Here is a 72089-nt window from a genome sequence, read left to right on the forward strand (position 1 = left end):
TCATTATTCTGTAACCTTTATGCCTTCTTCCAGGGAGAGTTCAATAAAGCCTGTGGATTTGTGATATGGATGCCTGGCAGGCTCGGGCTGGCACAGGAAGCTTTCCAGAAGCTCGCTGATGAAAGCCTCAGTTCAACAACCGAGCCTCATTCATGGCAGATGAAAGGCGGCTGCACCTCTGCTCATTCCAAAACCCACACCCGGGAATGGGGCCCGCGGAAAGGTTCAGATTCCAGAGCAAGTCCTATTTTGGCAGGAAGAGATAAATTGTAATGAGAATATTTAGAAACTGGGAGCCACTGGCTAATGACTTCAGGGGAACAGTTGGTTTTGTGAAAGAGAGCTGTCCTTTCAGCTTGTTATTCCTGTGTAAAAAATGATCCTGACCTAGAATTTCATTATTGTACCAGGGCCAGCCTGAAATTTAGAGGAATTGGTTACCATAAGTATCAGCAGTGAAAAGGAGAATAAACCTTGAGAGTTCACAACTATGCAATGCGCTGGATGTTAAAGCATGAAGCAGGTCAAACATACTTCAGTGATTTTTAGAAAGTGATACCAGATGCTGCTTCTGTTTCAGCATCCTTGCTTGCTTCTTCTAGCCTCTTTGTACCCACAACAAGGTGGATACAGAGGATGTGAGGGTGCTTCATCCATCAGTCAAATTGTTTGCTTTTCCTTTTTCTGGGATGATACATGGCTGATACCCCTGTCCTTCAGAGAACTTTGTTCCAAGAGTCAGAGAAATGGGTTCATGTCCCACACGAGCAACTTCTCCCTCTTTTTGAACAAAGTTCCTCTGCAGCTGAGCACCCACCCCTCTCTTGGGTCCCCTGGTTATTCTGTCACTAAACCCTTTAGGTAAATTTAAGAACCACTAGTTTCCTTTTTTATTTTTTATTTTTTAAAAGTATATTTTATTGATTATTTTGTTATAATAGTTCCAATTTTTTTCCCTTTGCTCCCCTCCACCCAGCACACCCCTTCCCCCAACAATCCCCCCTCCCCAAATCTATGCCCATGGGTCGTACATACAAGCTCTCCTGCCTCACCATTTCATATATTCTTCTTCTTTTTTTAAAAATTAATTAATTAATTAATTAATTATTTTAACAATAAAAAATAACAATCCCTCCCGCTCAGACTTAAGGCCTTTTATAATCTTATAAAGGACAATGGGTGAAGGTCTTGAGCTCCTCTAGCTGCTTCAAGCTGAACATGGTCGTCGTCCTACCTACACTTGGGTCCAGAAATCCCTAATAAGAGTGGGGGTGTGGAGGCGGGGGTGGCCTTCCCACATGGGGAAGGATCATGCAGACTCCAGGTTGGTTGGCTGTCCCCGGACAATGGCATGTTTGATTTAATAGGCTCGCATCCTTGTTGTATTCTGGAGGCAACAGATTTTGCAACAGGATTAAAAGACATTATTCAATCCATAACCACTAGATGACAAAAGGCAGGTATTAATTTTTCAATGTCCCACATTATGGAAAAGAAGGGCTTCTTTGGAGGAAGGTGTGCCAGGTACATCTCACCTGTCCAAAACCCTTTTGCCCATTATACTTAGTTTGGGCTGAGGGAAATAGTTTAGGTTTCCTCCTTCTCAGACCTCTGGGCTCTTTCTGTCCAAGCCATTAGGACAGAAAAGAGAAACCAATTTTAAAGTGAAGCCCACAGACCACCCCATTCTTCACCAACCCAGCCACTTAGTTCAGCCAAACCATTGAGTCTCAGGAGGCAGTGATGCAGACAGGATTAAGTGAGGCCTATACATACAGACAATCACTCAGGTAATGAGATCATAGGCTTATGCCCTTTGAAGACAGAAAACACATGTTAATTTATGTAACATAACCCACAAACAAGTCTCTAAATCTGTAGGATTGTCTTATCGGAAAGACATCCAGTTACAAGGCATTTGACATTCTTCTTGCCTGTAAATTAAACATCTTTGATAATACCACAGACATAGTTTAATTTTCAAATCAAAACAAACTTTAAATGAAGATAAACTTTAAAGACAGTTAGCTGCACTACTTTGTAGTCTACCACTGAGCATTGTGATTTTCCTTGAATCATGATTTTTCTCACTAAGATTACCCTCCTTGTCATTAAAGGGACTGCATTAAGTCCATTTATAATTTATTCTGTTCATTTGCATAAACATAACAAGAGCAGAAAATGATCACTTATGATCTTTAGTTCTGCTTTGCTGGAACTTACGCATGGAACATTTAGGGTGACCTTCAGTCTGCCCTTCAGGGCATAGAAGCAGAACCCCATACCTGGCATTCAGCCTTGCCTGTAAACACCTGTCTTTTCCAAGTCCTTCTGGTTTTCCATTGTGCCTTAAGGTCCCTTCTAGCCTTCTTTCAGGAAAACAACCTTCATTCCTTCTCTGGAAAGATTGCCATGGACTGCACATTAAACCAAGATACCAGGCCTTTTATCTCATGGGCTTTTATTACCTTTGAAAGTCAGTCCCAGTTCCTCAGGGCTTTTTGGTAACAACCAGAGCCCAAGCATGTCTCCTTTAGGCATGACATTCCAGTCAAAGTCTTAGTCAAAAAACCCTCTATTAACAAACTTATGTCATTACTTACTTGTTTAGAATGCCAAACTCTGGAGGGATCAGATAAGAACCACTGATTTCTGGAAAACAGACTCTACTCAAGGGGAGCACCCTCTCAGGCCAAGAAGAGTACGTGGAAAGGGTTTGAAGAAGCCCTTTTGTATATTCCTCATCTTAGAGTGAAGAACTGAAGCTGATATTATTTGTTTGCAAAGGATTTGGATGATGAGTGGGGAGAAACTTCTAGAAGGGAGAAATGTGAATACAGGGTAAAGGTGTGAATGATGAGGCTAAGTGAGCAACAGGAGTCTACCTACCTTGGTCCAAGGCATTTTGATTTGGGTTAAGTGGGACCTGATTAGAGAGGTTATAGCACAATTAAGCAGGTGAGACTTCCTTCTTTAGCAGGGAAGGGGCATTATAAAAGTGGTATTTTAGAGCGAGAGTCTAGCGATGGTGTATGTGGCGCATGGTCTGGGGGAAGCACCGGGAGCGATGGGAGATAATGACAACAATATCTATTATAAATAGTTTGTTCTGCCCTTTGACAACTGGAAGCTGTGGCATAATGGAGAGAACACCAGTCTGAGAATTAAAAGGCCCAAGTTTGAATTCTTCTTCTGCCTTCAACTTGCTCGATAACCTCAAGAAGTACTTTTCTGAGCCTCTAAATCAGAGCTGCAAACCAGATCTGGTCTGTGCATTGGTTTTCATCGGCACATGTCTTCATTTCAGCTAAAAAATGTTTTAGTTTTCCACAGTCCCCACCACTCTGTGTTGCATCAAATGTAACTTGTTTCACACTTTTATATCACCAGCCTGGTCTCTTTAGGTGTGGGATCTCTGCTATACACTTTATTAAAATAAGTGTATTTATGTTTGCCTAGTTTACTGTTGCCCATTTTAGGTTTTAAGTTCTTAGAATCAGGAAACTATTTAATTTGTTTTCTTCCAGCAGAATGTTAAAGGCAAATTAGTAATTAATTACTAGTTGACAATATTCAAGTATGCAAACACAGACCCTTCTCCCTCTCATTGCTTCTTCTCTACCTTCTGGGAAAACACAGCAGTTAGAATGCTTGCTTGAGGAATTATCATAAAATTATGTTGTTCCTCAATCTCTCCTTTCCCTGATCCAGTTTAGATGCTTCATATATTTAGAGCCACAGAAGTGTAAGTACCTACATTTGGCAGGAAATTGGTTTTGGCCCCTGTTGGGGATTGTGAGGAAGAGAAACTCATGTAAAAGGAGCACAGGAAAGAATCCTAGAGATTATCAGGCTCAACACTTTTATTTTGTAGTGGGAACCCCTGAGCCCAGATAGGGCAAGAGACTTGCTTAGTGCCCATCTTCGGCCTGGAGTCCAGCACTCCCTCTGTTGAGCTCATGGCTTCTCTGGCTCAGTGTTCATGTAATGTTCGTAAGCGGCTGTCTTCTGTTTGGGCTTTGGCTCAATACATTCATCTAAAATTAATTAAATCTTTTAGATTGACTACCCATACTAAGTTGTTAAATTTGTATTTTAAAAACTGAGGGTAGTGATGTGTTGTTATAGAACTAAAACGTTGTAGATTAGGTTTATTTTCCCTGAAGATTTAAGAGTCAAGTCACAGAAACCAGATGATTAAAAAAATGTAAAGATTAATTCAATTATCATAGAATTCCAAGTATTTAATCACATATTGAGATAATTGTTTAGTTATGGTAAATGCTTTTTGCTTCCATTTTTCTTTCTTTATTTGTTTAATATTTCATTGTTCCCAAAAGGGTATAAGTTTACACTAAGTTAAAATTTTATATTGCATTTTCCTTTATAACATGAGATTTAATTATATTGCATTTAATTCACTTAAGTGTTCATCTAAAGACTGAATTTTTAAGTGTTTTTTTGCTTATTAGAAATAGAACTTCTCTTTTCTCTCCATATTTCTCTTTTCCTTTCCTTTTGCTCCTCTTCTTCCTTCCTCCTTTTTCTCTTTTAATTAATTCCTCAGCATTATTTCCTGCTTGTAGGTTTAGAAAGTCGTAACGTATTGGAGCTGGCAGAGGCTGCAGAGATCCTCTTGCCTAGGAGTTCCTGACCTGTGGTTCACTTACACATGTGAAGTTCAAGGGGGGCTTTTGTGGGGAGCCCAAGAACCTTGAAATTGTGTGCAAAATTCTGTGTTCATGTGCATTGCTCTGGCAAGAGGGTCTATAGACTATCAAATTCTCCTTGACCCCCAGAGGTTAAGTAAGTGTCACTGATGAGAAAAACAATACCCAAGATGTTGAAATAATTCATCCAGTATCACATAACTGTAGTGGTAGACCCAGGAATAGAAACTAGGTCTTTTGTCTTCTAGTATAAGGTTTTTTCTGCTCCATTGTGAAAGCAGGCTTAGTTTCAATTTTAATAGAGTTGTTTATGCACAGTTGTTATGTCTTATTAAATATTCCCTGCATAGCTAAGGAATTATAAACAAATTACTAATACAATCAGATTAATTGAAACATCTTATCGACCAACCCAAACCAAAATGTCTTTAAATTCCAAGTGCTGTAATTCCTTTCATATAAATTTCACATACTCTGAGTATGTCTGATATATGTACCTGAAGGCAAAACAAAAGAGAGAGAGAGAGAGAGAGAGAGAGAGAGAGAGAGTGAGAGAGAGAGAAGTCACATGTGTTAGGGGTGTGGAGTGGGGATAAACTAGGGGAAAAATAGTGAAAACTTCCAAATTAGCAAGTCATTTCTCCTGCTTTAGTCAAAATGGATGGTGGAGGCTCCCTCTTTGGGGAAAACCCAGGATTTCCTGAAATCATTGGATTATAAGCTCTGTTACTGCTTTCTCTCCCATTCAAGAAAGCGTATCAGAAGGGAGACTTAGAACACCCTTGACAACTGACTGAATCCATAAGAATGCTGGACGCTATGGTAAGAACCAGCTTGCCATGGACCACTCTCTCAGAAAGTCTACAGGCCCCAACCCCCTGTCCGAGTAAAGCCAGAAGACAGGATTTTCCATGGGACTCACGTTGCCCCCCCTCCAACTCCTCACTGACTCCCAACCCTGGCAGGTGCCCTGACCTGCCTGACCTAGGAAGGGTCTCTTACCCAGTTCTGCATTTCTTTTTAGCTGTTTTGTTGTGGGGTAGACATATCTCGCTTTATGTATTGATTTTTATTGTTATTCTATTACAGTTGTCCCAATTTTCCCCTTTTGCCCTCCTCTGCCCAGCCCACTTCCGGCTCCCACAGTCAATTCCCACACAGTTGTCCCTGTCCATGGGTCATTCCTACGTATTCTTTGACTAGTCCTTTCCCCTTCTTTCCACCACTATTCCCTTCCCCCTCTGACCACTGTCAGTCTGTTCTGTGTTTCTATGTCTGGTTCTATTTTGCTCATTAATTTATTTTGTTCATTAGATTCCTATTACAAGTGAGATTATATGGTACTTGTCTTTCATCGTTCTCCAAAATAATGTAAATTATTATCTTTTCAGACACAAATATCAACTTCTTCCCAATATTCTGATTGTGGCCATCCCATTAACTATACATGAGCATGAATGGATTTTAAATTGCTCTCTGAGCAGAGGTACTGACCTCAATACATAGGGAGAGGCTCCTCCCTCCACCCCAATGGTGACAGAGATGATGGTTTTATCTTTCTTTCTCATGGTCTACTAATAATAGATTGCCCTGGCTGGTTTAGCTCAGTGGATTGAGCGTCGGCCTGCGAGCTAAGTGTCGCTGGTTCGATCTTCCAGTCAGGGCACATCAGAGAAGGAAAACTCTGACTCCAAAAAACCTCCGCTGCCTTGCGGCATACCTCTTCAGGGGAAAGGCTAAGGGAGTAAACCCCGACAGAAAATCCGGAGCCGGAGTCCCTAAGGCGGTTTGACGTTGTAGTCAACACCGGCAACTCCTGCGGCGCACCTGAACCCAAGCTGTATCGACTCCGTCTTTCCCTTGGACCCTTCAGCTGCGAAGAGAGGGGGGGTCTGCTGCATGGGCAACAGCAGACCCTCCATATTACCCTGCCCAGGCTCTGTAGCTTCAGCGTCATCACAAGATGTCGATTCAACACGGGAGGAGACAGATACCATGTCACTCCCGAGTCGGACTGCACAGCCATTCTCGGCGGTGCAGATAGACTCTTAAGAAGCTACACCATCGTCTCTCGAGACGGACGGCTGCCGACAAACTAATAATAGAGACAAATCATGCCCAGGCAGTTTAATCATAGCTGTCATAATGGAGGTTGTAATCCTTTGGATTCTGTTTTAATAGCATATTTTAAAAGATGTGCAGCAATTTAGATTTCTCAGTTGGCCAAGCAGCTTGACATCTCTTTCAAGAAAAATTTTTAAATAAAATGAAAGGAAAGAAGACAGAGTTAACTGAGTTTGTGACAGAGGCCATTTGTGGCCCTGGGCCAGGTTGTGTTATTGTCTGCTGCTGGACAGGGAGGCAGGGGGAGCCAAGGACCCAGAGAAAAGCTGCAGATGGGACGCTGTCTCTGAGCCTAGGCCACTGACCATCTCCACCCCCACCACGAGTTAAGGGCTCAGGAGACCTTAGGTGGGCTCCGGGGAGGGCATTGAGGTTAGGCTGGCTCTTGCTTTTTCCTGCTCCCCCCCTGCACTTCCTCCCTTGAGCCCATGTGGACCTCAGGATGACTAGCACCTCCATGGCTGGCATCTTGGGTGGGGTTTGACTTTGGTGTGTTCCTAAGATCCCTTTCCCTTAGCGATCTGAAGGGCAGGTGATGCTGCTCCACTTTCCCACAGGATTTGCCTTTGTTCTCTGGGTTTTCAGGGGCATACAGTGATTTTTGGCTTCAGCAGCAAGTAGAGGCATTTATTTCAATTGTCTGGGTTTTACCAGCATTCCTCAGCCTCTGGCTATGGTAGCAACCATAGGGCATCATGTTCTGGAGCACGTGGCATTTAGTGGCAGCCTACTGTCCTCAACCGGGGAGTGAGAATGAGTTTGTAATACACCAAGGCTGTCATTTGTCCATAGGAAAGATCATCTGTCAGTATCCACTACTGAAGGGAGAGAGGGAGCAGCTCGGTGCATGGCAGGCAAGCTCAAGCTATTGCATTTCCTTGGCTTATGGACTTGGGGTCTAGGGTCAAAAGCTGGTATCAAAACAAAGAGTTAGCTATGACCTTGTGAACTTCCTAACATATGGATGGCCACAGTGATATAGGAACAAATCCAGGCACCTGGTGGCAGAAACTTCTTTAATTGACTTCCAGAGATATTTTGGCAGAAGTGTCTTTGATTGATTTCCAGAGATTTTTTGCATCATTGACATCAAAATTAGATGGAAGGGATTCTTAAACAGCTTGGCAGCAATGGTGTGTGTGCGCGCGTGTGCACGCACGTGCATGTGTGTGTATGCGTGTGTCTAGAGCATTTGGATCGTCTCATTTATTTCTTCCTAAAATATATATAAAGAACCAGTACGATGTAAGGAAACTAGACAAGCCATTGACAAAATCTGTGAGGGGCTGACGATAATTATAAGGCAGATGGAACATGACTAAGGTAAACTACTCAAGCTTTAGATTTGTTTCCGAAGTAGACTACCTAAAAAAAAAAAATTCAAGAGATATTGCATATCCCACCACCATTGGTCCTCTCCATATGAGAACTCAGGTCCTATATAACTTGAAAATGATCAGGTGTACTTTTTGGGTCCCTCTTGTTGAGGATGGAAGAGTGCATTCTTTTTCCCCAGGTGCCTGCCTCCCTTACCAACTTTCTGTATTTAGGGCAGAGACTAAAAATCTCAAAAATCATCTGAGTTGAAGTATGTGTGTGTGAGCACACAATAGCACTCCATATTCTGGGAGATGGAGTATCTGTGAATAAAGCACTAGTTTAGGAGCAGAGACAGGAAGTGTTTGCAGTAGTGTACACTATGAATTCCACTCTCAAATACTGCACTGGTTCAAGTCTGAGAGAACAAAGAAGAGGTATGAAGTAAACACCTTTGCAGCAAATCAAAGATTAATTGATAAAAACCCACATGAAAGTGAGAATTAGCCTGAGAGAGTGGCGTATTGCACTGTCTGTTGATAAACTGAGTGGAGACAGATGCTTCAGTCAAGGAAAAGAAAACAGTAACACAAGGCACATAAAAAATTGTGCAGAGCAAAGGAAAGAATACTGTTTCTGGGCAACTCAGATGAAAAGCATACCTTTCAAAACCATCTCCCACAGAACCCAGAAGAAAATTTCACAAGACTTAAAATAGTTCAGGAAGACTTGACCTCTATGAATCAGGAGAGAAAGCCAGAAGTAAAAAAAGAGCTATAATGAAAAGACAGTCAGATAAGATAAAAAAGAAAGTTAGATGAATCAAGAGAGGATTTCTCACAGTGAGAATGCCATTGCGGAATTAACAGTTATATTGAAGGCAGCAAAAGCAAAATTGAGGTGAAAAGAGGCTGAAGGCAAATGTCCCACAATCTTCTTTAAAGAGAGTATATAATGTGAAATTAACAGACATTCGGATTTTAAAGTCCAGATTATATTAACTAAAAAAACTGGTAATGGATAAAAGAAAGAAGGGAATGTACTTAATTTCCTATCTCAAATATGGTCAACTGAAAAAATAAAACATTCTCTTTGTTATGATAGAGAAATATAGGTTAAAGAATTACTTATAGCACTCTCTCTCTCCCTCTCCCTCCTTTCTCTCCCTCTCCCCTCTCCTGCTTGAATCATCTTTTCAAGTGTACATACTTTTCTTAGCTCCAAGGGCCCTTCTTTTGCCTCCGTAACTTGTTTTCTTAGCCCATTTCTTTTACGGCTCACTTTTACTAACTCTGTAACTTTCTAAATAAGCTTTCTCTTATAATTTGAAAATAAAAAAGAATTATTTACAGAGGTATTAAGTTATTTAGTGCTGTAAAAAACAAACTAATTTCCAGAACCCTAAAAATATAAATCAAAACCAACTAAACAAACATAAAACTAACAAAAAAAAGTCTAGATAGTAAAAGACATGAAACTAAATTAGCATCAAGAAAATATAGACTACTATAATAAAAATAAGGACATCAGATCAGTTATATTAATGTAAGTGGGATAAAATATCATTAATTAAGGAAGTAGGGTCTCATATTGAGTCAGAAAACAAAATCCAACCTTATGCTGTTGAAAAGCAATATACCGAAAACAAAGTTAAGCAAACGTTTTGATGTAAAAGGATGGATGTAGGTGTATTATGATAATGAATAAATAAAGCAAAGGATAATTAACTCTGACAAGGTAGAACTTCAGGAACAAATTAATTAGGGGATATTTTACATTGATAAAATAAATTATTGTCAAAGATACATAACCGTCATGAACCCTTATGAACCAAATAATATTGCTTCAAAAATAAAGCAAAAATGTTAGTAGAAAAAGGAATCTGAACAAGATCAACAAGAAGGGTTACTCATGTATATATTCTTTTCTAGCATCCATGGAAATACTATTAAAATTACCAAAAACAGGTCTTTATAAAAGTAAAATAGATATTTCAAAAACTAAAAATGAATAAACAGAACTTCAACCAATAATAGAATTTATAAATACACTTTCTCATACAACTTTTGAAAATAAATACTGAAAGTAAAGATGGAGTAAATAAGCATTGTCCCGAAACCTCATTATATTCTTTATTTTAAAAATTTATTTATTTATTTGCTTGTTTGTTTATTTTAGAGAGAGGGGAAAGGAGAAAGGGCGAGAAACATCACTGTGTGGTTGCCTCTCACTCCTGCCCCCAGTTGGGGACCTGACGTGCAACTTAGTCATGTGCCCTGACTGGGAATCGAACCAGCGACACTTGGCTCACAGGCTGACACTCAATTCACTGAGCCACAGTAGCCAGGGCCCTCATTATATTCTTGATTAGAATGTTCCACTTTAGGAAAGTATGGGATGATTTTCTTGGAATATCATTAAGGAAGTATTAGAACAAGCACATTCTTAGAATGGTTTAAATAAAATTTCTGATGCTCAAGGATCTTCTGAGGTACCTAAATATATCTTCTAACTTTACTAGGATGCAGTTTCTTCCTCCAATTAAGAAAATTATTACTTTCAGCAAAACAGATCAAACACAATTTCCAAACAAAAGAGTAAAAAATAAAACAAAATAAAAAACCCAACCAACCAACCAAACAAACAAAAAAAACAATCCTCCAAAAAACTCTGAAACAACACAACCGCTCACCTCCACCACCGCCTCCCTTGTATCCTTGGGACCTGGCAAGGCGTGAGAACTCTGGAATGCACGTCCTTTCCAGGTCCCCAGTGTGCGTGGCCCCACCAATCTCCAGTTGCTTTTGCACAATTTGCCTGGTCCTAACCATTTGATTTGCAGTCCTTGATAAGAGCTAAGAGTTTAATATGAGATTCTTATCTTCTCTTGGGTTAAAAGCATTACACAAGAGTTTGCACTCACAGAATCTGCTGGGGGCTGGCTGGGCAATCTCCCACAGTGTACGAGGGGTTCAGCTGAAGCTTGCACTGGAAAGGATGCAGCAGGGCTCTGCCAAAATTGTAAGGGTAGCTCTTCAATCTTGATTGAGAGGTGACTTAACTGCATCTTTCTTAAGCAAAATAGAGAAATGGAAAGATTAAGCAGTGATTGATGACAGTTGTAGGTTTATTAGAATGTCTTAATACGATTTCCTATAGGCAATTGTATTCTGAGGTTTCTAAATATATCTTCTAGGTATACTATTTAGTTCCTAGCTATATTTGCATTCATTCATCTATACTTGTCTCATTCTAAACAGGATTTAAGGCAGTTACCAGTGGGTGGGGAATGGTCTACCCCAGAGAAAAGCAAAGGAGAAGTTCAAGATCAATAAGAAAACTAATGAAAAGCCAGTCTACTTTTTATTAGCACCTGTACTAGTAATTCCAAACAATATCAGTGACAAAATTCTCCTCCTTGCCATGATGGGTAACTCTACCATTTATTTTAAATATAAACAATATTTGACTCTAAAATCTAATTAGGTGTTACTTATTTTAATATTGCTTAAAAATTGTGCATCATTTTATATAAATTGGAATATAGTGTCAATGCTTCATTTGCATACAAATTTATTTTCAGTAAAGATATGTATGATATGCTTATAAAATAATGAGGTCTAATTTCAATAGGACTCAGTCTGTGATTTGCTTAGATAAATTGCCTGGGTAAGCTGTCTTTCTCTTCAGATAATTGATCAACCATCACCATTAGCCTTGTTCTAGCTCCTCAGTTTAAGGCAGAGGAACTAGAAAAAGTAAAATTCTTGCCATGTGCTAGTGTTTCAAACCCACATTTAAAAAATGACAGGAAGCATCACCCTAATTTACGTTTTTAGAAAAATTGTCGTGTACCTCTAGTGACTAGCAAAACTGACGTAGTGCCACAATTAGGCTCATAGGAAAATATTTATTGGATGGATTTTCCCCCCTAAAATGCTGTGTACCTTAATGTGTCATCTGTATGCATTTAGTCTACTTTAAATTAGACCACAAAGCAATCCCACATATCTTCTCATGAGTTCTACATCAGGCTGGGATTTTTATCTTCCCTTGAGATAAGCAGATGTCACTTTCCCTTTAATACTCTTTGGTGTCTTATGATTTTCAAAAGGTGGAAAGCAGGCTCCACGAAGGCAGGGTAACATAGTCGCTTGACCTGGAACTTCTAGTAACCTGCCTGTGTGACTTTCTTAGGAAGGTGTTAAAGTCTTCACTAGTCTTTGGAAAAATTAGGATAAAGTAGATATATTTTTTTAATGTAGTGCATTCTATATACCATTCTCTTCATTTTGAGCCCTGGGCCCAGTGACACCTTATTTCTAAAGAAAGCTACATTCCATTACTCAATTTCCAGGTACAAAATGGTCCTCTCCTAGTTGGAGTGTTTGCCTCTTCCTGTGGGCAGTGGGATGCACATGATCAGATGGGGCCAGGAGGAGGGAGCTTGTGCCACAAGAAGAGTGAAAGTTTTAAGACTGGACTGAAGACGTCCCACCAGTTGCAAAGCTGAAGAGAGATTTATTCCTTTGCTATCCATTTAATGCCCTCCTTGTGAGTGGGTCTGTCACCATCAGGCGATGATGAAAGGGACCAAGACAAAAGCAGATCAGAGCACTGAGGGTCTTCCACGTGCAACAATTCAAGCTGGGGTTACAAGGAAGGGTGGAATTGTCTGCTTTGTGCAGGCTCACAGAGCGAGGATGGGGTGGCCCAGACTCACCGTAGCCCTCAAGGAAGCAGGGGAGTGTGCGCTGTGCAGATGCTGTCTTGGTTGGGCTGTGCTGGATTTACCTCACTTGCCACAAGTGAGGGGTTTTGACACCTGAGCTCAGTTGTTAATATATAACCTGTACAGGTTGTTCAAAAAGGCTTTGGAAATATTCAAACAGAAGTGCTTTGAGGAGAATGACACAGCTAGGAGGGGAAGTAGATGAGGCCATACTCTTCTGTTTTACAGGTTTTCCTGTTTCCTTATCTTTTGAGGGAAAAAAGGCATCAAAAGCAGCTATTTTATAGCTTATAGAGGATTGATTTTGACAAATTTTGGAAGGACCCCAAAAGATTGGCATTGGGGTATAGAAATTGCTAATTCTCTGAAGAAGAAAGAGGTACAAAGGTTTTTAAACATCTTTTTTTGAGGGGTATAGTTATGAATATAACTTGGTATATCCAATATGTTCTTGAAGATATACCCAAATTCACATACATTTTCTTGGTTCCTCTCTTCTCTCTCTTTTTTAAAAAGTATATCTTATTGATTATGTTGTTACAGTAGTTTCATTTTTTTCCCTTTTGCTCCCCTCTGCCCAGTATCCCCCTTCCCTCCAGCAATCCCACCCCCCTTAGTTCATGTCCATGGGTCATGAATATAAGTTCTTTGGCTTCACCCTTTCCTATATTATTCTTAACCTCCCCTTGTTTATTTTGTATCAACCAATTATGCTTCTTAATCCCTGCACCTTTTCCCCATTTCTCCTCCTCCCTGCTTCCAGCTTATAACCCTCCAAGTGATCCCCATACCTGTGATTTTGTTCCTATTCCGGTTTGCTTAGTTGGGTTTTGTTTTTATTTTTTAGATTCAGTTGTTGATAGTTGTGAGTTTGTTGTCATTTTAGTGTTCATAGTTTTGATCTTCTTTCTATTAAGTAAGTCCCTTTGACATTTCATATAATAATGGCTTGGTGATGATGAGCTCCTTTAGCTTTACCTTGTCTGGAAAGCACTTCATCTGCTCTTCCATTACAAATAATAGCTTTGCTGGACAGAGTAATCTAGGTTGTAGGTTGCTTTTCATCACATTGAATACTGCTTGCCAGTCACTTCCTGCCTGCAAAGTGTCCTCTGAGAAATCAGTTGATAGCCTTATAGGCAACCCCCTGTAGACAACTCTCCACCTCTCTCTTGCTGTCCCAGGACTCTCTCTTTATCTTTCACCTTTGGCATTTCAATCATGATGTGTCTTGGTGTGGTCCCCTCTGGGTCCAGCTCGCCCAGGACCCTCCGTGCTTCCCAGACCTTTATGTCCATCTCCTTCACAGAATTTTGGAACTTTTCCTCATTTTTTTCAATTCTTGCTTCCTCCTTCTGCACTGGTTGATTGTTTTTTTCTTCCTTATGTTATAAATCATTGATTTGAACCCCGGTGTCCTTCCCTTCACCATTGGTTTTGTGTGGATTTTCCTTCATTTCACTTAGCATAGCCTTCACTTCTTCTCTTATGCGTTTGCCATACTCAAGCACATGTGTCAAGCCTGTGAGCAGCTTTATCACCAGTATTTTGAATTCTGTGTCTGTTAGGATGTCTATCTCCTCATCTGTTAGGTTGGCTATTTCCTCGTTGCTTAGTTCTCCCACTGGAACCTTGATCCATTTCCCCTTTTGGACCATACTTCTCTTCTCCACATTCTGACAGGCTTCTGTGTTTGTTTGCCTCTGTGTCTTAGGTAGAGCTGTTGCTCCTGTTACGTTGTAAGGGGTAGAGCCTTAGGGATTTGTCGGTACGGGGTGACCTGTTTCACCATGTGTGGTGCTGTATGTGGGGGAGGGGCCCGAGAGGGAACAATGCCCCCCGCTCAGCACTTGCCCCTTTTCTAGGCACCTCTCCCACTTCTGCACTGGACTGGCACACCTCTAGTTGCTGCCCTGGCTGTTGTTCCCAGAGTGGGAGGCTCTGCGGATGTTCTAGGACCATGGGTGCCCTTTAAACAAGCTGACTCTGCTAAACAACTGGCAGTTTCTGCCTTCACCCCAACCCCCACTGGTCTGCACAGTCAGAAGCAATGAGGCTTGATTTTCCCTGGTGCTGGCACCATGAGCTGCGAGATCTGGTGAGGAGCTGGGAAAGCTCCCCAGGTGTCCTTCCTAACTTTTTAAAACATGTGACTGTGCTTTTCCGCTGGCCTGACACTGCTGCCGCTGTTGCTGCCACCACACCACATTCTCTCTGATCCGGCTCTGCCCCCTACCTGTCTGGATGAGTATTTCTTCTTTATATCTTTGCTTCCTGGACTTCCATGCAGTTTGATTTTCTGGAACTTCTGGTTGTTTCTAGTTTCGAGGTAGTTGTATTCCTTCTTAGTTGTGGAGGTAGACGTAGTGTGTCTGTCTATAGCTTCATCTTGGCCAGAAGTTCCTCTCTTAATGCTCATGTCACAGCCCTTGGAAAATTGGTCCCCCAGTGTTACCTCTCAGCCAAATACTCAGGCAAATGGGACAACGGGGGTTATATTAAAATTGTTTGACAATGGGCAGTGCAGGCACTGACCACTCAAAATGACAAATCTGTACAGATGCAGGCAACTGGCCCAGTTGTATCAGTGTGTGCTGCTGAGTGTCAGCCCTGGGGATAGAGAGGTCTGAGCTGACCCTGGAAACTTCAGTGCCTTCATTAGCTACCGCACCCCAGCAGAAAACATGTGCATGTGTGCATGCACACACCCGTACACGTGCACACTCTAGCAGGAGAGAAGTGAGATTTATCAGAACCAGACTGAGGGTCAGGCAAGCCAACGCAAGAATCTATGAAAGGCATTAAAACATCACTGGAATAAAAGGAAAAATATTGTACTGGTTAACTCAAGGCTCCTTACATAACTAATATGTAAATCAATTCTTTATTAAAATAAACAGTACCTTAGCAGAAGTATAAGGCACTGATCTACTTACTATATTTCTACTGAATGCTTCTGTATGGGGCAAGACTCTTGGTACAAATGCAAATTGCGCCACCAACCAGCTGATGGTTGCCTGAAGACTAGGCCAAGTTCAGCTGAGAAATTAGAAGTAAAGAAATCATGGTGTGTTGCTCTATTACCAAGCCTGGTTACAGTGACCACAGAAGTGAGGGATTTTCAACACTTTGTTACCAGTACACTGAACAGTCACACGTGAATACATGTGTGCTGCAAGGTATTGTTCCTTTCAGTCCTGAAGGTGGTAGGGCCTGCAGGGGCAGGAGCTCCTGAGTAGCCTCATCTGGGGCTCCCCAGAAGGCCGCCCAAGTGGAGCAGGATCTCATGGCTGCTGTGTGGTCCCTTGGGTGGCAAGCATGGTGAGTACTCATGGCTCTAGGCTGATGTGCTGAGTAAGGTAAGGGTGCTCTACCACCCAGGGACCTAATGTAGCAGCCAGCTGCACAGTACACTGCAGTGCTGCTACCTGTGTAGACAGGGCTCATGGAGCTGTTGGAGAATTTGTGCTTTTGGTGTCCAAGGAGTACGTGATTGGGGGTGGGAGAGGTGCTATGGTTCCTTGTGGATCCTCACCTGTGGATATGTTACTTTATTTTATTTTTTAAAATTACTTAATTTATTTTTTCTCTGTATTTTATTTTATTTTATTTTTTGAGCCATGAAATACTTTATTATATTTTTTCCATTACCACTTAGTCCCCTTATACTCCCCTCCCCCCAGCAATCACCACCCTGTTGTCCATGCCCATGAGTCCTTTTTCCTTTTTGCTGAATCCCCCCTCCCTCCCCTCCCCTGACCCTTAGCTGTCATCTGCTCTCCATCTATAAGTTTGTTTCTTTTGCTTGTTAGCTCAGTTTGTTCATTAGATTCCACATGTGAGTGAAATCATATGGTACTTGACTTTCTCTGCCTGGCTTACCATAATGTTGTCCAGGTCTATTCATGCTGTTGCAAAGGGTAAAACTTTCTTTTCTTTTTTATTTATGGCCAAGTAGAATTCCATTGTATAAATGTCCCATTGTTGTTTTATCCATTCATCTACTGATGGACACTTGGGCTGCCTCCATATCTTGGTGATTGTGAATAATGCTGCAATGAATATAAGGGTGTTTATGTTCTTTTGAATTAGCGTTTTGGGTTCCTTCAGATATATTCCCAGAAGTGGGATTTAAAAATATGTTTATTGACAAGAGACAGAGAGAGACAGAGGGAAAAACATTGATGTGAGAGAAAAACATTTATTAGCTGCCTCCCCTATGCACCTTGACTGAGGACCAAACCTGCAACCCAGGTATGTGCCCTGACTGGGAATCAAACCTGTTAATTTTTGGTGTATGGGACAAGTGCCAACTAACTGAGGCACCTGGCCAGGGCTATGTATTAGTTTTCTGTTAATGCTGTAACTCAGTGCCATAAGCTTAGTGGCTTAAAATAACACAGAGTTATTATCTTAAAGTTCTAGAGGTCAGAAATCTGAGTTGTGATTACTGGACCAAAATCAAGTGGTTGGCAGGGTTGTATTCCTTCTGGAGGCTCTAGGGGAGAATTTGGTCCATAATCTCTTCTAGCTTCTAGAGGCCACTTGCATTCCTTGGCAATCTTCAAACCAATACCATAGTATCTTCAAATCTCTCTCTGACTCTGCCCTTGGTTTATGTTACCACATCTTCTCTGACTAATGTTGTCACATATTTTTTCCTGCCCCCTACTTTTTCTTATAAGGACCCCTGGGATTCCATTGAGTCTACACAGATAATCAGGATCATCCTCCCAACTCAAGACCCTTAATTAAACCATATTTGCAAGGTCCCTTTGCCCTGAGAAGTAACATATTCATGGGTATGGGGCATTGCAACGTAAACATCTTTGAGGGGGGCCATCATTCAACTTTCCACACAGATGACAGCTACTTTGTCTGTTTTACAGCTGATTGACCCTGAAGGTTGACATCCATTCCTTCCCAGTTAGACTGTTATCATTATTTTGAAATACTTGATGTGGAAAATGCTCATTGGATTAAAATCTGTTCCCATCATTAAATACATTTCAATATTATTGATATATTGGCTAGTGAAAAGAAAGAAGTGTCGTTAGACTTCTTAAGTGTAAATTCACTGTTATGAATTTTTCACTGAGTACAGAAATGATTTTGAAATTGTATTATTTTGTTATGTGAACAAAATTTCTTATTGATGTGACTCACAAATCTGAAGGCTCGTCATTAGAAACTATTGATCAGGAATTGTGTGTAATTGGATCAGCCTTACAATCTGATATAAGAAAGTCATGTTTGTTATCTTCATGGAAGCAAGGTTAAGATTCTCATTTAAAAATTTAAAAATATTTTTTTTGGGAAGTTTTATTCAGTATTTAACATTTTTTCTATTATTTTACATTTTATTTTTGTATCATGATTATATATAAAACAAAGAAAATGTAATGATGTTTTTACATCAACCTTCAAAGAGATATTTGCAAATTCCCCCCAGATTATCTCATTGAAAATGATAATGTGGATAATGTAAGAAAATGTTTGGGAGAATGAATGTGAGTGACCCCATTTTTGTGATTGTGTGGGGTCAACTTAAAGAAGTTTTAAGGGAGAAATTACAAAATGATAGGTAATTTCAATACAAAATCAATGGCGATGTTTAGGACATATAATAAAATCTCTTAATTTGACCATTAAAATGTATGTAGCTTTTATTCATAAAATAAAATGAGTTGTCTGAAACAGGTGAAATCCTTAGGTCCCATCTTTTCAATTTACCCTTTTCATCTTGTATTTTCAAAACTGAATTATTTTTATTGAAAAAGTAATTTATGCTCATTGTATATATATTAAAGTAACAGATAAGTATAAAAATATAGAGATTGTTTATAATCTCTTGTTTCCTAACATTGGTATATATTTTCTAGATTTTTTGCTGGACACTCAGCTATAGATATGTGCACTTTTTTTTTATCCTAAAAAAATGAGATTCTATGATGTTATTTTATAAGATATAACCTTTAGCAATACAAATAAAAGAGTGCATTAAAATGTCATGTTAATATAGATCAACCATCACCCTTCTTATATATTTTAAGGAGTTTATATACATATAAACCCTGGCTGGTTTGGCTCAGTGGATTGAGCGTCGGCCTGCGAGCTAAGTGTCGCTGGTTCGATCTTCCAGTCAGGGCACATCAGAGAAGGAAAACTCTGATTTCAAAAAACCTCCGCTGCCTTGCGGCATACCTCTTCAGGGGAAAGGCTAAGGGAGTAAACCCCGACAGAAAATCCGGAGCTGGAGTCCCTAAGGCGGTTTGACGTTGTAGTCAACACCGGCAACTCCTGCGGCGCACCTGAAGCCAAGCTGTATTGACTCCGTCTTTCCCTTGGATCCTTCAGCTGCGAAGAGAGGGGGGGTCTGCTGCATGGGCAACAGCAGATCCTCCATATCACCCTGCCCAGGCTCTGTAGCTTCAGCTTCACTGGAGAGGACACTCCAGCGTCATCGCAAGATGTCGATTCAACACGGGAGGAGACATATACCGTGTCACTCCCGAGTTGGACTGCACAGCCATTCTCGGCGGTGCAGATAGACTCTTAAGAAGCTACACCATCGTCGCTCGAGACGGACGGCTGCCGACGATATACATATATAAATAAAATAAAAATACAGAAAATAGGAGTGAAATTAAAATATAGTTAATATACATATATAAGTGTGTGTATATATTTGTATATATGTGTCTATGTGTACCTATGTTTATGTGTATTATATGCGCATATATGTATATGTATACATATACACACATGAAAATATATTTAGAAGATTCTTGTATCTCAAAGTCCCAGCCTCTGGCCCCTCTCTAAGCTCACTTGAGGCACAGGACAGACAGGCTGGGACACACCTAGCCCTGCCTCCTAGAGAGCCCTGGAATTAATGAGTTCTCTAACTCCGTGCTTTCTCCTACCTCACACCTTTATCTACCTCATAGGGTTATTGTAAAGGTTAAAGGAGATAAAATGCACAGAAGTATCTGTCACCACTTCGGATGCTAATAGTGATCACTCAATAAATGTCCCCTTCTCTTGTGAACTCTGTCAAGAAAATGATTCTTGCCTTTAAGACCTCCTGTTTATTATTTTTTTGTGTGTGAAAAAATTCCATTTCTAAATAAGTGAACTGAAATGACTGATAGAGGTATTTTTACACTTTTAAAAATATAATTTATTGAGCTGAAAACTATATGCCATAAAATTGATCAAATTACTGATATCTGAATAGTTCCATCAGAACCCTCATGGTTTGTGTGGCCGCCGGTGATGCCAGGGCCCCGGGCGGTGAGCTTCGCACTGCAGTGAGGCAGTGGCCCCCACCTTGATCTCTTTATTCTCTCTTACATATGCACAAGCAGTCAGTTCCAAACATGTCATTTTCCAATATGAAGGGCAGCAAATAATAACTGCTGAAAAGCAGAAGCTGCTGAGTGAGCTCCACCTCCAGCTTTTCTCACCAGGCAAAGGGTGAGGGGTTGCGGGGGCAGGGAAGCCCTGCAGGAAGACCAAGGGCGCGGGCGCCCTGCCAGCCCAGCAGCACCTAGTTCTCTCAGCCATCCCTTGGGTATACGGGCTGAAGTTGTCATCGCCCGTGACAAATATTTAGTAAGCCCCACTCTGCATTTGGTTTCTAGGTATAATCAATGAGGTAGCAGAAGGTTTCAGGTTAAAAGCCCTGAAATCTATTTAATGCCTGGATGGTCATCAGAATTAGGTGACAGATAAATCATTCAAAAGCTAAGGCAAGAAATGATCTCTTGCTGCAGTGAATGTCAGCACGGAGATGTCAGTCTCGATTATTTTTTAAAAATCCTCACCCAAGGATTTGAGAGAGACAGAGAAAGACAGAGAGAGACAGAGAGAAAGAGACAGAGAGACACTGATGTGAGAGAGAAACATTGATTGGTTGCCTCCTGTATAGATAGGTACGTGTTCTGACACGGGGGTTGAACCTAAAATCTTTTTGCTGTAGATGATGCTCCAAACGAGTCACCCTACAGGGCCCCTGATCACTTCTTATACTTCAGAGTTCCTGCATTTTGGAGACTCTGTAGGCACCTGCTGATTAAGTGCTTGCTAATTTATTGTGTTGTGCATTTTGGAATTGCACAAACTGTTCTCTACTTTAGAAATGTGCAAAACAAGTTATATCTGTTGGTAGTGTATGAAGATGTCTGAGTTTGCAGGTTGGAAAGGCAGAGAATTAAAGACAAATGTGTGTGAGGGTAGCCACTCCTCACATGTGGACAGGATGGTTGTCCTTGGGCCCTGGTACCTCGGTGTACTCTGAGTGTGTCCATGCCCAAGGAGCCCAGAATATTCATAGCTTCAGTCTGGGCATAAATTACATAGGGGAACAATTTTTAACATAATTCCTGTTGAGTTAGATTTTTCAGCTGTTTTAGACTTAAACAGGCATGCTGATTTCAAAACTGCAGTTAGTTTTCTTCTATCACGTCAAGTTTTCCTCTATAGCTTATCTTAATGTGACCACTCTAGGCTGGACTGAGCCTAGATGGAGGGAAGCACTAGTGCTCTCCTACTGGCTGAGAGCAAATCTCCCTCAAGTGGGAAGGGGTGGGGAATGACCTCAGAGACCAGCAAGAGGTTCAGAATTGTCTAGGCTATTCAGTTACACATGAGACAGTGTGGTGAGAGGTTGTGTGCTGCTCTATATGGTGAATCGTATTCTGAAGTGTAGTCTGAGTTCTTGTGTGTATACAAGGAGTTAGCAGAACTTATTTTTTTATTTACATACATACTTACTTCCTTTCCTTCAGATCATGTCTGCCTGTGCTATTTCTTGTTGTAAGTGCCTAAACAACCCTGATTCATTTTCTTGTATCTGTGGCAGTTTCACCATTCCCAGTCAAAGGACAAACATCAGCACATTTGTCAGGCAAGCCTATTTTGCATATTTTAAAGTAAAACTTAGTGATCAAGATAAGTCTTGGGCCCTTCACAAGGTGTGCAAGCAGTGTGTCAAGGGTTTACGGATGTGGATGAAGGGAACATGTGATAAATTGCCATTTGGTATATCTATTGTTTGGCCAGAGCCCAGAGATCATTCAAGTGACTGTTAATTTTGTATAGTGAAAACATCAGGATATAACAAGAAAAATAAATGTAAAATAGAGTACCCTAGTCTACCATCAGCTATATGCCCAGTGCCTCATTCAGTTGAAATCCCAGTGCTAGTTTTCATTGAACTACCCTCTTTCAAAAAACAGGAGTATGATGAAGAACTAAGTGACAGCAATGATGAAGATTTTGAAATTGAATATGACTCAGTTTGTAAGGGATTGATCAGCATGAGTTGAATGATTTGGCACAAGATTTGGGATGATCCAAAAAGGTTTCAGAACTCCTAGCTTCAAGACTACCCGAGAAAAACTTGCTTGAAAAAGGAGTGAAGGTATCCTACTTTTGATCAAGAGAAAGTGCATTTCTGCAGTACTTTTGAAATGATGGTGGCTTTGTGTATTGCCATAACATACCTGGTTTAATGGAGGAATTGGGAATTCCAATCTATAATGCAATTGAATGGTGACTGTTCATCAATAGCTCAAAACAGAGCTTGAAGTGTGTCCTTCTCCACAATGGCCAGTTATTTGGCATAGTCCCAATTGGCCATTCAGTTTGTTTTCGTGAAGAATATGAAGACATAAAGAGAGTCATTGATCTGTTGTGATATCACAAGCACAATTGGATCATCTGTGTTGACCTTCAAATGGTCTGTTTCCTTCTTGGTCAGCAATGTAAATACACTAAGCATCCCCGTTTTCTGTGAATGTGGGACAGCAGAGCTCATGAGAAACATTGGGTGGAGTCAAATTGGCCTCCAAGATCTGACCTAAAACCTGGTGATCCAAACATTCTACATGAGCCACTTGTTGACAGAAAGAACATTATATTCCCATCTCTGCACATAAAACTGGGTCTCGTGAAGCAATTTGTTAAAGCTTTGCCAACTGAAGGAGACTGTTTCAAGTATCTCGTTTTGTCATTTCCTAGCCTCTTGTTTGAAAAGATAGAATACCTTAATATGTATGTTTGGTAGCAGAACTTTACTACTTGTATACAATTTGACTTACAGTAACAATATATAGCCTTTATATGAATAAAATAACTCTAAGTAAACAATATATTCAGGTAATTTTTTCTTTATTTTCCTTTGTATGTACATTTTGTATGATTTTTGGGACAAAGGGAGGGTATCCTGTACCTTAAAAAGTTGATGTGATAGAGAAAAACTGGGGTGATTTTTGGATTTAGATGACAAAAGTTAGTCAAAAACAAGTGTCAGATCTAACTCAAAAAAATTGTGTTCCCCAGTGTTAGCAAAAGTGAAGAGGCTGGGGCTTTGGAATAAGTTTGCCCAAGGACTGGTGTCAGGACTTCTAGACTCCTGCATCCTGGGAGGCAGAAGGAAGAGGAAGGGAAGGCAAACAATCAAGGGAGTGATGGACAGACATATCAATAAACTTCAGTAATTAAGGCAGGGAGGAGAGAATAGGGCAGTGAACAGTGATAGTAATTTGAATTGAACTCAGCCCAACAAACCCCTCTCCTTATAATCACCAGGAGGTTAGCCATTAGACAAGTTTTGCCAAAATATGACTGGATCTGTCAGATGGCTTTTTGCGTAGTGAACTTGAGCTGACACCAATTGCTCTCCCAACTGTCCTTAATCTATACTCTTATTCCAAAGTCAGAAGGGGTGAGGGATTATGAATATAGTTTATCTTTGGAGAATCAAGCAGGGTATGAGTGATTAATGTATTTTTCAAATGCACATGTATATGTATTATTTTGACCGTATGTTTCAGGTAAAATGATTTTTATGATGGGTAAGGACAACAGCATAAAGATCTCAAGAAGACTTAAACAAGAAATATGTTTTTTAAGCTACATGACCAGAAGTCCAGTCATGAGAAAGAGCCGGCTTCTGTACTGGCTTAATCCAGGGGCTCTGTCCCCATTTTTCTGAGACATTCTTGCTTTCCTGAACTCTGTAAGTGTCTTTCTTCCTGGGCTTGTAGCATCTGGCCATGTCTAGAGAAAAGGAACAAGGGTTGCTTCTGAAAGCTTGAGAAGCTCCCAGAAAATCTTTTCTCATGTTTCATAGGTCCAAATTCAGCCAAATGCCCTTCTGGAACCAATCACTGGGAAGGGATGGGAATGACATTATCTTTGGAACATTCTGGAGCTTGGAATGAGATCAGCTTTCTCACATGGACTGCACAGAGGAAGGGTGTTTCCTTGAAGGAAATTGGGGTTTTCTTAGGGAGGAAGAAGAGTTGGGGGGAGATACTTGAATAATGAAGACTGTGGCATAGCCAACTGGTGTTCACAGTTCTTTTACTGCTCTGATTTGGGAAAACCTCTTCATGCTGTTGATTTAACTGATGTCTTGTCATTTTTATTCATTCAACAAACACTTATGGAGCCATTAAATCTGAGCTTGGTACTATGCCAAAAGCTGGAGATACAAAGTATAATAAAATTATTGTTCTATCTCTTGAGGATTTTTCGGTCTAGGGGAGGAGACTTAAGAATGAACAAAACTATTATGAGAAATATATGAGAAAGTTGTAGAATAGAGATAAAGAAACATTTTATGAAAATTCAGAGAAATGAGCCACTTAATCATGCAGAAAGAAGTTGAGGAGAGTAGAAGTCCGGGAGGACAGGGAAGGCATCTCAGGCAGAGGGAACAGCATATAAATGGCACAGAAGCATGGAAGAGGGTGGGGTGTTCCAAAAAGTATGACCATGTGTGCATGCATGAAACATGGTGAGCATGTCGGGGTGGCAAGGGATGACACCCTAGGATCCAGGTCGTGGGGGAAGTTGGACTTGATCCTGTACATTATGAGGAGTTGGAAATTCACCAGGTAGGAGAGCTATAGAATAAAACTAGAAAGACTGGCTTTGCTGTGAGAAATGAAAGGTAATGAGAGCCTGGACTAAGGCAGGGACAAAGGCACTGAAGTAGAGGTGACAAATTAGAGGGACATCTAGAAGGAAGAATCAACAGCTTCTGATGATTGCCTGGCTGTGGAGGGGGTGAGAGTAAGGAGGCTGGGAGGGAGGGAGGTAAGAGAAAAGGGGTGCCCAGGTGGTGATGGTGTCAGTAATTGAGAGAGGGAGACCAGGAGGAGAAGGAGAAACAGGCCTGGGGTAAGATGACAAGTTCTGCTTTCGTATGTTGAAGAGAAAATGCCTACAACACATCTAGGTGGCAATTCAAATGGCCACCAGAACCATGAATCTGAAGATCAGGAAAGGGCTCCGGCTGAGATGGATGTTCAGGAAAGGCCATTCTGTGGAAGAAACACATAAACGGATACTTAAATGAAATCATGGAGCAATCCATGCCAATATTTTACACAAGTGGCTGGCCAGGGCTTCAGGCTGCTTTCCTAAGAGCTATAGAGCTATGGAACCAAGGCCAGGAGGAAGATGCTCACTGACAGGTACAGGCCTAAATAACTCCTCTCTCCTCTGGTAGGTCTGTGGGTATCATCTCTCCATCTGTATGAACTTCAGTGTGGCTGCTGGCCCTGATGTTGAGTGTTGGGAAACTGCAGGATTCCCCAGCCTTCAGTCCTGCCTCCTTCTTCTTACTCCCACCCCTGATTACAAAACCCCATCTTCCCTAGGGCTTGGCGGTCCGCAGTGAGCTCCATTTGCTGCAGATGCTGCTCCTGAACACTAGGGGGCTCACCCCAGACCATGAATCTAGAACAAGGTGTTCCGTGAGGATGGTTTCTTGTAGGAACGTGATGCAAGGGATTGAGACATTATACAACTAGTTCTAGCTAAAATTATACTCTTGATTTGGGCTCAAAGGACCCCTCATCCTAATTCAATGACTTAGATAAGAAAATATCATAAAGGTCTGATTTCTCTACTGATCTTGGTCTTGAATTACACGTACATGTTTGTTGAATGAGTGAATAAATGAATGATTGAATGAGTGCTTATGCAAAATCCAAGAGAAGTTTAAAAAGGGGGTGAGAATTAGAAATAAAGCAATTGATGTTTTCCTGTCCCATCTGGTGTTATTCTCTGTCTACTTGAAATGACCCTTGTTCTTGTCACTGCTGAATTATGCCGACACCTTCATGGGCTTCCTGATAGTAAAGACTACAGGAAAGAGTGTCTCAGAAACTGGAGCTTGTGGCTATTTGAGCACTGGGAGTATTTGAAGACACATTGGAAAGGTACTGTCTTTCTACAGTGAAGCTTCACTCTCAAGGAACATGCTAGACCATATAAGATGGAGGTTATGCTAGCCAGGTTTAGATAATGTAATATAAAAGAACAATAAGCCCAATCAGTGGGTGCAATGGACAATGACTGCTATTTTTTGATAAGAAGCATTTTTTTAGTCTTAATATTTTATTTTATTTATTTTATTTTTAAATTTATTTGTTTATTTATTTTATTTTTATTTTTAGAGAGAGGGGAAAGGAGAAAGAGAGGGAGAGAAACATCACTGTGTGGTTGCCTCTCACTTGCACCCCCAGCTGGGGACCTGATGTGCAACCTAGTAATGTGCCCTGACTGGGAATCGAACTAGCGACACTTGGTTCACAGGCCAATGCTCAATACACTGAGCCACAGCATCCAGGTAGAAGGCTTAGTATTTTAAAGGGGACTGTGCTGTTTATTCCTCAAACAAGGTTATTCTTGGTGCCACTGTCTCTTTAATATACTGTCTGCTAAACCAGGCCTGTACCAGGGAATGTCTTGGATTATTGACCCACAAATGCCATGTTCCTGCTGCTACAATGACCTATTGCATATTGAGAAAGTGGGCTTATGTTAAACACCAATTAAAAAAATACAAGAGGCCTGAAGATGGTCTATTCTCTTCTGTTGCTACTGTTACAATGTTCTGCCATTGGATATGATTTCTCAAGTTCTAGTCCATGGGGTATGAGCAAACAAAGATAAGAAATGCAATGAAAACACTATGTTTCTAGACTTCCGGCCAAGATGGAGATGTAGACAGACACACTGCATCTCCCTCCACAACTAAGAAGGAATACAACTACCTCAAAACTAGAAACAACCAGAAGTTCCAGAAAATCAAACTGCATGGAAGTCCAGCAAACAAAGATATAAAAAAGAAATACTCATCCAGACAGATAGGATGGGCGGAGCTGGATCGGAGAGGAGGTGGTGTGGAGATGGCAGCGCAGCGGCAGTGGAAAGTGCAGTTACACAGTTTAAAAAGTCAGGAGGGACACACGGGGAGTGTTCCCAGCTCATCACCAGACCTCGCAGCTCACTGTCCCAATACTGGGGAAAATCAAGCCTCATTGCTTCTGACTATGCAGACCAGTGGGGGTTGGGGTGAAGACAGAAACTGCTAGTCGTTCAGCAGAGTCTGCTTGTTTAAAGGGCGCCCACAGTCCTAGAACATCTGCAGACCCACCCGCTCCGGGAACAACAGCCAGGGTAGCAACTAGAGGTGTGCCAGTTTGGTGCAGAAGTGGGAGAGGTACCTGGAAAAGGGGTGAGTGCTGGGCAGGTGACATTGTTCCCTCTTGGACCCCTCCCCCACATACAGCGCCACAACGTGGTGAAACAGGTCGCCCTGTACTGATGAATCCCTAAGGCTCTGCCCTTACAACATAATAGGAACAACAGCTCTACCTGAGACGTTAGGGCAAACATACACAGGAGCCTGTCAAAATGAGGAGACAGAAAAGTATGGCGCAAAAGGGGAAACGGATCAAGGTTCCAGTGGGAGTACTAAGTGACGAGGGGATAGACAACCTAACAAATGCAGAATTTAAGACACTGGTGATAAAGATGCTCACAGGCTTGACAGATATGCTTGAGTATGCCAAACACATAAGAGAAGAAGTGAAGGCTATGCTAAGTGAAACGAAGGAAAATCCACACAGAACCAATGGTGAAGGGAAGGACACCGGGGTTCAAATCAATGATTTGTAACATAAGGAAGAAAAAAAGTCAACCAGAGCAGAATGAGGAAGCAAGAACTGAAAAAAAATGAGAAAAAGTTCCCAAATTTTGTGAAGGAGATGGACATACAGGTCCGGGAAGCATGGAGGGTCCTGGGCAAGATGGACCCAGAGAGAACCACACCAGGATGCATCATGATTGAGATGCCAAATGTGAAAGATAAAGACAGAATCCTGGGGACAGCAAGAGAGAGGCGGAGAGTTGCCTACAGGGGGTTGCCTATGGGATTGTCAGCTGATTTCTCAGTGGACACTTTGCAGGCAGGAAGGGACTGGCAAGCAGTATTCAATGTGATGAAAAGCAACCTACAATCAAGATTACTCTATCCAGCAAAGCTATCATTTGGAATGGAAGGGCAGATGAAGTGCTTCCCAGACAAGACGAAGCTAAAGGATTTCATCATCACCAAGCCATTATTATATGAAATGTCAAAGGGACTTAAGAGAAAGAAGATCAAAACTATGAACACTAAAATGACAACACACTCACACTATCAACAACTGAATCTAAAAAATAAAAACAAAATCCAACTAAGCATACCAGAATATAGAATCAGAGGTATGGGGATCATTTGGAGGGTTATCAGCTGGGAAGGGTGAGGGGGAAAAATGGGGAAATGGTGTGGGGATTAAAAAGCATAATTAGTTGGTACAAAATAGACAGGGGGAAGTTAAGAATAACATAGGAAAGGGTGCAGCCAAAGAATTTATTGACATGACCCATGGACATGAACTAAGGCGGGTGGGGATTGCTGGAGGGAAGGGGGGGTACTGGGCAGAGGGGAGCAAAGGGGAAAGTAATTTGAACTACTGTAACAATATAATAAATAAAATATACTTAAAAAAATACTATGCTTCTACTAGTGGGCAAGCGTGGCAAATTTATGGTTTTGTCATCTTAAAAAAGGCAGCCACGAAAGCTTTCATATCTGACACCACTAGATGTCACTAAATATCAAATTTAGAACAACTTAGTTGGAGGATTTCAAAACCACAGTTCCCCTCAGTCTCTTAATATTTTTAAACTGTATTTGTACTGTATACATTTTCCACATCATTTTCTCTGAATCTTTTATGTTTAATGTGAAATTAATTCCTAGGAACACAGCTTCATCCTACTTGACTGTAAGCCAGATTATTCTTTGGATAGCGGTAACTCGCTATGTGGTAAGTGAACTCACATTTCATTTGCTTGAAAAATATTGTGGTAAAAATGTACATGACTCTGCCCTGGCTGGGTAGCTCAGCTGGTTGAAGCATTGCCCTGATGCACCAAGATTGAGGGTCTGAGTCTTAGTCAGGGCACACACAAGAATCAACCGGGGAGTTCAGGGATGGGTGGGAACAACAAGTCAATGTCTGCCTGTCTGTCTCAATAAATAATAATTTTAAAAAAATGTCCATGATTCCGGTTTTGACATTGGTGGAATAGTTGTTCTCTGACATGTTTCGGCTGACCAAGTGCACTGTGAAACATGGGAAACTTGATTGCCTTGCTTATAACTTAGGCTCCTTGGAAAGGGTGATGTTCTCAGGACGTCTCTGCAGACACCTGTGGCCTTCAGATGGGGCTGCTGTGTAAGCCATCTGGGGAGAGTCTTTCAACTGGAAAAGATCTTTGCTAAAACAAAACCCCTTAATGCCTTTATCTTTCTCTAGGCTTCTTTGTCCTATTTTCTGTGACAGGTCTCAGGTGACCAAGGCCAGGAGAATTTTCTGTGTTTTGGGATTATCTATCCCCTTCAGCAATTCAGACAGTAGAAAGGAGAACTTGTGTGTCCCAGAGGGACCCTTCAATTATGCATTTGATGTTGATGACTTTCTTTATCATGAACAATGGAACTCAGGGGGTGTATGGATCACACAGTCTAATGATAAAACTTGGGAATTATAACAGGCTTGACAATTTGCAGAGTGCTGCACTTCTGTCCCCATACCTCATTCTCACAGCAACATATCATGGAAGGGAGGATAGGTGTTTTTGTTTCTGTTCCACAGAAAAGGAAATGGAAGCTCAGAGGTTAAATGGCTTGCCCAAGATCACCCAGATCTAAGGTGAGGTTGTAACACTCACTTGCATCTCCAGGTTCCTGGGCTCTGACACACCCCTACCATGGCACCATGCTGCTTGCTGCAGTAACATTGTTAGGGGAAATAAGAAATGAACTTCTAGCAAGGCTACTTCTTCAAAGCCAGTAAAGGATCAGAGATCTGGTGCTGCAGAACTCAGGGCAAGGGTGAAGGAAGGAGTCAGTCCCTGGTCTGTCTGCTGCCAACTGCCCATCTTCCCAGGGCACCGTCATCTGGATGGTTGCTGATTGGCACTGCTTGCTGAAATTGCTATTTAAGAGATGTGAAAAAGATGGAGAGCACATAGGAAGCCTATAAAAATACCTCTACAATTGCAGGGTACTTTGGAAGAAAAAACATTTGAGATATGGAGCTGGTTACATTTAGAAAAGCAAAATTGAGAAGGAGAATTTGAATATTATTGTCAAGTTGGAAACTGGAACTTACCCTCACCCCTGGAGTGTAAGAAGAGGTGGAAAGGATGGAGTAGAAGGAACTAATGAAAGCAAGGACCCCAGGGTGGAGTGAACTTCCTGTCTTCCCAGACAGTGAGGGTGTGGGAGACTTCTTTTGTCAATTTCAGGGGCCACTGTTTAACCAAACTACATCTGTCAAGCATTTTGCTAACCTAATGGAAACCACTAGCTAATTACTAAAATAATCTGTTAATCTGTTGAGTGGGACTCCTGATGAATAGAGACTTTGAAAAATACTGCTTAATTTAATCAACAGTGACAACTGAGCTAATTTTCAACTGCCACTGATATTTGAGAACGGAGCAGAATTTTCCTACTTCTAAGCATCTACCTGGAACTAAAGGCACCTACCTGGTGTTATTTCAGAAAGCAGTCCCATCTGCAAAATCCGTGTTTGTGAATTTCACAAGCGCTTGCTTTCAGGGTATGTTCTGAAACACTGGTCTTTCCATGAGATGCCTAATTATCTCTTAGCTCCAGCCGACTGCCATTTGAGAAACAGGCAGTCATGTTTGCCTTCGCTTTCCAGGGCTGGTTTTGTAAGACTAGCCCTTTAGTTCTCATTAGAGCCAATGGTTCTTGACCTTGGGTGCACATTAAATTGCCTGGTAAACTTTTAACCATTGCTGATACCTGGGCTCCCCCTCCAGATGTTCAGATTTAGTTGGTTTGGGGTGGAGCCCGAGCACTGGTATTTTTAGTAAGCATCCCAGATGACTCTCATGTGCAGCCAGGGTCAAGCATTGCCCTATGAGAGCGTCTAAACTGGCAGAGGTGCTTTATAGGAATGCCCGTCTCACAGATGTGGGTAACCCAGAATCCTAGTTAGTACAGCTTTCCATTCTGTTTTTGTTGTGTGTGTGTGTTTCATGGTAAAAAATTTATCCAAATAGGTAAGTGCAAGTATCTCCTAATTTAATAATTATTTTATTTAAGATATCAGTCGCATTTTAGGAACCTGCATCTTCACAAGCACCCCAGATGATTCTAATATGAATAGTAAAAAAGAAGAAAAAAAGAAAAAGAAAACAGAACTATGGAACAAATTATATGCCATCACGTAGATATAAATTGTTTGCAGTTTTTCCACCACTCGTATCAGACTCCTCTGGGGTGCTTGTTGACATGCAGGTTCCTGGGCCCCATTCCAGACCTACACAATGGAGTACTCTGGGTGGAGGCCCAGGAACCTGCATTGTGGTGGTTGCTCCAAGGGATTGTGGTGAGAGTCAGTACAAATACTTACCCGGTTTTAATTAGTATTAACCCTGTTTGTCCTGAGGGCATTAGTAAACCTTAGTTCTAACAGTATTTTTTGTTTTGCAATGGCAAGGCTTCTAGCCCTTGCAGGCTGCCATCGCTTCTCCATCAGAACCATCAACTGTCTTCTGCACAGGCTGTTTGCTAATGAGAGAGATGGCCTGATTTAACCTCTCTGGCATTGCTAACCAACTAAAAGTTCCCTTGTATCTTTGCTAATTCTGTCACAATGGAGAAAAAGAAAGAAAAATGAAGTGGCAGCATGATGTCACTAGTCTGCTGAAAAAAAACCATGACTGTTTATTTCCAATTAGCAGTTTCCCTGCCAGCTGGCCTCTAAGTCTCTCCAAGCTTGCCCTGGCATCAGGTGTCCAGCTGCATAGTGTTTGCTGATTTATTTGCCTCAAATGGTCCCTTAATAACTATCTCTCGCAGGATCAAACACCTCTACCTTTTGGCATAGTTTTTGCACAAGAATTAGGAGTTACAAAGCCAAGTTCTACCCATGATATTGAAAACCAGTTATTAGTGAGCACAATGTAACTGGAAAGTAAATTTGAGATGGTTTGTCCATGTAGAAGAAATCTTTCAGATTCCTGCTTTGCTGTTGTTACTCTCTTGGTCCTGTTTCTAACAGTAAACAGATCCTGGGTGTCTTCCTCATACTTTTACTTTCATACTTTTCTAAGAATGAAGCTGCCTTGGATCTAATTCCCAATTACACTGAAGAATGAATGTGATGAGTTGTGAGTTAAAGGGGCCAACTGGAAATTGAGCACATGCCAAGAGACCCTATCCCCACTACAAACCTGTGGAAATGACATGCTAATAATAAATTATTCAAAGTTAAAATAAAGGGAACCAAGCAGAATTTTTAAAACTGAGAGTCTTTACAATAAAAAGTTCATGAGATGGATTATGGAATAGTTTAGACACAGATAAAATAAAAGAATTAGTGATTTGAAAGATAGAACTGACAATGTTCCATATGTAGTGCAGAGAGATCAAGAGATAGAATATGATAGAAATTAGGAGGCATGGAAGGTATGGTGAGAAACTCAAACTTATGTCTAATAGGAACTCCACAAATAAAGAAGAGAGAGAATAAAAAACCAAAGAGTTAAAAAAAAATGGCTGAGTGTTTTCTAAATATGAAGACAAAAAGTCAATGCCCAGAAGGATTTAAAAAGAAAAAAACAATCTGTCAGTAGATTCCATGGTGGTAGAATAGCAGAATATAAAATCCTCAGACTTGCTAGAATTACCTACAAGGCAGTGACAGACAGGCTACCAGGAGACGTCTCATAAGTAGATGCCAGAAACAAGGGCTACTACTCTGAAACACTCTGAACCTGAAAATTCGCAGCCAGTTCTTAAGAACTAGCCTCCAATGAGGCCATTAGTGGTGAGTAAGGTCCCTTCTGACAACATTGCCACTGAGTAGCATGTTACCGTGAAAGCAAGTCTCAGATCCAATTCCGTTGCCCTCATATTTTTGGTAAGCAGCCATAAGTAGTCTTGTTTTTATAAGGTCAAGGAAATTCTAGTTCTGCAGCCTTTAAGCATTTCTACCAATGCTTTGCATACAATATTCCCTAGAGGCAGGTATGACAATATATTCTAGAAGCAGGATCAGCTGACCTCATTGCATCAAATGACAGGGCCCTCTATTAAATAGCCCACTACCCAGCTCTGTACCTAATTTACGCAGGAGTGGAGGAGGTGTCTGTACAATATTTCCAACCAACTCTATAGCCTGACCACCAATTATTTCAACAATGGAAGATATTTCTATAAAATTATGCTAATAATTACCATGCTCTCTGTGTAGTTTTAGATGATGGTGGTTAGAGGGCTTGCAGAAGTTGCCTCTGTGGAGTGAGCCTTAAATGGGATCTTTCAATTTCTAGTGAACTACTCTTGGAATGTTTATTATTGATTAGGGTACTTCTAATCTTAACAACCATACTAAAACAAGTATATACTCATATTCATAGATATTTGTCATGCTATCTCTGCTGAAGTATTTCAAAGTTATAGACTTTATAAGACCAGTCAAATAAAGTTTTTAGGAGTGAGGGCAGAAGAAAGACATTTTAAATATAGTTCTTCCCACAGGTAAGAGGAACGAACAAAGGATATCCTGAAAGAGAAATGCAGATGAAAATGGAAGGAAGAGGTGGGATGCAGGAGCAAAATAACAATTTATATATATGTTTAAAAGAAAAAATATAACTAAAATCCTGGTTGTAAAAACAGCAAAGTTTGAGACTGGGCTAGTTTGGGAGGGAAGTTCAAGCTAAGGTTGGGAAGGTGAAATACAAATATCAACTGTATTTAGTTTCAAAAGTATGAAGTTAAGTATGTATTTTAAAATCTAAAGGGTAACCTCAGAAAGAATAAAAATAGAAAGTGAAAATTTTCAAACCTGGAGTGGAAAATAAAGGATTATGAGTGTGAAATTGTTAAAAAAAAAAAAAAAAAAAAAGGACTAAAAGACATATATACTAAAGGCATGGCAGTGCTTTTTCAGGAGTGAAGATTGGGGGTGAGGGTGAGGATGGGGGCTGTTGAGGCTCATGAAAAAAGAAACAGCAAACAAAACTTAATTTTGCATGGTGGGAACATGGACTTTTAAAATATTACAATTTTCTCTCTCTCTCTCTCTCTTTTGTATTGTTTAAGAAACCAAGTCTTGAAACAAGAGAAATAGATGTTGTGACTTTTGGATTTTTAAGTGTAACTGCCAGGAGGCAACCAAAGACTGGCGTAAAAGGCACACACACTGAAGGGCAAGGACCAAGAGTTTTGTTGTATTAAGCTCATAGTAGGTGCTCAATTAATGCTTGTAAGTGCAAACTTGATTCTGAACACTCACTCACTCTCCTTTTAGGAATTTCAGCCCCGCTGAACAACTTTCTCAGAAGGTCCAAATTTGCTCTTGTCATTCTCTGCTGTTGCCTTTTGACCTGTTTTTGCTGGGGGTCCCTGCACCAGCTCACACCCAAATGATTAGAACTCTTTTAGCCCATCTCAGAATGTCAGGCCTTCAAGTGTTTTCAAGTTGATTGGGCCCGCAGAACCTTACAAACCCTATATTGAGGACTACAGGATAAATTCCTGGGAAGCTCTGTGGAGCACATCTCAGGGTTGATCTATGCACGGGATGAGAGCACAAATTCTTTACCTTCACCTACCTGGGGGTAAATTTTCTGCCTTCCTGGGTGACTGTGGTGGCCTTCATCTCTTGTAAAAATGTGGTCATCCCTGTGTCCTAGGGGACTGACCAGGGCTCCCAAAGTGCCTTCCTCTGGGACTCCAACAGAAGCTTCACTTCTGGAATAAGAATTTTCTACCACTTAGGATATCCCACCAAGAGATGGGATACGTACTGCAGAAAATGCGCTTCAGGTTGCTGGAGGTGGTCAAGATGGATGACTGCCTATGGGAAATGTGGTTAGGCTGGAAGTTCCAGAAGGTTCCCCTCTAGCTCTGAGAGGCAAAAATTCTGGAATCATTGGTGATAACCCCTAGAATCAGGTTACTTCCTAGAAACAAGTTTGTGTATTAATAGGGGATCTCTAATGAGCTAATACATGTTTTGCGCAAAGAATTTACTGGTGGAGATTCTGTGGTTCAACACTTTGCAGAATGGTGAGCTATTTCCTGATGTCTCTGAGAAAAGTGCATTATAGGCAATCGTGTATTTCATCTGAATACAGTCCTGACACTGATGGAAAGCTATTGGCTTTGCAGTTAGCAAAAGGAATGCAATTCTTAACTCTTTCATGAGCTATCCAGAAATTTAAATGATTCCATTGTTCCGTGAAATTTAAATGAGTACCGCATCCTCTTTGTATTTATTGCATGCCACCTTGCTTTATGAGTTACTTCTGGGTGCACAGGTTTTCTTTTCTCAATTCATATATAAATTTCTGGAGAGAGGAACCATGTCTTGTGCTTTGTATCATCCACAGTGTCTAGTAGAGTTTTCTACGTAGATAGGTGCTCAGTGGTCATTCATTGGCTCATTAATAAGAGCCAACATGGAACTTGGTAGAAATGATCAAGGTTAAGCTTGTTTTAAAGGTGATAGCGTTTTTCTGTCAGTGTTTTTTTGCTCCTATATTTCCATAGTCTTCCCTGTGTTGTCCCATGTATCAGAGAGCTGCATAGGCACCCATGAAAAGTACAAAACAGGATGACATTCACAAATGAATTGTGGCAAAACAGCCTCTGACCAGCCAAAATGTCAAACACAATGCAGAAAGAAAATTCAGAGTAAAATTAAATATTCGAAATAATGCCCCCAAAGCAAGTCTCAAGACAAGGATATGAATACACATCATTTATCTGGAAGGTCGCCCCAGGAATCCACAGTACAGGATTGGGGAAGACACAAAGAAGGAAGGAAGCCAGTAAGGGGTGCATGAAAGCCAGTCACCACTGAAGTACCTGGAGCTCAGTCTTTGAGAGAAGGTGGAAGATGGTGTGGGATTTCCCCAGGGTTATCCTAACAGGTAGATGGGGACATACAGGCAAGGGAGCTGGTATTGATTCACAAACTCTCACCCTCACTGGTTCGGACTACTTCAGGGGCATTACCCCCTGGCTCTCCCAGCTTTCCTAGGTGCCAGCTGAGTGTGCTCCGAAAGATCAGGGGGAGAGCCCTTCTCAGTCAGATAGTCACAGGGGTTCCCAGTAAGTGGTGCTTGCCGTGTTATACAGAGTGCACCTGAGAGGTATGCAGGCTCCAACTGGTGCCCGGCAGGTGTGTGCGCCACGCTGCCCCGTGAGGAAATGCTAGTGTGAAGGCTGGGTGGGGAGACTCCTGTGGCCTTGACCAATGGCCCACCTCCCCTTGGGGACTTGTTTGTCTCTAACTATTCCCAGCCTTAGCAAGCCATCCTTGGTTCAGAGACCAGCTTCCTCTGCTGCCCTCTCTCCTGAGACTTAGGTCAGAGCACCTCACAGCCAGGGAGAGTTGTTTCTGGGTTCAGCACCCTGGGGCAGCTGAGAAGAGAACAGTGGAAGGAAGGCTATGTGTCTGCTGAGTTGTATTTGAAAAGGTACAGTTCCCATAGGCATTTGCATTTTTCACAGGTGACTCTGTTCCAGAAAAGTCCACAGGATTCAAGGGAGTATCTTTATGATGAGATATGGGCACCATGACAGTCCAAGGGTGGGGAGGCATTTGTGGCAAGGGCTGCAGGGACATTACACACTAGCATGTGGCCCTCACTTGAGCCACTTCCTGGTCCTGCTGACCACAATTTCCGTCTTCCCAGAACACAGCACTTGGTGAAATCCCATTCTCAGATCATGTGGGTACAGCAGTCCCTGTCCCACTGGCCCCGGCCCTATTCCATGACACTGCCATCCCGTGGCTGGGAGCAGAGTTTGGGGACAGAGAGCATGCCCTTGGGAAGGGCTTGGCTTGGTAGGAACCATACCACCTAAAGGATCTCAGACTACTTGGATTTGCTATGCCCTGGATTAGTGGAGCACATCTTTCTTAGGTCTTATTGGAGTAAAGATAGGAGAGTCTTTAGTGATGTCAGAGTTGCCTATTCCTATGGGCCTTTGGTCAGGAAAGGTGACTATTTTGTAATACAAAATCTAGGAGCAATTGTGACCACATTGAAATTTATCTATAACGTTTCCCATTTAATTATCACAACAATCCTGACAGTTGATGTTTCTGTCCATTTCAGAGATGAGAAAACTGAAGCCTGGAGAGGTTCTGGAACTTGCTCTAGGTCTCCTGTGGAGGTGGTGCAGTCTGATCTAAAATTCCCGTGCCTTTCCCTACAAGATTTCACAGTTCCTGCATGATAGGCTCTTGGTGTTGGAATTGGTTACAATTGCAGTTCTTTTGCTCCAGTTCATTCTTCTTTATCACTCGGAGTATAGATGTCAAGTCCATAAGATACATAAATTAGTATGTGGAGCTGATTCCCACTCTTTCCAACAAGCCTTCAGTTCTTCCTGAGATCAATAAAGCTTAAAAGAAAAGAAAAAGCAAACTCAGCTTGTGTGTGGGTCATGGACCTTGTGCTAATACAGACTCCTTTCCTGGAGTGGAAGCCATGCTTGACGGCCCAGCTTTCTTGTCACTAATGAGCTGGGATGTGATCAGACATTCACAATCTAGTGAGGGCTGAGTTGGTGCACTTGGATCCACATCACTGATTAAACACAGATGGAAAGAAAATTTCTTTTTCTGGGATTGTATAGGATGAGAGGAAGAGAGAGGTGTGTGAGATTTCTTGTGTGTGTGACGCTTCCTCTGAACCATGGCTATGCCAAGGGCTGTTGAACTTACCACCAGGGACAGCAGAGATGAAGTCACACAGATGAAATTAAAGGAAAAAATAACCAAAGAAGAAAATAGCAACAGTTCAGCACAACCGGAAACAACTACTCATGGGCTCAACTCAACATCTGGAAAAAAGTACCCACTAAGAAGCCAGAGCTGCGGCCAACCCAGATGTCACTTTTGTGCAAAGTGGGCGAAGGAACCCTCGCTGGGCACATGGTAGCTTGATGTGGGCTGAACATCGGGCCCCCTCAGCCTGCCACTAGGCCTCCTCGGGCAGCAAGCCCCCTCACAGCTGTACACGGGGCCCTGAGAGCTGAGGTCATTATGTCATATTTCTGGCCTTGTCTCAAGTTTTTCTTCTTCTTTTTTTTTTTTAAAGGCTCAATAGCTACTCTTTTTTTTTTTTAACTATGAAGCTGCAGCCTCTGAGATGATATGTAGATAAAAGAGATGGGATAAGAGCTAGAAAAAGGTTTAATGAGAAGAGCTTCGATAATGTTCAAAGCTCCTGTACCAGGCATGGAGGGGTCCCAGAGCTGGCGGGACGCTGGGTGGCAGGCCGTTGGTGACGTGCCATGTCAGTGGGCTCTTGTTCGAGCTAAGGCCGTGCTCTGATGAGCTGGACAATTGGGGGACTGTTTGAACAGACCAAAGGAAAATATCAAAAGGCAAATTGGAGTCAGGGAGAAAATGAATAGCCCGTGATCTCCAAGGGAGATTGGAGAGGTACTAACAAAGCAGTTGGGTTTTAAAAGGGAGCTGTTATTCTAAGAAAGGCAATTTTGTTCAACTTTCTTTTTAAAATGGAGAAGAGGATGAAGAGATCAGCACCAGCTAATTATCACTGTCAGATAAAAGATAAATCTTTCATTAGGAAACATTTCTTTGCATGTCCTTTTGACATGGAGGAACATATTTGATATAAGGATTATGGGGCTTTATCAAAACTGTAACATGCTAAAATAAACAAAACCACTATGTCATATTTTGTTGGAGAAGAGCAGCCATAAAAATGGGAGAACTTTCAAAATTAATAGCATGTTCTCCCTAAAGGAGCTTTGCTCTATTAAATCATTTTTAAGATCCATAGTTGTGAATGTTTGCACATTCAGCGAACACCAGCTGGGATAATGAGGAACTGCTTTGATCCACAAGAGATTCAGGTACAGACTTCCATCCAGAGTCTTCCAATACCTGCAAATTTGGGCCCCCTAAATAGGTTTCTTGTCCCAGATCACTGCTGAGATGTTGCTTCTACACTCATGGGGCCCACTGACCTCCCTACCACTTCTCCCTCCAGCTTTCCCATCTCCCCACTCCACCCAGCCACCTGCAGGTTCAGCGTGCTCTTCATTCTGGGACCAATGAGAGGGATAAAAAGAAACCCTCACCAAGGAGAGGCAATCTGCTGTTAGTCCTGCTGGAACCCAGTGCTTCTATTAGATCCCTGTCTTCCTTTTGCCATTACACCTCTCCTTGATCCCTGCCAGGTTTGCCTGGCACTGACATTGTGTCCCATGCCATGACTGCTGCTTTCTGACTTCCCTAAGGCTGTTCCAGATCATCCGTGTTCCCACCCTGCCCTGGCAAAAGTTGTGCCACTTAGCCAGACCCCACTTGTTACCCTGGGCTGCGATTCTGTCTTCACTACCCTTCATTAGCCCCCAGCCTCTCGGAACACCGTCTGCTGGCTGCGGAGTGTCCTTCTACTGCCTGTAGCTGTGTTCATTCTACTCTCATGGACAAATATGTTCCCCGGATCTTGCTTATAGAACTGTGCTTCAGTAAGAGGAGTGCATGGCTCTTCACTTTATTTTTATTTTTTAAATTATATTTTATTAATTATGCTATTATAGTTGTCCTGATTTTTCCCCCTTTGCCCCCTTCCACCAAGCACCCCACAGTCTCTCAGGCAGTCCCCCCACCATAATTCATGTCCATGGGTCATGCATATAAGTTCTTTGGCTACTCCATTTCCTACATGGTTCTTCACTTTGGAGCTCTGTTATTAACACAATGCAGACACACCCTTTCTTTGTGTCTGCTCCATCCTCTGGTAGCTTAGACTTCTCATCCTCCACTCAATATATTTTTGCTACCAAGAGTCTTTGTTACCCATAATGTATGCTTCTTATAATTTTAATATCTACATTGGAGGTATAGCAAGCTCTTTCTAAGTGTTCCCCAAGCAACTTTCATAGAAATCTTTGTAAACATTGATTATCTCTCATTGTTTGCTATTAGTGTTCAACCACATGAGTGTTGCCCTGCTATGCTAACAAGGTGAAGTCAGTAGGAGAGAGAGCAGCCAGGTCTTGAGTTTCAGACCAAAAACTACATGTTTAATAGTTTAGTTAAATAAGGTTTCCTAAGTGAAAGTAAGTTATGGCTACTTGGAAATAGTCATATGATAAAGTTCTGGCAAATCTTGTTAACTTTTAAGAATAGAAAAGGGAGACTTTGTTTGGTTATAGTAGTCACACTGAAGGAGCTGTATTATAAGTTTTAATTTGGGAGAAGATTCTTTCTGTTATAGGGTTGTTTGTGCCATTAACTTTGATGATCTAATTCACCCTTAGTTTTTCTATGACCCAAACCAAGACTGAAAGTAGTCAATAATCCAACCATGTGCAACTAACATTTTCCAGATGCAAATAATTTGGAACACAGCCTGCCTATCGCTTTGAATGAATTCCAAATTTTTCTATGTGAAGAATATCATGTAAGGCTTCCAAATGTCTATGTAGGTGGCCACAGGTACCAAGTCAGGCTGATGTAAGTGACCAGATAGGTGCACATCGCAGGAGTTTGGTACCCTGAATTGTTTACATGGCTCAGCAAGTCAAGAACTTTGTGTGCACATAATACAGCATGCTGAAGGAATCGCTTACCTGAACACATGAGTCATGGAAAAAACCTGAAATCACCTGGCCCTACCTCCCTTTCCCCACAGAAACCTCACATGAATGATATCACAGTTCCTGTTTTAATTCTTCCATTGAAAGGAAACTTACCCTGTCTTTTAAGAACCATATACTTGAATATTCCATTGTGGGACAGACTTAATCGTCAGAAACTGCTTCCCTGCATGTAACTAAATATGCCTCCCCTTGGTCACAATTTTGTCCTCTAGATCTAAACTTTCGAAAGTATTGACTTAATTTGCACAACTTTAAAAGGAGTAAGAGATTTTCATGTTTATTGCGAGGGGAAATGAGCTTTGTAAAAAGGCCCCAAATTCCTGGCTTAGAACTGATTCGCAAGGGGTAGGCCTTTCCCTCACTATTTCTGATCTCCCTCCTGAGATGGATGTAGCTATTTTTACTCTCACTGCTCATGGCTTACACTTCACTGATTCTGATGAATGAAGAGTCTTTTCTTGGCACACCCTATAGATCAACTTCTGGGACCTTCTTTTCTTTGGGTGTCTGGCTGCGCTCAGAGGTGGGACTCTCACAGAGAAGGAGAAGAGAGGTTAGCGGGAACCTGCATCTCACCCTGTGCCCTCTGCCCACTATTTGGCCACTCTGCTGACCACTTTCTTCAAGATGTCCTCAAATTCTTGCTGCTCCTGTGCCTGTGAAAGCCCAGGGCTCTTTCCCCACCTCCAGACCCCTTCCATCAGGGAGAGTGAGTCCAGGCCAAAGATGGCAGGTACCCCATCACAACCATGGTACTGATATTCTAGAGGATCATGCCCAGGGATTCGGAACACTCAGCTGTAATGCAACTAACAGTGGGCTGGGCACAACTGAATGCCAGACGGGAAAATGATGGGGTCTGCAGCAACTCGTTGAGCTGCATTGCACAGCTGTTGGAGCCACAGAGAATACAGCACTACTTCTAGAATGTGCTCCCTCTTCCAGGCAAAAGCTCCTAGGTCAAATTGCCCAAAGATTATCTTACTCTAGGTGCTGAAGGACTTTGTTCTTTTAGCCAAGCATCTGTTCTAAGTGGGATTTGCTTCTGTCCAAGGAGACAGGGTTCAATCCAACCCTGCTGAGAATTCAATAAATGCTGGTTGAATGGAAGGGAAGACTGGGCTGAACATAGGGATGCTCTTTGCCAGGCAGAATTCTTTTAAAAAATATTTTATTATTCTATAACAGTTGTCCCAATTTTTCCCCCTTTGCCTTCTTCCACCCAGCCCACCCCCCACTCCCACAGTGAATCCTCATCCTGTTGTCCATATCCATGGATCATTCATACATGTTCCTCGACTAGTCCCTTCCCCTTCTTTCCACTTTTATCCCCCTCCTCCCTCCCCTCTGGTTGCTGTCAGTCTGTTCCATGTTTCCATGCCTCTGGTTCTATTTTTCTCATTAGTTTATTCATTAGGTTCCTCTTATAGGTAAGATCATATGGTATTTTTCTTCAACTGACTGGTTTATTTCACTTAGCATAATATTCTCTAGTTCCATCTATGTTGTTGTAAAAGGTAGGAGGTCCTTCTTTCTTTCTGCTGTGCCTTCCATTGTGTAAATATGCCACAGGTTTTTGATCCACTCATTTACTGATGGGCACTAAGGCTGTTTCTAGCACTTGGCTATTGTAAATAGCACTGCTGTGAACATAGGGGTGTATAAGTTCTTTTGATTTGGTGTTTCAGTATTCTTAGGGTATATTCCCAGCAGTGGAATCACTGGGTCGAAAGGCAGTTCCAGACTTCGACCAAGATGGAGGCGTAGACAGACATACTGCATCTCCCTCCACAACTAAGAAGGAATACAACTACCTCAAAACTAGAGCCAACCAGAAGTTCCAGAAAATTAAACTACATGGAAGTCCAGCAAACAAAGATATAAAGAAGAAATACTCATCTAGACAGATAGGATGGGCAGAGCTGGGGTGGAGAGGATGTGGTGTGGTGGTGGCAGAAGCAGTAGCAGCAGTGGCAGGCCAGCGAAGAGCACAGTCACACGTTTTAAAAAGTCAGGAAGGACACCTAGGGAGCGTTCCCAGCTCGAGCTCTTGCTCCTGTTATGTTGTACAGGGCAGAGCCTTAGGGATTCATCAGTGTAGGGTGACCCGTTTCACCACGTTGTGGCGCTGTAAGTGGGGGAGCGGTCTGAGAGGGAACAATGTCACCTGCCCAGCACTCACCCCTTTTCCGGGCACCTCTCCCACTTCTGCATCAAACTGGCGCCCCTCTAGCTGCTGCCCTGGCCATCGTCCCCAGAGTGGGTGGGTCTGTAGACGTTCTAGGACCATGGGGGCCCTTTAAACAAGTGGACTCTGCTGAGACCAGCAGTTTCTGCCTCCATCCCAACCCCCACTGGTCTGCACAGTCAGAAGCAATGAGGCTTGATTTTCCCGGTGCTGAGATGGTGAGCTGCTAAGTCTGGTGAGGAGCTGGGAATGCTCGCCTGGTGTCCCTCCTGACTTTTTAAAATGTGTGACTGCACTTTCCGCCGGCCTTCCGCTGCTGCCGCTGCTGCCGCCACCACCACGCTGAGTCCTCTCTGCCCTGGCTCCGCCCCTCCTGTCTGTCTGAATGAATATTTCTTTTTTATATCTTTGTTTGCTGGACTTCCATGCAGTTTGATTTTCTGGAACTTCTGGCTGTTTCTAGTTTTGAGGTAGTTGTATGCCTTCTTAGTTGTGGAGGGAGATGCAGCGTGTCTGTCTACACCTCCATCTTGGCCGGAAGTCTCTCACTCTGGATTTTATTTGTTGTTGTACCTCTAGTTCATGTAGATGTAGGGTTAAGTTGATTATTTGAGATTTTTCTATCTTCTATAGGTAGGCCCGCATTGCTATGGACTTCCCTCTCAGGACTGCCTTCACTGTGTCCCATAGGTTTTGGGTTGTTGTGTGTTCATTTTCATTTGTTTCCAGAAGCTTTTTGGTTTCTTCCTTGATCTCATTGTTAACCCATTCATTATTTAATAACATGTTATTCAGTCTTCATGTATTTGAATGTGTTTAATTTTTTTCCTTGAGGTTGGTTTCTAGTTTTAAGTCATTTTGATCTGAGAAGATGCTTGATATGATTTCATTTTTTTTTTTTTTTTGAAATTGTTGAGGCTTGTTTGATGTCCTACCATGTGGTCTATCTTTGAAAATGTTCCATGTGCATTTGAAAAGAATGTGTATTTTGCTTCTTTGGAGTGAAAGGTACAGTATATATCAAGTTCATTTGATCTAGAGTCATTCAATGCCTCAATTTCCTTGTTGATTCTTTCTTTGGAAAGTCCATCCATTGTTGACAGTGGGGTGTTAAAATCTCCTACAGTGACTGCATTACTGTCCATATCTTTTTTGAAGTCCTCCAAGATTTTTTTTTATGTATTTGGGTGCTCCTATGTTGGGTGTATATATATTTCCAAGCATGATAACCTCTTGTTGGACTACTCCCTTAAGTATTATGTAGTGATCTTGTTTGTCTCTTTTTATGGCCTTTGTTTTGAAGTATATTTTGTCTGATGTAAGTATTGCTACCCTAGCTTTCTTTTTTCTTTTTCATGTCTGTTTGCTTGATATATATTTTTTTCTATCCTTTCACTTCTGGCCTGTATGGATCTTTTGTTCTGAGGTGGGTCTCTTGGAGACAGCATATATGTGGGCCATGTTTTCTTATCCATTCAGCTACCCTATGCCTTTTGATTCGAGCATTTACATTTAAGGTTATTATTAATAGGTACTTATTCATTGCCATTTTTTTTTTTTGCTTTGTATCTGTGTTTCTCTCTCTCTCTCTCTCTCTCTCTCTCTCTCTCTCTCTCTCTCTCTCTCTCTCTCTCTCCCTTCTTAAAGCAGTCCCTTTAGCATCTCTTGCACTGCTGACTTGGTGGAGATATATTCTTTTAGCCCCTGTCCCTTTTTTTCTGGTGTAGGAAGCTCCTTATTTTGTCTTCCATTTTAAATGAGAGTCTTGTTGGGCAGAGTAGTGTTGGTTGCAGGCCTTTGCTTTTCATTACCTGGAATACTTCATGCCATTCCCTTCTGGCTTATAGTGTTTCTTTGAGAAATCAGCTGATAGCCTTATTGGAACTCCCTTGTAAGTTACTAGCTTTTTCACCTGTGCTGCCTTTAAGTTTCTCTCTTTGTCTTTAAATTTTGCTATTTTAATTATGATGGTCTTGGGGTGGGTCTCTTTGGGTTCATCTTGAGTGGAGCCCTCTGTACTTCCTTGACTTCCATTATGTTTCCCCTCACCAAGTTAGGGAAGTTTTCTGTCCCAGGTAGAATTCTTGAGTCCCGAAGATGGTTTTTAAAGAGATGGTATTTAAGGAGGGAAGCATTTCCTTGTGTATGGAAACTGATGAGCTGGTGCAGATATATTACTCATGGCACAGCTGGACTGGGTCATGTGGATTAGGATATCTGGATTGAGAAGAAAATATTACCGTGCCTGTGTGCCTACAAATGAGGGTACTAGAGAGGAATCTGGGGTCTGACCAGCCCAGGAGGCCTCTGAGAAGAGGGTGGGCTGCCTCAGAGGAGACAGTTAAATTAAAACCCCATCAGTTTCAGTAAGTAGGAGCAAGGCTGGCTACATAGTTTGCAAGGCCCAGCAAAAAAATAAATATATGAGGCCCTTTGTTCAAAAATTAAGAATTTCAAGACATGAGCAGCAGAGCACTAAATTAACCACAGATTCTTTTAAGTACAGGGTCCTGTATGACTCATTCTCCCTAACGGAAAGTGTTTGGGGGTGGACAAACCGCCCCGGGTGTTTGCAGGCACGGAGCAGCGAGAATTTGAGCATATCTTGAAGAAACTGGTCTGCAGAGTGGCCAAATAGTGGGCAGAGGACACTCTAGATGCAGGTTCCTGCTGAATAACCTCTCCTCTTCTCCTCTGTGAGAGTCCCACCTCTGTGCGCAGCCAGACACCCAAAGGAGAGAAGGTCCCCATTTATAAGAATCAGTGAATTGCAAGCTGTGAAGTGGGCCTGAGGTAGGAGTCATTGCCTGTTCCTATTATGATGGCAGCTGGGTTGGCTCCTCTGTGATGAATTCCCTTCTTACTTTCCTTGGCCCGTTGTATTAAGCCCATTTCGCTCTGGTTCCTGATCTGCTGTTTGTTCAGTCTTATTCCCTTGTTTCATCATTAGCTACTTACAAGCCTGAGGTTCTCACAGCTAATAATGCTGGTACTGTTTATCTAGGTCTACCATGCCCCTTGGCAGAAGTGCTTTATATGCATTATCTCTAATCTTTTCAGAAACATTTTACCCCCCTTTTTATAGGGACACAAAGTTACTTGGCTAAGGCCACACAATTTATACACTAGAGTCAAGATCAGGGTGGCTTAAAAAACCCAGGTTCTTCTCATTCACTTCCTGGTCTTTGAGGGCACAGTTGTGTCTTGTTAATTGTTGTGTCACCTGCAGAGCCTTGTATGCAGCAGACCCTCAATATAAATGTCGATTTTTAAAATATATATTTTTATTTATTGATTTTTGGAGAGAGAGAGAGGGAGAAGGAAACATCAATTTGTTCTTCCACTTACTTATGCATTCATTAGTTCATTCTTGTATGTACCCTGACTGGGGATCGAACCACAGCCTTGGCATATTTGTTCAATGCTTTAACCAGATAAGCACTCAGCCAGGGCCTAAATGTAGATTTTTAATGCCAGGGTTTATGCTAGGAGAAGCAGGCAGAGGTGGCACTAGAGGGGCCTTGGCTCCCAGGCAGCACTCTGCTTGCTGCACCACTCCCATCCTGTTTACCCTAAAAGAAAGAAGGCTGCTGTATGCCAGGGGCTTTCTGGATTCTGGGACCCCACTGATGTTAGGGGTTCCCTGTCTCAGGCCTGATTTTCATGTCTTCCTGCCTCTCATAGATACTGAGCTCATTTCAGCAAATGCATTCTCCTAGGTGCTCATCTGCGTAAACCTTATCTCCTGATCTCTTCTTCAGCCAAGGATCTGGGCTAACCATGTAGAAACTAAGCATATTCCTCTCCTCTCTCTTTCCAAAGACTCCACCACAACAGGGCCAGATCAGCCACCTCTTTATTCCTTTCCTTGGGGTTTCACCTTGACCTGTTCTCAACCTTCCAGAGGCACTCCCCAGCAGAAGGCAAACCCCACCACTCTCCTCTCTCCAGAAAGGAGAAGAAAGAGCAAATGAACACACATAAGCAAGGAGATAGTTTTTCAGTGATGCCAATGATTCTACTCCCCACTCTTGTGAGGTGGGGGGTGTGTGTGGGAGGTGAGCAGTGTTCTAGGAGAGGCCATTATGTATGGCTGAAGCCTCCTTTTTTGCTGAGTTAGAGCTCCCTCCTTCTGGGACCCTGCAGGAAATTGGAAGGGAAGGTTTGGTCAACACTGTAGAATTCATGTAAAATAAAGCCTTCTTGCCCTCCTGCTATCCAAAGCAGGACAAACACACACACTTTGCTGTACTTACAGAGACGGATTAAGGTTGGTTGAGGTCTCAGGAACAGAAGAAAATATTGGGCCCCTTAAAAAAGAGAGAGAGAGACAGGGAAAATAAAAATACATATTAACCCTATTTTATGCAGTGTAATAATGAAACCAAACTTGGTGTCATTAGAAAAAAGTGTAAAGTTGGGATTTTGCAGGGCCCTTCAGAAGTTGGGGTCCAGGGCACGTGCCTGGTGTGCCCGCTCTTAAATTCGCCTCTGATGCTTACCACACATGCTCCACCAAGGACAGGTATGTGACCCAAAGCCTTTGCCTTGGTACACTGTTGTCACCTCCTAGGCCCCACACATTATTAGACCTGGCTCTTTGATCTCGTTGTTGTCCTGCCTAACCAACCTCCCCAGCATCTCTGAGTCTGCCCACTAATTGAAGAGCCCTGGGTTCATACTCTCCTCTTGTTTTTCTTTGGATGGGATTAGGCTAGTGCCACTGTGCAGCGTGGGATCTCACTTAGTTGAGTTCCTTTCCCATGGCTTATAATGAAGAATAAATTGAGAGGACTCATAGGAATATTCTGCTGATCCTTGCTGTTTGGGGAAAGGAGGTTGTGTTGGCAAATCTTATTTTGAAACCATCACTTCTATTCCAGAATATTTAGCAAGACAGGTTTTTACATAACTAATGTGGACGACTGATTGGATGGGCCTGCCGGGCCGTGGGGGGATTACCTCTCTGGAATCACAATAGCAGCAATGAGATGCAGAGAACACTGCAGCTAACTCGAGTTCCCATTTGGAATGTCATATTCTCCGGAGTCCTTCTGCATGAGCTGGGTCAGGTTGCACTGCTGTTTTGCTCATCTCTGTTCCCATGCTTAGTAGCAGCAGAGGAGGGGAAAAAAACCTGCTCTGCTGGTGTTTATTTGACTACTGAGGCTAATTGTTCATCTGCTGAAAAGAACAAAATCAAAGACCAAGGGTCTCTAAAATATCGCTCGGTGTGTGTATGAATATCTGAGTGTGCACTTATTTCCATATGTGTTAGAAAATGAGATGTAATAGCTGAGCTAAAAATAAGGACAAGAATATTTTATAAAGAATATTTCCCTGATATCTGCCCCCCCCCCCCCCATCTCACAAAGGTGCTGCCTTTCAGCAGTGATTACACCTTCCATTTACCACTCGCTGGGAATCATTTCATGTGTCCATGCACACTGTTGTATCATCATGTTTACCTTTCAATATATAATTGCGGTTGAAAGACCAAAGGGATGATCAGATTTCAGGAGCAAGAAGACAGATAGAAGCTGAAATTTGAGATCACAGAGTTCTATAAATGTCTAACCCTGGAAAGAGAATTCTGTTTCCTGGACTTGGTGCTCAGACAATGCCTCCAAACACAGGCAGACACCCACAGGCCATTAGAAAAACCATTTCCCTGGAACATGTGTCCCTACAGGCAGGATGAGGAAAAGGTGGGAAAGGACAGCCCGAGATTGTAACTACTGGAGACTGCTGATGAAAATTGTGTAGCTGAAAGAGCAAATCGCTCTCGTTTTTCAGTGATTGCACTGGATTTTGAAATTGAACCCAGCAGGAAGAACATACCTGCCTGAGCTTCCAGAGAGGCTTTGGGTTTGTGGGCTTATGAGCCCAGAACATCTATTTTTTAAGCTCTGGAGCTCTGTCCCTGCTGCAGCTTCTGTGTGACAAATCTCCGGATTGGTGCTCTCCTTTTAGCCCTACTTAGAACAGGAAGGCAGCCAGTTTTACCTTGGGAGGATGTGAGGGAGGAGAGGGTGGCGGCACAGGGAGTGAACCACAGCCCCTCTTATGGGATTTCTGAGTCTGGGAGGCACCTCTCCTACTCCTCAGGCTATGCTTAAGGGGGGTTGAAATGTTCAAAGGAAAGAGCGGTCTCAAAAAGCCTTAAAGATTTCTTATTTGATTAGAATGTACTCAGAGCTAAACCAACAGATGGTGGGGTATCTGTTTTAACAAGGGTTGCATTCTCAAGTCAGCATGGAGGGTGAACATGGCATGTAGACAAAATTGTGCTCAAAAATCCCTTCACTTGCCTGTAAAGTGTGGGGCAAGATGCACCAGGGGAGGCTGAGAAAGTGGCCCCGTGGCAGGGACCAGCACCTGCGCCCTCTCTCTCTCTCTCTGCTGGGCTCCTTTGGAGGCCGGTGCTCTTTGATAGAAAGGTGGGAAGACTGGTAGTATTTAAATTGTTCTCTTCCCAGTCTCATACGACCTGGTGAGTGTCCTTAAATTTGCTTAAGGAAAGTCTGTGTAGAGTGCAGTTTCATTGCAACAATGGGTGCTCCTAAAATATGCATTTGCCTTGTGAGGAGGAGAAGTAGAGGGGAGAGAGAATGAGAGGTGAGGGGAGGGGACGGGAGAGGCAGAAAACCTGGGGCTTAATATCCCCAGCCTGATCTCAGGGGCCCTCTGCCTTCGCTGTGACGCATTCACAGGGCCTCTAGCTCAGAATAACAGCTATCGTATTACACTGAAAATGTGCTAGGCACTGGTCTAAGCACTTTACCTGTATTAATCTATTGAATACTCCCAATAACTCTGTAAGGTGAAACGTTATTATTCCATTTTATAGATGAGGAAACAAAGTCTTTGAGCCTATTTGCAGTTTTGTCCCTGCAGTAGCTTACGTTGAAGATGGGTGTCAGGGCTGAGCTACTGAGAGGACCTGAAAATTCTAGCTTCTTTCATGGGATGCATTGGGGGTGTTGCAATGGGAGGACCTGCTCTGCTTGGCCCATGGGCTCAGCAAAGCAGCCAGAGTTAGTGGCCTTGCTCTCTGGGCTCTGGGCTCTGGTGCAGGCTATTCCCTCTACTGGGCACTCTTTCCTCCTTTCATCATGGGACCTTTAACTTATCCCACCATGGCTCCTGTAGCTGGATTAGAGTCCTCACTCCCCACCCCACCCTTCTCTCACAGTCCCCACTACTCCGTCCCATCCTCTCACCATATCCAGAGGCCCTTCATGATGGTGCTAGCCTCTTCCTGTTGTTCCCACTGCCCTCAGCACATGGTCTGGCTCATTGTACTCAGTGTTTGCTGGATGGATGTTGAGTAGTTGAAGAGCTACAGTGCATCACTTCCTACCCAGTTTCCAAAATACTTCCCACTTAACCTCAGTAATGTGTTTCTGAAAATCAGATGTTCTGTATAAAAATGCCCACCAGAGCCTATTTCCTGTTATTCAAGATAGGAAAAATTGCATTGTGTTACACATCAATTCCAACTCTTGAATCATATTCCCCAAATTCAATGGAAACATAGTAAAACAGCTATCAGTAATTAAAAGACTCAATTAGGATGTAAAATGCTTAAGGCATTCCTTCTTAATCCCAGACTATTAATGTGTCATTGGTAAATGATGATTTTGTGAGCAGGGAAACTTCTCTCCCAGTGTCATGGCTTTTCTCCCTCACTTTACTTTCTTTTCCAAGTTTTATTCAACACTTTCTCAGATTTGGGGAACTTGACCAACACTAAGAAAAAACCAGGTCAGATTATCCAAGGCTTGTGGAAATATGTTCAAAGCAAGGACACAACAGGCAGAGAACGGCTCACACTGAGTATGAAATATTCCCAAATGAATTGTAACTCCAAATGTTCCCCCCCCCACACACACATTCTTTTGTTTAAAATGGTGCATTGAGTTTTGAGGACATAGATATAACTTTTTCTAAAATTCATACATTGCCTGAAAAATATTTGATCATAGCCAGTGTCTACTTCCGTTTCTTCCTTCCCTTCACTCTTCCTTCCTCTTCCTTTCAAAGTAATGTATTCTATAAAATTTGGGTATGACCTATGAAGGGGTCCAGAATATGCCACTGTGGCATAAGGATTATTTTGAGCTGAAAGCATTTCAAAGTCAACAAATGCAGGAAGACGCTTTCTCTGTGTTTCCTTATCTGCCTAAAAGCAGAGCCTTTCAAAAGAATTCAACTGTCACAAAACCCCCTTTAAGGAAGACTTTCCATACAAGAGGAAAGAGTGACTCCTGTCACTGGAGATGAGAAGTCAGCACTGGATGCATGAAGAGGCTTTAGTGAAACAAACCTTGTCTTCCATTAGTTTCCCCATGTATTTCTCAGTTAGTCCTCAATATTTATTGTCCCTTGAAATCCCAAGCCCTTGCTCTTACTAAGCTATATAGGAGCTCCAAATTCTAACCCATCCTCGAGCCACTTTTTTTGTGAATTCTGCATACATAAGTGGATAAATTTTGTCTTTTCTGTTGCTGATGTGACTTGAGTCAATTTAATTTGCAGGTCCCCCAAATACAGAGCCTAAGAGGGTAGAGGAAAAAATTTTCCATCCTGATACCAAGAAGTGTTCCATTAGGAAAATGTAATTTAGGAATAATTCTGTGGTGTGTGTGCCTCTATTGTCAAACTTTAAAAAAGTCCCACAGATGCCTGCATGAATGTTGATGCCTCCATGATTTACCTGTCAGTCCTCCAGCAGCCCAAGATTTGCACCATCTCTGAGGCCTTAAAGTAGGGTCAAGTCCCACTTGAGAAATTTTCCTGATGGATCTTGGCTCCTGGCCATCCTTCCATTTCTCTGGTCTATAGAGATGCCCAAAACGTTTGCCTCATTAGTTTGATTAGGACAGTAAAGCCTTTGTTATAAAAGCAAATACCTTACTATAGCAGAGCTGCTAATATTGGTTTTCCTTTTCTTTCAATTGGTAATAGAACCCCTAAATTTTAGCTGGGCAGAGAATGAAGACTACATTTTCTAGCCTCCCTTGCAGATAGAAATGGCCACATGACAAATTCTCACCGACAGAGTGGGAACAGAAGTGATGTGTCATTTTTAGGGTAATGCTATATTTTGGAAGCCAGAAGGTCAACAAAGATCCCCAGCTTTGTTGTATAAGCAGTTTTGTCCCAGATGGGTCCTGTGCGAAGCAGCAAGAACTCAGAGTTGCACAGCTCACTCTTAGTGAAAGTAGAAACATGTTTAGTACAGTACCTGGCATAAAGTAGGTATTCACAGACTTGTACATGTTGAGTGAATAAAGGGATAAATAAATGACCGGACTACAAAGAGATCTAGGTGTTCAAGCTGAATGGTGGCCATCGTTCATTATTCAGAATAGACGACTTATAGCCAAAGATAGTCTTAGCTCAGATGTCATTGGCCCCCAGGTTAGCTACAATTGTCACCTGCACATCTCCATTTCCTGAATGAGATCCCTCTAGCTTGGTCATGGCAGCCCCTCCTTATTTTGTGGCCCATGCATGATGCCAATCCTACCTCCTTGTAATGTTTTGGAGTCTATAAAGAAATAGGGTTGAAGCTCAGGAATGCTATTTTGTGGAATTTACCATCCTGTTCTATATCATAGCCAGTTTCCTTCTTTTAAAAATTTATTCCCTGGACCTAAGTGTAGATTATCAAATAAAGAAACAGAAACTCATTCCTTGCATAGCAAGAGGTGAGTACAGTGTCTTACCAGTAACAGTCTTTGCCCACAGAAGATAAAGTCGGCAGGCCCCGTTTGAAGCTTTTTAGAGCCTGACTTGAATTTTGCTCTCAATAGAATCAAGCCTTAGGGTGAACCAACCATCCTGCACAGTGGCTCCAGCCATCCATGGAGCGAGATAAGCCTGATGCTAGTTACAGGAGACATTCTGAGCAGCTTGCCTGTATCCTTAGATCTCTTGCCCTTGGATTTTATCTTTTTTATTTGGGAAAACAAATCACAAGGACATGGGGCCTAACAGCATTGATTGTCTTGATAGTTTGTTGATTAAGTCCAGAAGATGCTGGCATCTGCAAATACATCTTATTAGGTGTGATCAGGCAAGTAAATTGTCCCTGCCCTCCAGCATGCTGCAATAATTAATTCTAATACTAGCAACTAAAAGTTAATCACAGCATGTGCAAGGCTGGGCTCCCTTTGTCTGCATGCAAAACCTCTTTCCACCATGGCTTCAAGGGGTTAGCTTTGAGACTGGGAGCAGGTTCTTTGAAAAAGGGCCTTTCCTTCCAGTAAAACTGTTCCACACATTATTATTTTAATTTAATTAGGTTTTAAAAAGGTTAAGCATGACATTTTAATAGCTTAAGCTCACATTAATATTCTGAGAACACTGGTTAGCCCAGCCACTTGCAATTCAAAAGGATGTTTTTCCTGAAAAAGAATTGGCTTTTAGGACAATTACTGAAAAATAGCTTTCATTTGGTTAAGACAGGTATTTTGCTAGTAAAAGACAGTTATTGAAATAAAGTACATGTAAGATACTGAAAAATGTTAAAATCTTAGGTTGATAGTATTTACCTAGGAGAAAAGGGAACCCCAGGCAGGGCGTTTATGAAGATTATCCCAAAGGCAGCTAAAGTCCTTCAGCAATGAGCAAATTAAGTGAACTGTGCTTGGATGTGTTGTGTATCCTCAACCTGATGTTTTATGTATTTGCCTGAGAGCTGCTATCTTGATTAGGGAGTTTAGAGAGCAAAGCGAGATGATATTTACTAGTCTGGCAAACTAATAAACTCTGCTCATGTTTCTTCTTTTGCTCTCATGGCTCTTTTAGAAATAGCCATTCGTTAGCTAATGGATCCTGTGGGAGCAGGAGTAAGCCATAACTTCCTGCAGAGTGAGGTAGGGAGGAACAACTCAGTCTTACAAGAGTGCATGGCTGCCATGGGCCAGGCCTCATGCTAGCAGGGAGCTGGCACTGATTATACAACTAACTTTTCATTATACTGTGTAGTCGGCATAATTCTCTCCCCAAAGCAGCACAGGGGACAAGTAATTAGTTCAACTTGGTGGGATGAGAGATGGCCATGAAAAGTAGGGAGGAGCCGGGGCTGGGAGGACTAGAAAGATTTGGCCAGAAGAAGATAATTCATGCACACAAACGACTGCTAAAACCACTGGTTCCCAGGTGTGGTCTCCAACCAGCATCAACATCACCTGGAACCTGTTCGAAGTGCACATTGTCAGGTGTCACACAGGACCAGCTGAATCAGAAAGCCACTGGGAGAGGGGTGTGTGTCATACATCTGTGTTTTAAGCAGCTTCTCAGGAGATTCTGAGGCTCATGAATGCTAACATGTGTACTCATGGTCCTGCCAGTCAAATGTGAGAGTGTGACTTGACAAGAGCTTTGAGTTTGGTGGGGGTGGGGTGGAAAGATTGGATAACAGGTGGTGAGATTGGAAAAGCCAATTGGGATCAATTTTGAAGGAAGGAAGGATATTAATATTTATATTAGCTATCTTTGTGATTGACTGTTTACAATAACGACGGCTCTGGAGCTAGGCGACAGGAACCAATTTGAAGCAGCTTAAACAAAAGGAAATTTATTGAAAAGGTGCCATGATATCTCATTGCTACCAAGGGTGAACTCAACAACTGTGTCTCAAGAAGATATTTTTTTCTTTCCCTATTTCATATTATTTCCTTAGGTTAGATTCCCAGATGTAAGATTCCGGTTCAGAGAGTGTGAACAATTTCATGACTTCTGATGTGTATGGCCAAACAGCTTCTAAATGGTTGTATCCGTGTATGAGACCACTCACATTGAACATAAACACCAGTTTCCTGCATTCTTATCAACATTGATTCTATTGTTTCTAACCTGATGGGGGGAAATGGCGCACCATTGTTGGTGTTGGCAATTAATTGATTGTTAATGAAGTCAAATATTATAATTGTTTACTTACCAATTGTACATTTTATTTCATAAGGAGTTTTTGTCCTTATTTCAGCAGGAGAGGCTCTCTTCTCTCTGGGGATTCAGATATGAGTAATTCTCAAAAAATAAAGAGGGAATCATATTAGTTTTTGTTGCTACAGAGACTGTCACTTTACCACGGGGCACACCCTTAGTACTGTCCTCACTAGTGGCTGAAGGGAATCATGAAACTGTGCCTAAATCCCAGCTCTGCCATTTACTGGCCTTGTGATTTGCTGTAAGTGTCTGCACTCCTGTGAGACCCTGTTTTCCCCTCTGGAAATTGGGAATAATCTGTCCTACCCATCTACATGATATTTGGAAGATCAGAATGATGTCAGACAGTTGAAAATGCTTGATAAACTATAAAGCACTTAAAAAAAAATGTTAAGATAGCACTATTGTAACACTGGCTTACCTAAATGAACAATCTCTCTGAGGTGATGCCAGGTCAGGACTTTTGCTGTTGACCTATAAGAACAAACATTCTTGGTCTAGTTCTACTTTTTTTTTTTTTTAACTTTTCACACAAGCGGGACTCTATTCATAAATGCAAATTCAAGAAAGACTTGGTGATGATTCAGGTATTCTTATTCCCACCAGCAGGTAATGGGGCTTCACAGATATGTGGAAGAACCAATATTTCATACTTCTTGGGTGCACTGTTTTCCTTCTGTTTTCCTTCCTTCCTTCATTCCTTCCTTCCTTCCTTCCTTCCCTGGGTCAAGCACTGGGAGTAAATCATGGGTAAAAGCTGACTCAGCCCTCACTTTGGTGGCGCTCACATGTCTACTCAGATGATTACACTATTCATGAGTCCCCAGGTTTGACATGGGTCTTAAGTAGACTGAACAGTGCTTTACAGTTTATAAGGTATGTTTAAAGCACTGCATGCATTTAATTCCATCACTTGTGTCATGAGGAAGGCTGAGGGGGAAAAATATTTTGAAGTCAGAAGGGTTAGGTGATCATATAGCAGAATAAGTTGTGAGCCGGGCCGGTGTCAGGTCCCCTGGAGCCTAGTTTAGTGCCTTTTCCTTGGCACCACATTCGTTAGTCCTTTTCATTGTCATTTTTACAGTGGGTTAAACTTAGCTCCACTTTGATGAGGGACCGGAAGTGATGAGATTCTTCTACAGAATCACAAGTCGCCTGAAAACTGGGTTGACTTTTATTGCATGAAATGTAGTTCCACACAAAATTAAGAAAAGAAAACCTGGCAGCCAGAAATTACAAAGGGAAAGGAAAAAGAGGTGCCATCAGGAAAGTCCCCACAGGGGTCAGAGGGGCTGTGGGGTGTGTCCACACAGCTCTGCTCTCTGACAGAAAAATGTCCCATGTCCCTGCCAGTCATTGGAATTACAGGAGATGGCCATGAGGGATAAAGGGAGATAAGTGAGCGAGATACAAAAGCTTGCAGAAAATTGCACAAAAATCAGGAGAAGATGAGATCAGCTAAAAGAAGCTGGGAGGACCTGGGTGAGAGAAGCAGCCCCTGTTCCTCAGCCTCTCTCCATTGCAGGGGTGGAGGAAAGGGCCATGCTAGCTGGCAGTCGGCACACAGGGTCAGAGGGGAAGGGCCAGTCTGAGAGTCAGGCTAGAGGACAGTTAGAGTCCCCTCTCCAAGACCCTCTGCCCATCGTGGCTGTGCAGTGGATGAGTTACACTCACCTGCCGATTCCCTCCACTGGTCTGTGGACCCTGGGGGGACAGAGCTGCCATGGTCAGCTTTTACCTCCAGCATGTAGCAGGGTGCCCCTGGCACACCCAGATGAGCCAACAGGAATCTGGGATTGTGCTAAGCGATGCCTGATGCATTTCTGTTTAATATGTTGAAGTCTTGAAGCCACTGAAATTTTTTTCTCACAAAATTAAAAATGCTATTACATACTCCCATTAGGTAAGGGGCTTGGAACTAAACTTGGGGAATTATTCTCTAGCATGAAGCCACAGGTGAAAAAGAGATGTGGGCAATCACCCTCTAATTCAGACCAAGGTAATTAAAAAAAATCCAAATCTCTAGGAAATTGCATCATTCTGTACCTTAATTGAAAGGAAGAATTGTTTGAATGTTGGCTCCTGAATCCAACATCCTGCCTTCTGATAGGCAAAAAGAGCCAGCTTCACCTTCTGACACTTGAAATTGGAGAGGATAAGAAGGAACTTCTTTGAACCAGTCTCCTTCTGCTCCTCTTTCTTCTTCCCCCTTCTCCAGCCTCATCCATTCCTTCAGGCTGCAATACTAAGACTTTTGAATCTCATAACCCAGCTGTTGGCTGCTGAGTGTGTCCTATTTTTCTAGCATTTTGGGGGCATGCTTTCAATTGGCCGTCCAATAGAATGACTTGAGCCTCCTTTTCCTCTTCAGAAAACCCACTGTTCCCCCATATCTCCAAGAATTGTAACTAGCTAGCCCTGTGTTTCTTCTCTAGCTCTAAGTTCCTGCTTTTGGTGATTTCTTTCTTGATCTCTTCTTCTTGTCTTTCATCCTATACACATGTCTTTTCTGCACACCCCCACATGGGCACAGCCTCCTTTCCTTCAGTTCTCCAGAACAATCATGCATACAAGGCCATGAGGCTTTGTTGAAGCACCACGGGTAACAAAACTGGTTACATTGCCATATCACATAACAGATGACTTTTGCAAAACAGTAAAAAAAGGAACTTTCTCATTTTCACTAGCTCTGCTCACCATAAAGTTTGCCTTGGTCTTCCCTTTTCTTTTTCCTTCCTTACATCTCTCTTTTCCCTTCATATACCCTTCTCTTGCAAATCACCTTTGGAAACTGACTCACAGGAGGAAGAGAGATGCTGAGCTGAACCAGCCCCAGTTATTCATCTGAAATTTACCAACCTCAGGGAACACTTGTGAGAATAATGCCCAGGAGGAGGGACGAGAACCAGGGCCGAGCTGCCAGGAGAAATTCTCATCACAGAAAGGAGCCTCAGCCTATTGGTTAGTTTCTCATTCTCTATCCTCAGCCTAGCCTGAGTGGCTTTCATATCTAAATGTAAAACTGGGGCCAAAAAGAGTCTGTGCTTTTTCATGCTTTCTTATTGGGATAGTTTTATAGAATATATGTCTTTTGCTATTTGACTGCTACCATCTTAGAGGGAAAGTGTCACATGTCACCCAGCAGGCATCTTGAACCTTTATGGTTGACTTCTGCTTTCCTCTTATCTCATGACAGCTGTCATTTAAGATCAACATTTATTAAGCATCTAGTGATAGCCCTAGGGTAGGAATAGTGGAATATACAAACATGATTAAGACATGCTTTCTACCCTCAAAGCTGTGGTACATACGAGATCTGTCTAGAATGCATCCAGCCATGTAATATGAAAAATACATTTATGGAAGAAGATATAAGAAACAATGTACATAGGACAATGACCCCTCAGTCCCCTTCAAAGTAGGCACCTTGGGCCCTTACACAGTTCTCCCAGTCGCCATCAGCTGTCCTATTATATTTTCCTGAATCTCATCAACGGTCTGAAATCTCTTCCCTTTCAAAGGCAATTTTAGTTTTGGGAAAAGCCAGAAGTTGCAGGGCACCAAATCAGGGCTATAGTGGGGCTGAGTCACCTATGTGATTTGATGTTTTTCCAGAAAACTGCATGAAAGGTGATGCATGAGTGGGTGTGTTGTTGTGATGAAGTTGCCAATCACAGTTGCCCATAGCTGCGGCCTTCTGAATCATCTGAATAGTTTTATGGAGGAATGTTCAAGCTTCACACAAGATTTGTTGCAGATTTGTTGCTTTATTCACTGAGTCATTTTGAATGCGAGGGCCACACAGTGCACATGCTCACTCAATGACATCTACCACCCCCACTGACTAGTACAGTGAGGTCATCATTGTTCATGCATGCATATTCTGGCCCACTCTCCTTGGCTGCCAGGTTACATCTATGTCGTGCAAACTCTTCTTGTATTATTAACAATGACTGGACCTTTTCTACACTGACCTTCATATATACAGTGGAATACTACCTGGCCATAAAAAAAAGAATAAAATCTTACTTTTTGCACAACATGGATGGACCTAGAAAGTGTTATGCTCAATGAAATAAGTCAGTGAGAGAAAGACAAATACCATATGATTTCACTTACATGTGGAATCTAATGAACAAACAAAATTAAAACTCATAGATACAGAGTGCGGACTGGTGGTTGTCAGAGATGAGGGGGGTTGGGGGACTAGGTGAAAAAGGTGAAGGAATTAAGAAGTGCACATTGGTAGTTAACAAATAGCCATGGGGATGTAACTACAGCCTAGGGAATATAGTCAATAATATTGCAATAACTATGTGTGGTACCAGGTGGGTACTAGAAGTATAGGGGGAAACACTTTGTAAAGTATGTGATTTTCTAACCACTATGTTATACACCTGAAACAAATACAAAATAATATTGAAAGTAACCTGTAATTGGAAAATAAAAATAAGAAATGCAACAAAAAAGACATGCTTGCTACCCTCAAGGAACACGTGATCTAGTAGAAAATAAATACAAGGTTATGCTATAAGCTTTAATGTGTTTCTGAAAGCATTATTTTGCAACGACTGTGAGGTAGGGAAGGCAGATGATGGTGACATGAAGAATGACAAAATAGAAACTCAGAGCTATTAAGTTTGGACTTCCATAGCTAATAAGCGATAGACCAGAACTAGAACCTGGCTTTGATTTCTCTTCTCACTTCCTACGCCTACGCTGGGTGCATTACTCCCGCTCTAAGTGCATTCCCAGAAAGAGAAAGTATCCTGAAAATTACTGGATCCATTCTAGAAATGGAAGAAACTCACCAGCTCTTGGGAAAAAAAATATCTTGAGGTAGGCAGTAGCTTTCCTTTTTATCTTTCCTTTTAAAAGGTAGTGTCCAAATCCATGTCAGCCTCATAAATTATATGAGGATGATTTTCAGGGGAATTGTTCTCCAACGGATGTTGAGCTATTTTTTTTTTAGGTTAGCTAGCCATGATTTCCTGTTTTCTGAATCTTGTTATCCTATTCTCATGTAGATTGTAAAGCAAATATTGCTTGTGAAAACAATTGTTGATACTCTATAGCAGTGGTTCCCAACCTTTTTGGCACCAGGGAATGGTTTTGTGGAAGAAAATATTTCCACAGACAGGGTTGGGGGTGGGGGTGGGAGATAGGAGGTGGAGCTCAGGTGGTATTGTGAGTGGCATCCATGGATGAGAAGGAGAGAGGTTAGGGACCCCTGCCCTAGAGCTCAATAAATGTTTACTTAATGCACATTATTGGGCAAGTTATATGATAAAGTCTACTGTGGCACAATTCACTATTTTTAAAGCTTATGTTGACTTCTCCTGGTAGGGGAAAACCCAGTGAGAAAGACATAAAATATGAATATACAAAGACTGTGAGATGGTGTAATCTTAGAAAATAGAGGCAGAGCAGACACTGAATTGCTTTTTAACAGTTCCCAAACCAGGTTTTCACAGTGCATCTTCATTTTTTTAAATTCAAGTCTTTCTATGTTCCATAATGACCATGAGCCATATTAAAGATTATGCGTACTTCTGAGCCCAGAGCCACAAAGCAGAGAAATGGAGAGAACACTTGTGGCATTATTGAGCTGCTTATCAAACAGCTTCCAAAGTCTGCTCTCCTTCTGCACTTGCTTCCTTATTGTTGGGTCAGATTGATTCCAGGTTTTTGATTATTGGGACAAAACCCAAAACAGAACAAATGAGAGAACTCTTACGTACACTCAATTAGCACAAGTAATTCAGAGCTGGATAGTGCAGGGGTTTCTGTCTTAGTGCCAAAGTTCTGTAGTGTTGTATACAGATTATCAAAATATGTGGAGGTCTTCCCTCTGATCTGATCACAAATAAATGTATGAAAGTTTTATGGGTAGTAGATTGTGGCCAAAAGCCATGGTAGTTGATACAAGTTCACCAGGCCCTGGTATGGTACTTGGCATAAATGTTTAATAAATATTTGTTGACTGATAATGTAGTTTACATTATCATCTCTCCCTTGAAACCACCATGACATTAAATACTTATTCCCTTAAAGCTTACTGGGTTTCAATGTCTTGTCATGTTACTTGGTATTGTTTGATAAATAATAGTATTGTTGTTTAAGAATAATAATAATAGTTGTCATTTATTATTTTCTAGGCAGTAGGATATATACTAGGTATATTATATACATTATTTCATTTCATCTTTTTAGAAGTTATAAGATATCCTTATCCCCATTCTATAAATGAGAAAATTGGAACTCTTGAAGAAAATATTCTTAACTTTAATATATTCAAATTTATAAATTTTTCTTTATAGTCAATGCTGTATATCTCTTCTTTAAGAAATCCTTCTCTACTCCTAAGGTCTAAAATATATTCACTTAAATTTTCCTTTAAAAATTTTAGTATTTTGTTTTTGACATGTAAAACTTTGATTCAGCTGGCATTGTTTTTTACATATGGAACCATTTAGGGATTACTTTTAATCTTATTCCATGTGGAAAATTATTTTATTTTTTAGCTCTATATAGTTCAGTTTCTCCTTTCCACACTGGTACATCTTGCTAATACTGACATACATCACTGATCCCTATATGCATTTGCATAATGAGGTATCATGCAGCAGTTTAAGTACATCACCTATATGTGACAATATGAATGAGTCATTGCAATATGGTGGACTAATGATGAGAATATATTATGAACCAAGGAAACTGAATTCTGTCTATTTGAGGTCCTAGGGGGAAACAAATAAATAAACCTGAGGTTAAAAGAAGTTAAATGATTTGCCCAAGCTCACTTGGCTGGGAAAGTGGTAGAACTGGAACTCAAATCCTGTTCATCCAACTCCAAATGTCAAGCTTATCCTTTAGGCAGCTTGGTACCATTAATTCACAACCTTTTCAGAAACATTATTCTTCATTAAGATAGCAGCACTTAAGATTCATTTATAATTCCTACTGGTAAACAAAATAGCATATAAAATTAGAAGACTCTAGATTTCACTCCCTTCCTGGATCCCCTACCTCTGTCTCTTCTAGGTTTCTTTCCACTAATGAATATCCTTGATTTCTTGAATTTGCTTGGATATGCTTGCATCTTTGCATCTTTTTTTTTTTTTCAGATTTAATGTGTTTTATTGATTAAAATATTACATTTGTGCCAATTTCCCTTCCCTCTGCTACCCTCCACCCGGTGGCCCCCCTCCCTCCAGTTGTACCCCCCTTTTAGATTATGTCCATTAGTTGTGCGTACAGTTCCTCCCAACCTCTCTCCGTCTATTTCATTCCCTCCTACCATGATCCCCAATTCCTATATCATCTCCCTCCCTCTCCCCACTCCCCCTCCCTGTTGACCTCCCCCCAATATGCTTCCCGTACCCACAGTTCCTTTTCCACTCTCGTTGCCTGTTTAGTTTGCCTTTGTTTCATCTCTCTAGCTTCTGTTTTTTAAACCAGTCCCTTTAACATCTCATATAACAGTGGTTTGGATCTAATGAACTCTTTCAGTTTTATTTTGTCCTGGAAACACTTTCTCTGTCCTTCTATTCTGAATGACAATTTCGCTGGATAGAGTATTCGTGGTTGTAGGTTTTGGATTTTCATTACTTTGAATATTTCTTGCCAGTCCTTTCTTGCCTGTAGGGTCTCCCTTGAGAAGTCAGCTGATAGTCTAATTGGGACCCCTTTGTACATAATTCTTTTCTTCTCTCTTGCTGCTTTTAAGATTCTCTCTTTATCTTTAATTTTTGACATTTTGATTATAATGTGTCTTGGAGTGGTTCTCCCTGGGTCCAGTCTCTTGGGAACTCTCTGTGCTTCCTGGACCTGCAAGTCTATTCCCTTCCCCAAGTCTGGGAAGTTCTCCTTTATTATATTTTCACTCAATTTTTCAAGTTCTAGTTCATCTTCCTCACTCTCTGGCAAACCAATGATTCTTATGTTGGGCCTTTTATAGCTGTCCCAGAGGTTTCTGATCCTCTGCTTGTTGCTTCCCATTTCCTCTCTCTGCATTGGTTGACTGCTTGTTCCTTCTCCATATTCCAGTTTGTTGAAATGAACTCTGGATTTTTTTTCCTCACCATCTGTCTCGTATTTGGTTTTGTTCCTTTCGTTATGAATGTTTTTCGCTTCTTTCTTATCTTTTTCCTGCTCTTTTGTGAATTCTGTAAGCCACCTGATAACAATGGCCCAGAACTGAGCCTCTGACAGGTTTCTTATCTGTTCATCTGTCAGGTTCTCTATCTGATGCCTGGTGAGCTGTGTCACCGGGATTTCTATAGTTGTCTGCCTCATTTTGACAGATGCATTTTGTTTTCTTGGGCCGGCTGTCGGGGGCAGTGCCTGTGTACTCGTAAAGACCCAGCGACCGGCGCCGTTTGGCGTCACAAGTCAGCGACCGGAGCCTGTCTGCGACCTATTTCGCAGCCCTGTGGTGCTTTCTTTGGGGGCGGGGGTCCAAGATGGATTCACACAGTTATTCAGCTAGGAGACCGGGATCCGTCCTCCCGCCCCCCTGGGCCTCACTGTTCAAGGCGATGCGGCGGCCGCTCTCCCCAGCACTGGGGTCGCGCACTGCCAGGGGCCCGACCGCAGCCGGGATTTCTTGCCGCCCCGCCGCGGTCTCAGGTGCGATCGCAAACAGCGCTGCCCTCTTTAACTCTTACCTGCCCAAATGGCACCGCTGGTTTATAACTTCATGTGTTGGGCTTCCGTGTAGTTTTATTTTCTGGAATTTCTAGTTATCCTTTGTTTTGAAGTAGTTGTATTCCTCTCTAGTTGTAGAGGGAGACCTAGCGTGTCCGTCTAAGCCTCCATCTTGGCCGGAAGTCTCGCATCTTTGCATCTTGATAGAAGAAGTGCAAAACTTCCTTTGATAACTTCCACATCCCCTCCTAGCACTCAATATGTCACACTTCTCACTTGTTTGTGCACAGTGACTAACACATAGTAGGCCCTCAATATATATTGGTCAAATGAACGAAGAAAGGTGATAAATTTACTCCTAACTCACTATTTCCAGTTTCTGTCTCCCTTAGACTCTTGAAAGAGTTCTGTTTTGGGATGAGGAAATTTAATTATGTTTGTAGTGTAGCTGATGATTTAATAAGCCAGCACTATTGTCAGGCACATTGTGACAATGTGTTTCAGTTCTCATTGACTGGGCTCTTGCTTCATTCTTGGTTAACAAGCTTCTGCTTCTTTTCTCAATTCCAGTGAGTAGGTCTCTGCTCTATTCTCTAGCAGCATCCAAGGCCAAGAGACTTTCAATGAGCCTTGGTCCTGCTGACTGAGTCAATGTCACCCTTGCCACATGCCCCTGATGCAGTTCTGCCTACAACCTTCACCCATGGATTTCTCCATTCAGCCCAGACTCAGACTCCTGAAACATGACATCATTTTTATTCTTTCCTTCTATTGGGGACCCCTAGAGAACTACCCTAGCCCACACATCTCTGGAGTCTGAGTCCCCTTGCTCTTCTCTGTGCAAGTGTTCATTCTGACATGCTACCTCACCCCAGAGGGAACCAGCCATGTCCAGAATGTCTTTAAAATTACCTCAAGCAAAACTATTGAGGCTTGGATGCTTGTGTTCCATGAGGGGTGGAGGAGTGACACAGGAAGTCAGGACAGTAGCACAGAGGAGAGCCCCAGGAAAGTGGCAGTAGTCACAGTGCTGTTCTAGGTCTCATAACCTGAAAGGAGAGGAGATTCTATTACATTGGGAATGTGTGACCGAAGCTTAGGAAGGTGTGTGTATGTGTTGGGGTGGGGGGAGTATATGTTATTTGTCTTCTTATCCCCAATACCTGCCATACAGCCTGACATAAACAGGTAGCCAGTCAGTAGGTGTTATGAAATGGCTTGAACACATTCCAGCCTAAACTGTGTCCCTAATACTCTGTGTGACATTAAACTAAATGACAGATGCCTGAGTTTCAATTTTAGCATCTGTTAAGAGTGAATTATAGTGACTCATGTTGTTTCAAGGATGAAATAATTTAATGCATTTGGGCACGTGGCATTAATAGTCTCCAATATTTTTTCACCATGATCTCCTATTAGTAGGAAGTTTTAAATATGCATCCAATTACACACACACACATGTATATTGTATATGTGTACACACACACACACACACACACACACACACACATATATATATATATATATATATATATATATATATATATATATGAACTCTGTCCAGAAAAAGTCCAGCCATTGTTAATAGAACAAGAATGGTTTGTGTGACATCGACCTAACCTGGCAGCCAAGGAGAGTGGACTAGAATATGCATGCATGAACAATGATGACTTCACTGTACTAGTCAGTGGGGGCAGTAGATACTATTGAGTGAGCATGTGTACTCTGTGGCCATTGCAGTCAAAATGACTGAGCAAGTGGAACAATAAACCAGCATCAAATTTTGCATTAAGGTTGAACATTCCTTCATGGAAACTGAAACTATTTGGATAATTCCGAAGGCTGCAGCTATGGGCATGTAGTGATTGGCAGCTTCATCACGATAATGCATTATCAAATCAAATCACCCAGGTGACCCAGCCCCACTACAACACAGAATTGGTACCCTGTGATTTCTGGCTTTTCCCAAAACTAAAATCACCTTTGAAAAGGAAGATATTTCAGATCATTGACGAGATTTGGGAAAGTAAAACAGGGGAGCTGATGGCTATTGGGAAAACTGTGTGAGGTCCCAAGGTGCCTGCTTTGAAGGGGACTGAGGTGTCATTGTCCTGTGTACATTGTTTCTGTATCTTCTTCAATAAATGTCTCTATTTTTCTTATTACATGGCTGAATACCTCTGGACAGACCTTTTATATATCTCACATGTTCTATATATACTTACACAGTATATATTTTTAATGGGTGAGGCAAAAATAGACATCTTGTCATCCAATAAATAATCTTGTGTGCCTTTGGGGTGTTTTGATTTTACTTTGGAGATCATGACTTTAAACTCTAATCAACATGGGAAAAGATAAGGCATTGAACTGTTTTTACTGACAATACGTCTGACACCAAATGTATTGTGTCTTTTCCAACATCACTTGAACTCTCTGACACCAGCTAGGTGTCCCACAAATCCCTTCAGTTTTGACACTGTCTACTTGAAGTTGGTGTTGGATCCCAAAGGTTAAGGGCTTAGTTCTACAAGACCACCCCTACTTCAGGTGCCAGTCACAAGTCCAAGTCTGTCACTGGTACTTCTGCCCAGTCAGCTATAAATTCAAGGGGTTCCCACATCCCCTCCTTAGGTTGGATAATTTGCTAGAATGACTCACAGAACTCAGGAAACTGCTTTACTTACTGTTTTTGGTGCATTATAAAGGCTATAACTCAAGAGCAACAATGGAAGGGACACATAGGGCAAGGTATGGGGGAAGGAACGTGGAGAGTCCATGTCCTCTCCAGGCTCAGCACCTTCCCAGCACCTTGATGTGTTCACCAACATGGAAACTCTCCAGATCACATTGTATGAGGATTTTTATGGAGGCTTTCTTACATAGGCATAAATCATTAAATCATTACCCATTGGTAACTGAACTCAATCTCCAGCTCCTTTCCCCTCCCCAGAGGTGATGTGGGGCTGAAAATTCCAACCCTCTGATCACAGGATTGGCTCTTCTGGCAACCAGCTCCCTCCTGAAACTACCTGAGGGCCCATCAAGAGTCATCTCATTAGCATAAACTCAGCTGAGGTTGACAGGGGCTTGTTATGAATAACAAAAGATGCTCCTACTCAGGAAATTCTGAAGGTTTTAGAAGCTCTGTCAGGAACAAGGAACAAAGACACATACCTATTTCTTATTATATCAGAAATGTCTATGCTGTTCATATGAGAATTTTAGTGGCTAAGAAGTAATGCCCATTCCCACTGACAGCTACCTGATCAATAAGGTACATCATCTCAATGGTAAAAATATGTACCTCTCCTCCCATCCCACAGGATTCAGATTTACTTTCATATTAAATCTTAAAATGAGGACCATAAACATTTGTATTTTTTTCTGAATTGCCTTTCAGGCAGAAAAGGTTGCTCACCACCAGTTTAATGTCACTAGAAACCACATGTGTTTCTTGGGGATGTAAATTCTTGCGCTTGTTAGAGCAGAATGCTCCCTAGTGCACTGTAAACAGATGTTGTGGAAGCATTACCCACATCAACAGAAAATTTCACTCTTCTTGCTTGTCAGAGAAGTTACGCTGGCAATAAACTTGGTCCACTCATTCCTTCATTTAACAAATACCTACTGAGTGCCAGGCACTGGGCTAGTCCCTGGAAAGATTAACATGAGTGACATAGTCCTTGTCTTCATGGAGTGTACATTCTAACTGAGGTGAAAGGCAACAACAATAAAAGAAAAAAACTACAGATAGGGTGAATCTATGCAGGAAATGCTCTCAATGCTGAGATAGTGAACTTTGGTTGGGGGGGGGGTGTCACGGGAGGGATGGAAACTCCTGAGAGGCAAGGAAGTTCCTCAGAAGAAGTGCCCTGTCAGCTATAGCTGCGGACTGAGAGGCCTTAGGAAGAGAGGCTAAGCAGACCCATGGGACAGAGTGATGGAGAGCACGAGGCAGGAAAGAGTTTGGGGAGCTGGAGAACTGAAATGAGGCTGGTGTGGTTGCAGAGTGTTGAGTTCAGGGGGGAGGAGCAAAATGCACAGTTGGAGAGGAAGTTAAAGACCCTATAAGCAGGAAGGTAGATACCTGTATCAGGGGCTTAGCTTCTTAAGTTATGGTAAGGAATTGGGGTTTTATTTTAAGTGCAATAAGAGGCATTGAAGGGCACCAGAGGCAATATGTAAGAAATAGGCTGTGAATAATGAGTTTGCAAGCATGGAATTAGGTATAGTGGGGATAGGTCAAACCCCAAGTATACTGCAGAAATGTAACTTATCTTTTTTTAAAAATAACAATTTAGCTTTTGAATCCCCATTCTTTTGGATGGTAGAAACTTCATCTAGAGCTTTAAAGGTCTAGATTCTAGGCAATTCAGGTTTAACACAGTCAGTTCAGTGCTCCTTTATCATTTGGGGATTCTTCCCCTCCTCCTTCTCCTTCTCTTTCCCCCAAGGGCGCTTTAGGCTTTGGGGTTTGTTTACACACCCTCATGGCTCCGAGGAACTGGATTCTGCTCCTCATCAGCCTCTGGACCCAGTGGCTTCCCTGAAATGAATAGTCCCTGTTGGACTTCCTTCATTTTTTCTTACTCTTGTCAGGTTCTTACAAATCAAAAATGCCTTGGCTATGTAGACTACCGACTCTGTCACAATTTAAAATCATTCTACTTAGAAACCCTGTTGAATTCTGTCTCCTCCTTTTACTGAGGTGGGTGCAAATACGTGGAGCTATGAGTGGACGCTGCTGACTGTGGGCACAGGGTTAGGGGGAGGAAGAGAAGTGTGGGACAGATGCGACAAGAAACAACATTGGCCGTCCTGACCAGTGTGGCTCTGTTGGTTGCATGTCATCCCACAAAGCAAAGGGTCACCAGTTTGATTCCCAGTCAGGGCACATGTCTGGGTTATGGGTTTGGTCCCTGATTGGTGTGCATACGAGAAGCAACCAATCGGTGTTTCTCTCCCTTTCTTCTCCTTCCCTTCCCCTCCCTCTAAAGATAAATAAATTAATAATTTAAAGAAGAAACAACATTGGCTGATAGTTCCAATTTCTCTCTCTCTATCATTTTTTTTCCTGGTAAAGCTTTGAATAACTTCTTATGCCCTTCTCCTTGTCACCATCCCTCCCCTCCCACCTCATTGTCTGCAACAGGGAGCCGGGGCAGAAGGCTAGCAGAGACATTCTTTTTGTAGATAATTTCTTTCCATGAATATGTTCCTCAGAGGTTTTTACAGTATCAGGGGAGATGAGGACATTATACCATGAATGCCAAGAGATAGGAGCTGCCATGTTTGGTTTTGTAGTATCAAAATAAGATCTTGACTATCAAAACAGTGACAGTCATGAGAAAAAGAGATGGTTTGAAAACTTACAGCTGAGATCCTGGACTAAACGATGGGCTGAGGCTTTGTGAGTTCCCGGCGGTGTGGTGTTTCCAGGCTGCAAGAGCAGGGGCGGGGAGGGCCGAGGGTCCAGCCCCGCACACGATGCCGTGTCACTGGCATCGAGAAGAGAGTGAGGATGAGAGTAAAGAATGAGGCCTCGCTTCTTGTCAGGAGAAACAGAATTCTCCTCGTGTGCCTCTCGCACTTGGTGTGCCAGGGTGTGGGGGAAGGAACAGAATTCGATTGAAAGGCAAGAGGGGTCCTCGGGTCAGAGTTAGGTTTCAGTGAAAACAAGGAAGCAGAGATTTAGTGAAAAGGGTGAGGACTGGGGGATTTGTTTTTCATGGAGTGTGTGTTCTAGGAAATCTTGGAGTCAGTCTTATGAAACAAGATGGGGTCGGAGCAATGAAGCATCAAATTGTCAGAGAAGATAGATATTCAGAGGATCTTTCATCCTGGACAGGCACCGGGCTACGGGACTGAGAGGCTTAGTGGGTTCATGTGGCCTTGAGGCACCCGCCTCTAGTAGCCTGGGAAGGACTCAGTCCTCCAGTAGGAGACTGGACCAGAGAACCAGGGATTCCCATCAGCTGTCTCCTGTGACTGAAAGAGCATTTATGACATTGTGCCTGCTTCAGTGAAAATATAATAACTGTCACAGGCAAGCCCACATTTGGGTCCCTCAGAGTACTTCAGGTTTTATCTGGCCCCTAATAGGCACTTAAGGAATATGTAATGAGTGAATAAAAATGTGCCCTCCCATTGTATTACTTGCTAGGACTGTACTTGGTGGCTTAAACAGCAGACATTTGTCTCATGGTTCTGGAGGCTTAAAGTGTGAGATCAAGGTGTCTGTAGGGTTGGTTCCTTCTGAGAGCTGTGAGGGAGAATCTGTTCTGTGCCTTTCTCTCAGCTTCTGGTGGTTTGCTGGCAGTCTTTGCTGTTTGCTGGCCTGTAGGTGCCTCACCCTGATCTCTGCTTCATGTTCAACGGCACTCTCCTTGTCTCTGTCTTCACAGCACCTTCTTCTTCTCCTTCTTCTCCTCCTTCTCTTGCTCCTTTCCCTCCTCCTCCGTCTCCTTCTTCTTCCAACAAAATTAGTCGCTCTTATTTAAAAGAAACATTTAAAATAAGTGTGCAAAATTAAATTTCACGATTAAATACACATAAAAGAAGCACACATACTTTACATGGAAGCTTACATACAAAGTTAGTTGATTACATGACAATAAAAGAACTGGCAAAACAGAACTTGCTGCTGCAGATTTTAAATGTTTGCAACCTGAAATCAAAACCATAAATTAGGTTTCTTTCAAGGGAATTTAAGAAAATCAAATATAGACATTGAGCCCATAACCTATTTTAGTTACCAAATGTTAGAAAAAACTGTTATGTGCTTTTTATTCTCAAAACGTTAGTGTGCAGCTAGCCGTTCTTACAAATGTCGGGGAGAGAAAAATGTAGCGAGATGGGGACATGGCAACAGGGCTAAGGCATCCCGCTCTGCCCTGCTGATGTGGTAAACGTTTCCCGTCAAATCCTCTGAATTAAGGGACGCTTTCTCCTATGACTAATTTTTAGTCTATGCTTTTCTCTGTTCCCTGCACACAGCAGGAAACTCCAGAAATTTCACCAGGAGACCCCAGCACCCTGCTCACCGGGTAGGCCTGGCACTTGCCTCAGTTCCAACATGTCCACCTGAAAGACAGGACGCCAGCACGTGTGCATGTATGACCAACCACAGCGTTACAACCGGCGCAAAAGGGACTGCGACGGGGACTCACGAGGGAAATACCCACCTTTGTTCTCTAACACAGCTGCATCTCTTTTCTTTATGTGCAGATGGGAGTTAATTCCTTTCTCCTTTTCTGAGGCAAGCTGCTGGTTGGTAATATTATTCTATTTAAATCTGGTTATAACGTAAGAGCTGACATTTACACATCTGTTCATTTCCCCATTCTAGACTCGGTGAAATTGATGGAATCTGTTCCAGAAACAAATTTCGATTTGTTCATCCTTTTCTCCACCCAGTCCCTAAGTTTGTAGGGAGCCCCAACTCTAGGTGTGAGGAAGCGGTGAACCATTAAAGTTTGCATCACAGTTGAACTGCAGGTACCAAGTCAGTGGTCAGGATCGGGCTGTTCAGGGCCACTTGAGTGTCTACGGTGCCTCAGTGATTATTTTTCCTTTAATATTAGAAATGCGAAGCCTTGCTTAGGAAAACAGACAACCTGCTATGGCTCTGAGACCAAGATCCTGGGCAGTTCCTTCAGCACAAGGCCATCTTCTTATAAAGACACTATTCATGTTGGATGAAGGGCCTACCTGACTCCAGTATGACCTCATTTTTACTAAAATTATACCTGCCATGATCTTATTTCCAAATAAGGTAAAATCTGAGGTACTGCGGGTTAGAATTTTAACCTATGAATATTTTGGAAACACAGTTCAACCCCTCGCACTCATCTTTTTGAAATCTACCCTGTCAGAGTGTCCCATACATATTGTCTCTGAAATATGTGTTAAAGCCGCCCACTTCTCCCCAGCTCCTCTTCTACTCCCCAGGCCAAGCTGCTGTCAGCACTCAACGGGAATGACCACTATCGCCCATGGAGCTGGGTTCACATGTCTCATGTGCAGAAATGCAGCTTTTTAAATATTCCTTTAGCTTTACTGAATTTTTACCTCCAGCCACCATGGTGACTGAGGCAGGAAGCTCAATCTTGTCACGCCCATGTCAGCTCAGTGAAATTCAGTGATTTCTCAGTTTACTTGGGTTTAAGCTCAGTCATATTCAAGTATTTCTCCCTTTCTCCCTCCCTCTCTTTGGCAAGGCAAGGCTGTCCCTGCAGGGGCCACAGCATGGTGCAGTGGCGCTGAGGAGGCATCTGGATTCGTGGTCACTCTGGGCTGACATCTGTATTCCGCAGTGATGTCTGATCTCGATCGTGGGATTCTAGTGAAGACCCCCACCCCCTCCCCACGCACACACTGGTA

The sequence above is a fragment of the Furipterus horrens genome, unplaced genomic scaffold, assembly GCF_987537825.1.
Source record: "Furipterus horrens unplaced genomic scaffold, mFurHor1.1.pri manual_scaffold_5, whole genome shotgun sequence".
NCBI classification, from domain to species: Eukaryota; Metazoa; Chordata; class Mammalia; order Chiroptera; family Furipteridae; genus Furipterus; species Furipterus horrens.